At 37.8% G+C, this 72,089-nt stretch overlaps 1 protein-coding gene across 2 annotated transcripts; it reads left to right on the top strand.

Moving 5' to 3' along the window:
• Nucleotides 1-31,957: 31,957 nt before the first annotated feature.
• On the top strand, nt 31,958-70,386 carry zbtb41 (zinc finger and BTB domain containing 41). 2 transcript variants are annotated; one of them, XM_028811038.2, is made up of 11 exons: nt 31,958-32,191; nt 40,928-42,068; nt 51,249-51,456; nt 56,008-56,077; nt 56,870-57,017; nt 61,760-61,889; nt 62,060-62,155; nt 65,021-65,127; nt 68,137-68,242; nt 69,121-69,209; nt 69,445-70,386. In XM_028811038.2, exons 2-11 carry the CDS (start codon nt 40,970-40,972, stop codon nt 70,107-70,109), a joined length of 2,718 nt encoding a protein of 905 aa, XP_028666871.2. In that variant the 5' UTR covers nt 31,958-32,191; nt 40,928-40,969; the 3' UTR covers nt 70,110-70,386. The 2 variants fall into 2 exon arrangements, with proteins under 2 accessions (XP_028666871.2, XP_028666869.2); XM_028811036.2 differs by having other exon boundaries at nt 31,958-32,315.
• The last annotated feature ends 1,703 nt before the right edge of the window (nt 70,387-72,089 follow it).

The raw sequence follows: 72,089 nt of genomic DNA, 5'->3' as shown, positions 1-72,089 counted from the left end.
AGCAGCACATTCATGGTTCACTTTTGGACACAGCAACAGTAAAAATAATGCAATAGAATGCGTCTCTCACTCTATCCATTTATTTTCTAAACTCATGTATTCCATTGTTTTTTGGGAAACTAAAGCCTAACTTGGTAGCATCAAGCTCAAGTCAGGTACCAACCATAACTAAATGCCAGTCCACTACAATGTATAGTTACTTTATACACACACATACACTAATATACCATGCCGTGATGTAACATTCTCAAACTCTCTTAATCTATTTCAGGGTTATGTGGGGACCAAAGCCCAATCTGGTAGAATGGGGCACAGGACAAGGCCCAATCCAGTTTTTTAAATAAGATTTGTAATTTTTAATTTGCGTGAATATTGGTATTATTATAGGAATATTGAGATAAGATTAAGCTTTTAAGTGAATAAAAGCTGTGTAAACAAGACAGTATTGTAAAGCTCATAAGGCAAAGACAGCATTATTTTTGATTGTATGTATTTAAACAGGAGTTTAGCAGGACAGAAATTTTGGATGACAATATGTTTTTTTTAAGACAGAAAGGATATTGGGATGCAGGCAAATAAAATGAAGAATATTTTGAGATAAGCAAATGTTAAAGCAAATACTAAGATTGTGTAATACAGTAGTAGATTATATAAATTTAAGCTCAGATATGATATGTATATGCTTGTAAAAAGATATGAAATAGTGATTTGGGACCTTGCTGTCAGCATGTTATTGTATTTAGATAAAAGTAGCTTCACTGACAAGTAACAAGACCATTGGAAATTGTCAGTTATCTGATTTCGGCTGATACAATTATTCCTAAATCTTGCATAATTAGCCACCAAGACACTCCATAAAGGAGAGGATTTGAAAGTATATCTTTGACATCTTTGTCAGGCTAACAACCTGCAGAAGCATCCCAGCTGGCCAAAGAGGACAATGGTGGTACAATGATGTGCATATTAAAGGAACAACTTAGCTGAGTTAGGAAGATAAACATTGCAACAGCTAAAAAGACAAACAAATCTATCTATCTATCTATCTATCTATCTATCTATCTATCTATCTATCTATCTATCTATCTATCTATCTATCTATCTATCTATCTATCTATCTATCTATCTATCTATCTATCTATCTATCTATCTATCTATCTATCAACTGTTATATAGTGCCTTTCATATCTATCTATCTATCTATCTATCTATCTATCTATCTATCTATCTATCTATCTATCTATCTATCTATCTATCTATCTATCTATCTATCTATCTATCTATCTATCTATCTATCTATCTATCTATTATATAGTGCCTTATCTATCTATCTATCTATCTATCTATCTATCTATCTATCTATCTATCTATCTATCTATCTATCTATCTATCTATCTATCTATCTATCTATCTATCTATCTATCTATCTATCTATCTAAACCATCTGGCCTGAAGCTTGCTATATGGACTTTGAGTTGAATAGTTTATATTGTATGCTTTCTTCTGTATTAACTTCTCCTGTTTGATAAATCTGGTTTCTCTACAAATAAACATACTGGAAGTTTAGAGTGAAGTAAAGTTTGTTCTTATCTCACTTAAAACTGCTTTGCTGTTTATCGACACTAGCAATTACAACAGAGTCAGACATTTTAGAGGACGAGGGATTGAGATACTTATCCAGGTTCTGTAGGATCCTAACCCAGGTCATAAGTGTTAAGTGGTTCAGTCATATAATGAGCCGTGCTTGTTCAGGTTAAATCCTTTCAGAGGTAGCGAAATGGGAGCAGATGGTCATCTGTGATCACGGCTAGAACAGACATCAGGCCTTTGTTATGGTTTATACTATAGTGTAACATCCTTTCAGGATAGCCAGTCCATATTAGACAAGGTTCAGCCCTTGCAGTAGTGATCTCAGCATTGTTAAGATATTCATGTTCAGCCTGTTGTTGGGGTGGACAACTGGGAACTAGATTGTTCCCAGCAGCATGCAGCCTGCCCTTTTTAAGTACTCCAAAGGTAGTTAAAGTGAGGTGTACATTTGAAAAAATGTAAGTTCAGGAGCATTATTTAGGTATTTCCAGGATTAACTTGTCAACCATTAAGAAAGAACCTTAGGAGGGTATGTCATGTCATGGACACTTTCATGAGAAAACAAAGCATCGGTCTCACTCATCCATTCACACAGGGACAGTTTATAATTGCAAATTGACGCAACTCATGCATCATTTTTGAAGTTCAAACTCCACACAAACAATGACAGGTGTATGATCTGAAACTGATGGAGCAGCAGTAACCACTTGTTGTAAGGCACATTGGGATTCATGGCAGCATGTGTATTTGGTTAATAAAAACCATGCACTTAGTCTCTGATCATGATGGAGCAGCTGAGGAGCTGTGCTACCACAGTGTCCAGTGTGGATGGTGACTTGTTTGTAAATTAGCTCAACTGATTCACATCGGCACTCTGCATAGAGTATTTAGTACGCACAGCACCCACAAAGGCATTAAAGGGGAGGTCTTCTGGAGTAGGGGAAAAAAGAATAAAAAAACAAGTGAAAAGAAGACAGAGGATGAGAGAGGCATGAAAGGAGCCTGGGTGAATGAGATAATGCAGAGGAGAGGAGGCATGGTGATCAGGAGTTGGCCCCATTGGAAAAGAGAGGATGACGCTTCGGGGTAGATCACTTCCTGTTAAGCGTTTGGGGAGCAGGAGAAAGGAGCAGGCTTCTGGGATTGTGATGTGGTGCCAAGTATGCGAGAATGATGCTAGGACAATGGTGCCAGGCTTGTGCACCCTGGCAGTGACTGAAAAAGGTGGTGTACAAAAAGTTGAAAAGTTGAAAAAAGTCTCAGCTCCCAATGGAATATTCCACAAGAGGACAGCTGGGGCTGAGAGGAACAGTTGAAAGACATTGTGGCTCAAGAGACCTCATTAAGTGTTGTTGTTGGAACAGCATTGCACTTTATGAAGACGGTTTTGATTCTCAATAAAAGCACTACATACCTTGCACCTTCCCTTGCTGAATGTGCGAGTGTCCTCATTGCTCAGTTCATCCCAGTTATGTTATCAACAATTCTGGGTTTAAGCTGCCATTGACCATGGAGCCAACTCAGACCATCACACTACAGTGCAACTTTCCTCTCACACCTAAAATTACATTTTAGGATCACATCAATTTAACCATTTCACCTAGAGATGTGCTCTTGGAACATGGGAAGACGCCAGAGTGTGGAAAGTAGCGAAAAGGAAACATCGGCCAGACTGTAACTGAGCCTGGAATTAAAATCAGGTGTGTGTGTGTGTGCGTGTGTGTGTGCGTGTGTGTGTGTGTGTGTGTGTGTGTAGATTTATATTTCATAGAAATAAAGGGCAGTACTGGACAGAGGAGGAAACCAACACATAACAAAATATCAGCCTACCAGCAAACAAACTCATACTTGAACACCTATCCATATAGGTCCAATTTAAAATAGACAATAGGCCTAAACTTAAACTGACTGCACAAGATGACAGCAGTAAAAGGTAATATTCATGTCAGGAGATGAAGTCAAAGTCAGAAATGAGCCTAGGTTAAAAACAGGGAATCAAATAAATATTTCCAATAAGCCAAAGATGTTGAACCACAATTAAGTGAAGTAAATAAAGAGAGGCGGGTCAGATGCCAGTAATTTTTATAAGAAATCTATGAAAAAAAATCATAATAGAAAATGGAAGAGAATTTATAGACAGAAAAATCAGGAAAACTAATCAAGGAACAGTGGATTTTTTTCATTGGATTATCCACAAAATGGGATGACCAGAAAGTGTGCAACATTGACCTTTATACTCTACTGTCTTATCTAGCAACATCTTGGTAACCAGACCAAACAAAATGCACAAAATGGCAGTGCTCATAATGAAAACAAAATGGCATCACGGAAGAATATATGCCATTTATAACACAAATAATACAAATTAAATGTAAACACTGAATGTAAACAATGAATTTCTCAGCTTCTCAAACTCCCATAACAATGACATGATAATTTTTAAGAGCCGAGCAATGACTATAGAAAAGAAAAATGTCAGATCTGTGATATTAACGTGTTTTCCAGTTTTATTTTTGTCTCTATACCAGTCTTATCAATAGGATTATGTTTCTGAAGTTTTTTTTTTTATATAGGACACAAGCACAGCTTCCAACACTATTTAAGAACAAATCACAGCACAGAAACTGCACTCGTTAAAGTAGTAAATGATTTGCGGGTAAATGCAGACAGAGGCCATTTATCTGTTCTCATCCTCTTAGATCTGAGTGCCGCATTTGACACTATCGATCATAATATTCTTAGAAATCGCCTTAGTCAAAGGGTGGGCCTCTCTGTCAGTGTCTTAAATTGGTTTGAATCCTACCTGGCAGGGAGAAAATTCTTTGTTAGTTGTGGTAATTACAACTCAAAGACACATGATATCTTATATGGTGTTCCACAAGGCTCTATCCTGGGTCCGCTGCTCTTCTCAATCTACATGCTTCCATTAGGTCAGATTATCTCAGGGCACAATGTGAGCTACCACAGCTATGCTGATCACACACAGCTGTACTTATCAATAGCACCTGATGACCCCAATTCTATTGATTCACTAACACAATGTCTAATGTTCTGTATCTCAGAATGGATAAATAGTAACTTTCTCAAGTTAAATAAAGAGAAAACTGAAATCTTAGTGACTGGCAATAATGGATACAATGAGGCTATTAGAAATAAACTGGATACATTAGGATTAAAAGTCAAAACTGAGGTAAAAAGCTTAGGGGTAACTGTTGACTGTAATCTAAATTTTAAATCGCATATTAATCAGATCACTAGGACAGCGTTTTTTCAAGTTAGACCTCTTATATCATTGAAAGATGCTGAGAAATTGGTTCACGCGTTTGTTTTCAGTCGACTAGATTACTGTAATGCACTCCTCTCAGGACTACTCAAAAAAGATATAAATCGTTTGCAACAAGTGCAGAATGCAGCTGCTAGAATCCTAACCAGGAAAATAAAATCTGACCACATCTCTCCAGTTTTGATGTCACTACACTGGTTACCTGTGTCATTCAGGATTGACTTATGGTTTATAAAGCCTTAAATAATCTGGCCCCATCTTATATATCGGAATGTCTGATGTCTTATATTCCAAATCGTAACCTCAGATCCTCAACTGAGTGTCTCCTTAGAATTCCAAGAGCAAAACTTAAAAGAAGTGGTGAGGCGGCCTTCTGCTGTTATGCACCTAAAATCTGGAATAGCCTGCCAATAGGAATTCGCCAGGCTAATACAGTGGAGCACTTTAAAAAACTACTGAAAACACATTACTTTAACATGGCCTTCTCATAACTTCACTGTAAATTAAATCCTGATACTCTGTATATCCAATTCATTATAATAACTATTCATGGTGGCTCTAAAATCTGTACTAACCCCTACTCTCTTTTCTGTTTCCTTTTCCGGTGTCCTTTTGGTGGTGGCACAGCCACCACCTACTCAAATTACCATGATGTTCCAACAATGATGGATGGATTAAAAGCCAGAAGTCTGTATGACCATCAGCATCAAGTGACTCCGTGAGAACCCTAACTACAAAGAGGACTATTTCATTTATGTTAGGTAGAATGCCCAGAGGAGACTGGGTGGTCTCGTGGCCTGGAACCCCTACAGATTTAATTTTATTCTCCAGCTTTCTGGAGTTTTTTTTTTTGTTTTTTCTGTCCACCCTGGGCATCGGACCTTACTCCTTTTCTATGTTAACTAATGTTTTCTTATTTTAATTTCTTATTTTGTCTGTTATTCTTCTTTTCTTCATTATGTAAAGCACTTTGAGCTACTTTTTGTTTGAAAATGTGCTATATAAATAAATGTTGTTGTTGTTGTTGTTGTTATTGTTAAGTTTGCTAATGACACTGTGGCCTTGCCTATCTGGACAAGGTAGGCAACCTGACAGTGTGGTGCCAGGCTCATAACCACTCATTGAATGTCAGCAAGTCAAAGGAGCTTGTGGTGAACTTTAGGCGGTTGCAGCATCAGATCTATAGCCCCATCAGCATAAATAGAATTCCAGTTTAGATGGAGAATGGCTTTAGGTAACTGGGTATGTACATCACCGAGGACCTGACATGGACCCATCACAACAGACTCAAGTCAGGAAAGCAAAACAATGCCTTTATCACCTGAGGTGGCTGAGGAAATTCAAAGTCTCCCCAGCTATTTTGAAAACTTTTTACACCGGTGCCATAGAGAGCATCCTATTACAGAACTGCACATCATGGTTTGGGAATTGCTCAGTCCAGAATCACAAAGCTCCGCAGGGAGTGGTGTGTTCAGCAGAGTGTATCTTAAAGTCATCACTGCCCTCTCTGCAGGATATTTACACCAAGCACTGCAGGACCAGGGCAATTAAAATAATTACGGACTCTATCCACCCCAGTAACAGACTGTTCAGCCTCCTCAACTCAGGCAAGTGGCTGTGCAGCCTAATGGCAAAGACTGAGAGACTCAAGAGGAGCTTGACATGCCAACAAACATTCAAACCTAAAACTCATTGAACATTTATTTTACCTTACTGCACAGTCACTTTATTCTTTCAGATTTTAGATTTTAATTTAACTTTAATCTAGTATAACTTAATTTAATTTGACTTAATTTAGTTATTTTTATTTAATTTTATTATCTTTTTCTTAATTTTATTATTATTCTATTGTGCATTTGCTTTTGTTTTGCAGGAGTAGACCAGTTTTTCATTTCACTGCACTGTGCAACTATGTGTGTGACAAATAAAACTCTTGAATCTTAAATCTTGAAAGACATCTTTAAAATATGTCATGTGATTGTGGGTCATGTTTCTGACGCCAAGGTTGCAGCGATATAAGTATGGCGTCATCTTCAGTATGCACTATCCCTTAGTGGATAAAAATTCTTTCATAAAGATCTTTTGTGTATTTAGTTTGAAATATAAGTAGGCCCTAGTGCTAGGTTTGGTTTCGGCTTCACTTTTGTTTTTGACTTTTGCTTATCATCTCACCCATTTCTTCTTTGTTGTTTGGCTTGTCTTCCTTCATTATTACTCGTTTTCCATCTCCTTGTTTCTTTGACTCTCACAAGAATCCTTTGCACACTGTGCATTAACAAAATCATGAGCACACAGTGCTGAAACCCTGCACCACCATGCTGTCAGCACACTTTGTACAGTAAAATTATGAAAACAAATCATTGCAATATATGATAAACTGAGGTGACTAAGAAAAATCCTTTTATTACAGTGTTAGAATAAATCAACAAAAATCAAAAGATATTTGAGTTATAAATGGCCATTCAATTACTGAATATAGCACCAGTAAATGAAGTTGTAGGGTGACATTGTGACCATCCCTTTAGCATGGCCGCTTCACAAAACTGTTTTGAAGCCTGGCTAGAGTGCACTCTTCCTGCAATTATCTATCATCTTGCCCCAACTGTTGCTGTGGTCTGGTTCTCCACTGCCTTACAATAATAATAATAACAACATTTATATAGTGCTATTCTTGCTACTTAAAGCACTTTACATAGAGAGAGGGGAACAACTTCAACCACCACCAGTGTGTAGCACCAACCTGGACGATGTGACGGCAGCCATTGTTGCCCCAGTATTCTCACTATACATTACCTATTAGGTAGTGAAGGGGTGAGAGTGATAGCCAATTAAAGACAGGGAATGATTAGGGGGCAGAATCGACAAGGCCATGCTGAACAGTTTAGCAAGGACATTGGGATAAACCCTACTCTTTATGAAGGAAACCCATGGATCTATAATGACAACAGTGAGTCAGGACCTCAGTTTTATGTCTGAACCAAAGGAAGGCACCATATTTACAGCACAGTTACACCATCACTACACTGGGGCATTGAGATCCACAAGCAGACCACAGCGCAAGCACTCCCAGCACCTCTTCCAGCCGCAACACAACCTTTTCCTAGATGGCTTCTCATCCAAATACTGGCTGGGCCCAAACATGCTTAGCTTCAAGTAGATGATCTGTTCTGAAATGTAACTGGTGTGGCTGCTACCTTATATTGAATGAAAAAAGTTTGCACAAGTGCAAGTTAGAATGTGCTTGAGATTATAGTATAGATGTCATAACCTGGTAAAATTGTGTTTGGCCTTTGTGTCTTACTGCTCATAAAATGTGTAGTGACCTATATGTCTGAACTTTCTGAGGATATTATAATTGATTCAGCTTGGTTGTTTTGACACCTGCCTAATTCATGCTTCAGTGAATAACAATAACCTCACTCAAACAAAGGTTGTGGAAACAAAAAAACAGCTTTTGACGGTGATATTGGAAATCCGATTACGACTACCAGACTAGCCTTTTCTAATACAAGGTAACCATGGCAACTGGGATTCTAGCCTAACCTCAACTTATTTGCCATCATTCCCTCCTATGTTATCTCTAATGATACCATTTGATCCAGCTATCCCTATTGTATTGTATTTAATCCATCTCACAAAGAAAAATATTTACTGTACAATTACTACAAACTGAATTAATTCATGTTAGATGCGAGCAGCGTTTAATAACCTATAAGCACACAGGCTTTTGAAATGTCATAAATGAATCAGAAAGCCTGTGAAATGCATTCAATGGCAATGTTCCTTATTGATATTAAATTGCAGTCTGTACAGCATAGTATTAATTGCTGACATATATTACAGGTTTGAGGGAGGACAGAAGGTGACAAAAGTGTAAAATTATTTTCCTTAAAGAGATGCTGCATTTAGGTAGGTACACAAATGCTGATACTTTACCTGGGTAAGTTCACTAATTCTACTCAGAAATTAGGAGCAAACTTCCCTTCTTAACCAACTTGCCATCTGCGTAGAACTACTGATGCCTCCATAGCAGAGTCTGGTGCATATGTCACCACACCAGTCCAGGCTAACCAAGACTGACACTTACCAATCATTTAGTACTGGTCTAGCCATCCATCCATGATCAAATGCAATTCAATTCAATTCAGAGTTGTGGGGGACGTCACCTGGAAGCATTGGGGGCAATGCAGGAACTAGCCCTGTCTTGGATGTCCGTCCATCACAAAGTATGCACACACCCATACTCACATCAGTTCAGCCAACCTAACACACACGTCCATGAAATGAAGTACTGTGAACTCCGAGGAAAGGCCATGCAGAAACTATTACTGTAATTGAAGTAGATCACTCAAAGACAAAACATCAACTCATAGTCAAAGGCATTTTTTGTATAGCACCATTTCAGAAAGCACACATGAGTGTAACTCAAAGTAACAAGATGAAATCCAATATGATTTCACTCAATAAATAATGAATTGCATCCTGCATCTGCAATTGATACATTTTTTTCTTTTTTCTTAATAAGGATATTACAATATTACCAATGGTAAACACCTGCAAGTTTGACAAAACAAGACAAGGCCATTCAGACCATCAAGCCTGTTTGTTTAGCTAACAGCTGATGTTGTTCCAATATCTCATCCTGATGCTTTAAACCTTAGCATTTTCATGGTTTCTGGTGCTAATACATGATGTGTCTGTTCCAGTCTGCTATGTCACCGTGAAGGTATGCTTCCTGGATTTCATCTTGAATCCACATCCCATTCATTTCCTGCTTGTCAGCAATAACATGATTCAAAATTTCACTTAATGAAATCTGCAAAAGCAACATCATTGTTGCCTTTGAGAATCTGATACCCTGGAATAAATCTCAGCACAGTCTTCTATTCTTAAAACTGAAGATGTTTAATTCCCTAAGCCTCTCTTTTCTAGCCTGGTGACTAGAACTGCACTCAGGGCTAAAGATGTGGTCTTACTAGCCCATTACACATTCTGACTAGAACACCTCTGAGATGTTATTCACTTTTATAATGTAACCAAATATTTCATATTTTTTTCTTAACTGTCTTCTCATCTTGCCTGGAGGATGAGAAACGTGCATCAATTTAAACCATAAAATCTTTTTTATTTATGGCAGAGTTGTGTCAAAATTCCTTTTTCCTGCTATTTTTCTTGGCCTGTCCTATCTGCGTTTGTTGTTATATAACATGAAGCTATTGAAATAAGAATGGTAGTTTTTCTCTAGCATTGTATGCATTTGCCCATGGCAATTACCACCACTATTGTAGTACTATGGTTTTCTTGATTCTTGCATTTTTGACCCCTTTTTGAATTCTGCTTTTGTCTGGTTCTTTTTTGGTAGTTTTGCCTAATTCCTGTACAGTCTGAGAATCTGTGTAGAATGGAAACGGCAGAAGAAACTTGAATGCATAATAAAGAGATCAGGGTCAGAAAAACATTATCAAAGGTTAGAATTATAAGGCAGAAAGAAGCTAAAAAGCTAAACCCAACACATAATCGTATATCAAAGAATTGTCACTCTATGCTGACGTTTAAACAGATTACCTAGTGACGTCACATGCTATAACTCCCTGTCATCATGCAGTAGTAACCGAATTTGTGGTAAACAGAGAACCACAAAATGGTGGCACCACAAAAAAAAGACACAGAGAAACACCAAAAACAATAAGTTCAAAATAAAACTGAAAGTAAAAACTATTGTAAATTTGAACATTTTGTCTTTTTAAACAAAAAAATGGGGGAGACATTGAACAAAACTGAACTGGGAAAAATTAATAATGAAATTCAACTCATAACCTGCTTGCTCTCGTGACTTTTCTTTGGATAAAGGACTTGGTCAGCATGTCTCATTTAACATGTTATTTAAGTCCAAACCCCATACTTAAAATCTTCTTAAGGGGAATTACACTACTTAAAAATTAAAAATTTATACTTGGAGGGGAGTGGGGAGGGGGTTAAGAGGGGGTTGGGAACCTTTTAACTGTGAAGAGGAAATAAACACACCAAAACTTTAATGCTATAGGGCTCTAATTGGTACAGTATTGCAGTACATTGACAAGCTATTAATTACTAAATGGACTTCAACATTTAATATACTGTACACATTTAAATTTAATTTTTCATTGTGAGTAAAAAAATCAGTATGATAATTTATGCTTTTCCAACCTTAATGCAACTTAACCCTTAATGCAAAATATATTGCTGAAGAGATCAAATTATTTCACTACAATGAGCTGTTGAATACAATTGAATACAATGATGCAATTCCTCAGCAACTGTTACTTAGCAACCTGTCATAACTACAGAATTTGGCTTAAAAGGACACACTTGGAGGAGAATGTGCATTTAATAAAAACTCATAACTTTGGTATAGTGCTTATCGTATTTTGTTTTCCGATAATTAATGCTGGCCAAAACAATAAGAATGACTGAGCACTTGAAAATAGCTCTTTGTTAAGTTAATAATATTGCACAAACAGTTTGGTCTATTGACTCAATTATTTGATTTTAAAGATTAATTCAAACCTCCCTTTGAGTCACTTTGTAGCATTGAGCTAATTTCTTTTTCATCTGTTTGTGTTCAATTTGTTTATGTGTGTTTTTATATGTCAAATTAAACCTAATCTAATGTTATTTGTCACACCCAGTAATACACAGTACAATATGTACTGAAATGCTTAGTTGCTATACTCCAAGACTATACATTAAAGAGGAATATAAAAGGATAAAGAAGATTTAAAAGGATATAAAAACATTCAATAAGCAATGAATATGTGACTCTAAAAATGTCAATAAATATCAATATATACAAAGGCAGCAGTAGTGTGCATTAAATTAATATTGCAAACATATATAAAAATAAAAATGTCTGTGTTTACACTATATAGTATAAACACTATACTGTATACTGTATATATATATACTGTATATACACAGATCATATTATCATATTTGCTATATTAATTTAATTCACACTCTTGCTGTCATTGTATGAATAATATATATAATATTAGCTGCAGTGTATATTCAGAAAATAGTGAAAGAAAGAAAAGGATACAAAAGAAGGAAAAGCTCTGAATGTAGATCTGGTCCCTTCATATTATGGTTAGGCTGTAATCACAAATATATAGTAGTCTTTAAACATAGGGATGTTGCCTCTGTTGAGTCCTCAGCTAGACTCCTCCTTATTACTGGTCACCTTCTTTTAATCCAATGTGCCTAGAAGAGGAAGTGAGGAAGAGAGAGTTGGACTCACATGATCAGGGTATATTTATGGCTGGGAAGAAAGCAAGAGAGTAGAGAAACATCATACCCTGCCTCCCAGGTCTTTTCAGAATGGCTACACCGTATACATATGTCTCTATTATATAAAAAAAATCCAGGGAAGAGACGAACCTTTTTAGCCTGGGACAAGACATGACTTTTTCAGAGAGATACTTTCAAGTCCCGTGAGATTAGAACCTGTAGCAAGAGATTTAACAACGTCTGGGGCCAGAAATAAAAGACAAAGAGTAGATGACAAAGTAGAACGTCTGTAAAGAGGTTCCAAAACGTTGGCGCGATGCACATGCAGAGCAGGTTAGAGATAATGAAAGTACTAAAATTCAGTCTCAAAATAATGATACTAAAGATTGCATTAGCGCAAACAAATGGAAATAATTACTCGGTGAAATAACAGAACAGCGAAAAGAGATTGAATATATTGTTTGGATTTAAACTTTAAGTTTGAGACTTATAGATCATCTAATTCATGTTGCCATCAGGGACAAGTAGCATTTCTTCCCAATGAAGAGGCGTATCCACGAGAATTAAAATATTTGTTGTTTGGTGAAAGTGACATCCACATATGTGAGCGGCAGAGATGTGAAGTGGCTGGTGCGTAGCGCAGGCCTGGGTGTTGGCGAGCGAAGTGAGCAGGGGGCGAGGCCCTCTAGTATATACATATTAGAACGTTAGAACAATCTATACAAGGAGAGGCCATTCAGCCCAATGAATGTCACCAATCCTATCCACGTAATTCTTCCAAAATAACATCAAGTGAGGTTTTGAAGGTCCCTAAAGTCTTACTGTCTACCACACCACTTGGTCACTTAATCCATGTGTCTATGGTTCTCTGTGTGACGAAAAACTTCCTAAAGTTTATATGAAATTTACCCTTATATAAATTAATAAAATACCCAGTATTCAGAGTCTGTGCCTGGGCATAATGTCGTCTGCCATCTAAAAGAGGGCAGCAATGTCCAATGAACAGAGGAAACAAGAACCACAAAGAAAGATGGCTAAAAGGGGTAGAATGTCCTAATGCTAAAATGTCTGATAAACAAATGCAACAAAATGACAAAGAAAGAAAGATGTGAGGGCTAGCATACCAATGAACACAAAATGTATTCCAGAAGAGGACATCAAAGTGGTGCAGAGCTGCAAGTACCCAGTGGTTTACATGAACAACAAACAGGACTGGTCTGACAACACAGTGGTGCTGTACAAGAAGGACCTAAGCAGATTGCACATCCTGAAGAGACTCAGTTCTTTTGATGTGTGTAGCAAACTGCTGGAAATGTTCTACCGGTCCATAGTAGCCAGTGTGGTGGTCTACGCTGTAGTCTCCTGTGGAAGCAACCTGAGCACAAAAGAAGCACAATGCTCAAACAAGCTTATCAAGAAAGCCCGCTCCATCATTGGATGAACCCTGGATGTACTGGAAGCTGTTGTGGAAAAGAGGATGATGGCAAAATTGGATGCTGTCATGAAAAACACCCTCCATCCTCTCCAGAAGACACTTCCTTGCAGCACTTTTAGCAACAGGAGCATTTCACAATGGTGTACTAAGAAGCACCTCAGGGGTTTTTTCAGCCAACTGCTATCAGACAAATCAATGCTTCACCCCAATGTACTCGTTAAGTTTATTTTCATTTATTTATTTACTTACTGATTGATTGATTGATTGATTGATTGGCTCTATTATCTTTTCTGTGAATCTGTATTCTTGTTTTTTATGTTTCTGCTGCTGTATGTATTTGAATTTCCTCATGGAATTAATAATGTCTGTGCTGGGCTGGCGCCCTGCCCAGGATTTGTTCCTGCCTTGCGCCCTGTGTTGGCTGGGATTGGCTCTAGCAGACCCCCGTGACCCTGTGTTAAGATATAGTGGGTTGGATAATGGATGGATGGATGGATGGAATGGATGGATGGATGGATTGATAAATAATGTTTATCTAATCCAATTTAATGATGTGATCAAAACTGATGGACATACCATTGTATCATTAAGCCCATTATAATAAATGGGTGTTTCGCTTGTAGGGTCTCCAGGAAAAGTGTATACTATAATAAGCTGCCATAAAACAGTTAAGATGATTTTGTTGATGCACAAATAACAGAGTACCACATTTGTGCTGCTGAATCATATTGTTGCAGCTCTTTACCAAATCACTATCAGTTTGGACTTTGTTCTTTCCAGTTCAGTTTAATTTTTTCTTCCTCTCTGACACATACATGTCATTTTTACTAAGCGTACTCTCCCAACAGGAAAAATAAAGCCCCTCTTCACTGCTGCTTCATATGCAATTTAAATTCTAGGGCCATGCTTCAACCTGCCCATATTAAGCATACATTCATATACTATATGCATAATTTAAGAATACATTGACTCGTCAACTTTAAGGAGTCTCACTATATAGGTCATACTCACTGAATAACTCTGAGGTTAATCAGCTCTAAGGCTGATTCCCATGTCAGTAGGAAGCCAAAGCTTTTCCAGATAAAAATGTTTGACACAGCATCCATCTTAAGGTGGCCCATGTACTCTGTGTAAACATCAGATTTGAAGTGCCAGCTACAAACACACAGGCTGCTGTGACATATTACAAAATTGGTCCCTTTGTATCTTAGGTTAGCTTTGATCCTTTTTCTACTGTGTCAGAAAGCTCTAAAAACTTGGGTAAGGCTGTTTTTATTTAGAATTTGAACACAGAAGAATACTACAAAGGCTCTTCTTTCATGATTTCAACACTGATTTAATTCACCAAAAGAGTATTTACCCCTTGGCCACACCAACCAGAAGAAAAAATAAAGAAGATGTGTTAATGGCCTACTGTACATACCCACTCATTATACAATGTAAAAGGGGTTCAAACTAATACATTGAAAACGCACAAATCACTGTTACACCATCACTGTTTGAACTGAAAAACATTCCAAAATGTAATGTAGATAGATAGATAGATAGATAGATAGATAGATAGATAGATAGATAGATAGATAGATAGATAGATAGATAGATAGATAGATAGATAGATAGATAGATAGATAGATAGATAGATAGATAGATAGTGTGGCAGGTGGCCAGGTGTGGTCATCAGCCGCCTGCCTATTTAAGGTGCCACCTCCCTTCAATCAAGGCTGGAGTCGGGTGAGGAGGTGGACGAGGTCAGAGAGGAGGCGGCGAGGAGAGGCCTGAAGTGTGTGAGAAAGGAGAGAGAGAGAGACGACTGGGGAAGAAGCCGGGACGAAGAGAGGTGGCTAAGTGAAGCCTGGACTTTGGGAGACTGTGGGGGTTTGGTGGCAGTGCACTTAGAGACTGTAAATAATATAGTGTAAATAAACATGTGGTGATGGCTGTAAATGTATCTGCCTGTCTGTGTCCGGGCCGTACAATTTCACAATAGATAGATAGATAGATAGATAGATTAGCATGTGTCCATAATTTAAAATAATATAAAAAGCATATAATACAAAATAATAAAAACAGTATTTTCAAATTTATGTGTTATTTTGGACTAAGCCTGATTAACCTTGACCCTGAAAACTCAAGAAGCAGGCTTTGTAATATGCACACTCAAAAAAAGGGGCTCAACTTTATAAATCTCAGAAGGGAAAGAGGAACTGTAACATCCTGGGACCAAATAACAAAAGAGTCCTAGTAATAATAACAACAGAGTTTATTAAAGAAAACCAGGGGGCTCCACCCCCTGCTCGCTTTGCTCGCCCACCCCCGGGTTTGGTTTACCAGATATACTGTACAATTTAAAGAGATTTTTACTTTCATGGGAATTGTTACATATGCATTATTTTCACTTTTACTTTAAAACTTTTGTAAAAACAATACTTGTCCTTTATTTCCTGCCCCGGGTGTGGTTAAATCTCTTTCTCGCAGGACGTAGGGGGGTGGCTGAACGCACGCTAAGGAGAAGTGGTCGGATCATCTGCTGGTTTGCTGCTGCTGGCGAGCTGCGTGTTCTGCTTGTTGATTGTCATTGTTTTAAGAGCTCGCAGCACATGAAGTGTGTCTGCCAAAAGAATTCCACCAACTGCTAGGTTAGATATCCGTGAACTTGTTTTAAATGTTGTCTCACTGCCTTGTCTCGTGTGACGTTAAAGTGTTTCTCGCAGGACGTCAAATTGTCTTCTGAGAAGATCATGTCTTATCTCCCTAGTCTCCCTCCCAAGATTTTTTTATAATAGAGACAAATCTTAAACAATCTTAAGGTCTTTATAAAATCTGAGGATAGTCCCCAAAATTTCTATATTAGGAGTGCTGTAACAACTGGAGACGCTGCGCCTCTGTAAAGAGAGAGTTCTTATGCACTGCAGTGTGAAGGAGGCGGGGTGATGAGTGCAGAGGCAACAGTTATGTATATAGTTTAAGCACGTTCAGTAATAAAGGCCTGCATTGAGAAATGTCTGGTGTGTTTTCTTTCCTCGCTGGGTACTGCAGTGCCAAATCCCTGGGCTCAGGATGCAAAGAGCAAGAAAGACATTCAAGAAAATGAACATACAGCAAAAAACAAAAGCATCACCAATAGGAAACAAAGACACATGATGAAGAAATAACAAAGCACAGGACTTTAGTAGAAATAATAACATGGCCAAACAACCATAGATGGATTCCTACCTAAACAATAAAGGATTTTGTGATCTTTTTGGACCATTTTGTACCACATGATGGGATGTACTGCAAAGCCACTGAGACACAGAAACTTTCAGGGAATGACTGAAATGTTTTTTTGTCATTCAGGATGAATTTTATCATCCCACAGTTTTTAATAACTTACTGTGCAGGATGTTACATGACACTAGCTCTGTGTATAGGACCCCACAGAACATTAAATTATCTTCGTTGATCTTTATGCCCCTCAAATGCATGCTCTACACACTTTGCTTTTGGTAAGATACTTCAGCATGTATACACATTGTATTGCTGGAACACAGTGTTTCATGTTGATTCTTTGAAATGGATTGTAAGCAATGTCAGCATAGATAATTTCTAGCCCCTAAACAATGTGCCCCTTTGGGGAGATATCAGCACTGAGCTTGTGCTTGTTTTAAAACTTCAGTTGCCAGAATCACACAGCAGCAAGTGGTACATCCACCTTCCAGGATCAACAGGATATAAAGGGGCATAGTCACTAATAATATTGTCTCCTTTTCCCTCCACAGTGATGAGAAGATGCCCAATGAGGGCAGCTGACTCTGCCCTTTGTGATCTGAGACCTATAACCCAGGCATCCCTTGAAGAAGACCTCAAGACGGGGCTCCTCCTAAGACTGACCAGCTCAACCAAGCTACTTAGGACAAGCCAGGAAGGTTATACCCTTTTTTGGACTTGCTCCTTGCTTCACTTGACCACAGTCCTTAAAGTTGAGATAGGGAGCACTTTGCATCCAAAAGCTACCAATATTTCGTTTGTTCTCTCAGTAATCAACATATGCCATGGAGTAAGATATCCCTTAGTAATTGCATATGGGTCAAGGTCAAGCTTGAGGGTGGTCTTTTGTAAAGTATATGTTATGTATGGTGGGCGGCACGGTGGCGCAGTGGGTAGCGCTGCTGCCTCGCAGTTGGGAGATCTGGGGACCTGGGTTCGATTCCCGGGTCCTCCCTGCGTGGAGTTTGCATGTTCTCCCCGTGTCTGCGTGGGTTTCCTCCGGGCGCTCCGGTTTCCTCCCACAGTCCAAAGACATGCAGGTTAGGTGGATTGGCGATTCTAACTTGACCCTAGTGTGTGCTTGGTATGTGGGTGTGTTTGTGTGTGTCCTGCGGTGGGTTGGCACCCTGCCCAGGATTGTTTCCTGCCTTGTGCCCTGTGTTGGCTGGGATTGGCTCCAGCAGACCCCCGTGACCCTGTGTTCGGATTCAGCGGGTTGGAAAATGGATGGATGGATAGATGTTATGTATGTATGTATTTTACATCTAGGAGACATTTAGATGATTTGTTTATATTGACTCTTATCAGTGGCTGGCTTAAGATTTTGCTTTCATTTGAAGAGGAGTGAGACTGTTTTCTGAAATACTGTAGGTAGCTTTTGCAAAAAAAATGAATGTATATGTAGGTGTTTCCCTCCCTATTTCCTTTTTAATGACTGAAAAGTTTGGGCTTCAGCTGCTGATGTGTTCCTGGAGCTTCAATCCGTGCTACAAAAATGTGGATACACCTATTAGAAGAATTTGCACAGTTTTTTGTGAGTGATCTTAATGTCGCTATCAAACATGCCAATATTGTACCTGAATGACAGAAGCTGCACTGTAGCAGCAGTCTGGGGCATAAACCACGTGAAGCTGAGGATCTTGTCTGATTACAAGACTGTACTGAAAAGTATGGGCTTGAAAAAATTAGCTGCACCTTGCATCTCTAAAAATGTTTTGCCTTTCTGTCTGCTGTCAGTTAGCTCATCTAAAGGGTCCTGAATATTTGCTCATTGCCTCCTACAACACTTTTCACTCTAAAATGTTGATGGGGTGCCTACTGTCTATAAACAAATTATGTAAGGGAAGCTGAAATGTAATAAATGTATTCACTATCTGTAGAAAACTTCAACGTAATGATAACCATTGATGAAATGCTAGGAAACACACTTCCTGGATCTACCAAACAGATTTCATGGATGCCATGGGACCTGTCTTATAGGATGACCATTTAAAGTAAATGCCCAGTGGGGGCTGGGTGGTCTCATGGTTTTTCTTTGGAGCTTTTTTTTTTTGTTTTGTTTTTTCTGTCCTCCTGGCCATCAGACCTCACTTTATTCTTTGTTACTTAGTATTGCCTAATCTTATTTTTAGATTTTTTGTTTTTTATTTCTTCATCTTGTAAAGCACTTTGTGCTACATCATTTGTATGAAAATGTGCTATATAAATAAATTTTGTTGTTGTTGTTATTGTCAGGACAAACAAGCAGTTTAGGGTATATGCCATAGAAAACAGCACCCCTCAATGCTGGCGTCTTCAACTGTATTAAATTTGGTGTGTCTCTTTTGTTAAATGAGAGTACTGCAGTTGCTGGTGAGCCAATGTCTTGCATTTATCATAAACTATGCAACACTGAATATGGAGATAGCACCAGCTGGAAGTAAGGATCAAGCTCTTTTTTATCTTTTAGAAACACAGGCTGGGAGAGTGCTTTACTGTCTGTGGTCATTTAAAACACTTAATTTTGGATAAAGAGAGTTTGGATCATGACTATTACCATGTCCTGTTTTCTGCTAATAATTGTTACCTGATGCACAATAATTGCTAGGCATGAATGGTTGGCACAAGACAGAAACCACATGCAGAAGAGTGTGAAAGAGTAAGAGTGAAAGGAAAGCCTATAGTGCCAGTGACCATGCAAAAAAAAATGACAGTATGAGACAGTGGTAGTATACAATTTATAAGTGCTGGGTGTCCAGCAAGAGTAGTGGGAAGGATCACCAGTATCACATTTCTCACTCCTTCCTTCTGGCAAATGGTGCAAGACCACTGCTATTCACACCATTCAATTCAAGGGCACTTTCTATTCACAGGTTATTAGGTTACTGTATAGCATACTTTAAGATCAGATATTGGTAAGATAAACAAATCTGCTCAAACATAAAGCATATAGCCAAAGCTGCATGGAAATGGCTTCAAAATAACAATGTTAATGCCCTGGTGTGGCCAAGTCAGAGTCCTGATCTCAATGCAATTGTGAATTTGTGGCTTGATTTTTTTTTACTTGATATACAGTACTTCATTAATTCCTGAGGGAAAATTGCCTTTTCGTATGACTTTTGGAGGTCAGAGCACAGGGTAAGCCATTGTACAGTGGTCCTAGTCAGGTTAAAGGCCTTGCTCACAGGCACAATGAAATAAAATCCTTTCTGGTAGTAACGGGATGTGAACCAGGAACCTTCCAGATACCAGCACAGATCTGTAGCCTCAAAGCCACCACTCCACTCCAGGATCACCTATCCATCCATTTTCCAACCCGCTGAATCCGAACACAGGGTAACGAGGGTCTGCTGGAGCCAATCCCAGCCAACACAGGGCACAAGGCAGGAACCAATCCCGGGCAGGGTGCCAACCCACCGCAGAGGATCACCTATCCAGAGGGAATTGGAATAAAAAGGGCTGTTCACTCACAATCCCCATGAGACTTGATAGAGCCTGAGCAGTTTTGCAAAGGAGAATGAGGAAAAATGGCAGTGGTCAGATATGCAAAGCAAACAGAGTGACAGAACTGACAAAGGTTGTCATGGCTGGGAAAGGTGAATCTACTGACTTTAAGGGGGTGAATATTTAAGGGATCAATTACTTTATGCTCTATATTTGTAATTAATTTAGATCACTTTGCCATGATCTAGTCAAAATTAGACATTAGCAGTCTTTTCCTGTTGATCAACAAATGCCATTCAATGTTGTATAAGAATAAAATGTGAAAACATCCAAAGGGTGAGTACTTTTTATAGGCATTGAATATGTATTGCATGCTATGTAAACCCTTTCTTTATTTTTTGTTTTGTATTTTGCCAAGTGCTCTGTGGAGGCATGCAAGAAAGAGTTTCATTGTCTGAATACATGACAGCAAACCTGACTTGACATTACATTCTGATTCTATAATGTTTAGCATGAAAAACCGGGATGCAGGAATATGTGATTGTGTGTATGGTTTTGTGTGTGTGTCTTTCAAATGATATGATGATTCAGCATATGAGAGTTTAATGTCCTTAGTTTTGAAAGCAGCATCCTTAAACTAGTTTATTTATATGCATATAGCTTGGTATGTTTAGGACCTATCAGTGTTTCTCAACTTGTGGGTCGCCGAATGCCCAAGATGAGTTGTCAGCTTAAGTATAAATACACACTGATCAAAAAAATTAAGGGAACACTTAAATCATACATTGAATCTCGATGAATGAAATATTCAAGTGGAAAATCTTTAATAAGTGATGCTATGTAATTCGTTGACAACAACATGATGCAATAACAATCAATGGAATCCAAAATCAGGGCTGTATTCAACATCACACCAAAAATTAAAGTCAAAATTTGAAATTATAGGCAAATTTGCACGAATTTCACCACAGAAACTCATAATGTGACTCAGTGGTGTGTATGTCCCCCATGTGCCTGTCTGTACTCCTGGCAACGTCTAGGCATGCTCTTGATGAGACAGTGGATGGTGTCCTGGGGGATCTCCTCACCGACATGGATTATGGCATCAGTGAGCTCCTACATGGCAGTATCGGATGCACCAATACATAATGTCCCAGTGGTTGTCAATGTGATTCAGGTCTGGGGAATCTGTGGGGACAGTCAGTGGCATCCGGAAACTGCCTACACCCTCTGGCCACATGAGGACAGGCATTGTTCTGCACAAAGAGGAACCCAGGAACCACTGCACCAGTGTAACGTCTGACAATGGCTCTGTGGATTTCATCCTAGTAACTAACAGCGGTCAGGGTCATGTTGCCTAGTATGTGGTGGTCTGTGCATGTTGGATGATGTTGCAGGCAGTATAGCGTTCATCATGGCGTCTCCAGACTCTTTCACATCTGTCATATGTGCTCAGTGCAAACCTGCCAATTGAGTAATTGTGTATTCTCTAGGAAATGCCAATCAAGCTCAACAGTAATGGGCTGTGAGCACAGGTATCACTAGAGGACATTGGGCACTCATGCCACCCTCATGGATTCTGTTTCCAATACTTTGGTCAGAAACATGCACACCAGTAGCCAGTTTGAGGTCATTTTGTAGGGCTCTGCCAATTATCCTCCTGTTCCTCCTCACACAAAGGAGTAGATACCAGTCCTGTTGCTGGGTTGATGCTGCTTTATGGACCTGTCTAGCTCTCCTCGTGTAATGGCCCATTTCCTGGTATCTCCTTCCGTGCTCTTGAGACTGTGTTGGAAGACACAACAAACATTTTTGCGATGGCATGTATGCATGTGCCATCTTGCAAGAGTTAAACTACCTGTGCAACCTGAATCAGTTGTAGGTACCACCTCATGCTACCAAGGACATTAGCAAAATGCAAAACTAGTGAAGAACCAGTAAAAAATGATAAGGAGAGAGCACTTGTATGTGTCCACCACCTGTAAAACCATTCCCTTTTTGCACCTGTTGTCACTTTCATTTACACCAAAGCAGTTAAAGGTGATTCACAATTACTTATGCTTCCTGCTTTAATGTTTTAAAGAGCTACTGATTGCACAATTCAGTAAATTGTGCTGCTGCATACTGGGAAATTGAAACTCCTGACATAAATCCAGTTATGAGTGGATGACAAACTGCTATACACCACATGCTTTGTTAAGAAAGCTGAACATAGACAAATTCCTTAAATGGCCTGTAGCATCACCTACACTCTTAAAAATAAAATTGCCTAAGTGATCCTCCAGAGATGCTTCACAAAAGAATAATCAATCGGAAAGTTCCAAAAATAAAACAATTATTTGTTTATATTTCTGACAGATTGCAAAGTTAACCATGCACAGATGATAAGCAATTTGTAAAACCCCACTGAGTTCCTGATCTTAAATGGTTTTAGTCTGCATAGAATAACACAGGCTGAGTTCAGGTCTTAACACTTGTGTTTTGATTACATAATAAGAACCTTTAAAGATCGCAAAGAACCAGCTTTATATGACAAGAACTCTTTCCAGAACAAAATTATTCTTCTTCAAGCAATGGTTCCATGAAGAACCACACAACATATTACAGTGCCATTACAGAATCATTATTTTCAAGAGTGTACTCCAAGCTCTTCCAATTCTGCATCAACCTCACAAGATTCCTCCCTAAAACCTAAACCAAACAGGGATGTTAAAAGAACATATAACCCAGATTTTCTGAGATATAGATTTACTTTTACAGGGAAGTGTGGTGAACAATGGACATTGTGCATTATTTGCAGTGCTCAGATAGAACTTCATTTGTCTTCTAGCAAGACGTCAACAAAGGGAGAAAATTAATCACATATCTTAAAACAGACTTTAATTCCTGAATTTTCAACACCTAAAGGGTGTCATCATCAAAGGAAAATGATTAAACATACAGGAATCTGTGTTGGCTGGGATTGGCTCCAGCAGACCCCCGTGACCCTGTGTTTGGAATCAGCGGGTTGGACAATGGATGGATGGATGGATGGAATCAAAGGCAGTATAAGAGGTGAGGGGGGTTGGACTAGTAAGGTGGGGTTCAAAGGGTATAGGTTTAAAGTCTTTTTCTATTTGGATGTTCTTCTTTTTATGCCTGAATATGCTGGGCTCTTGTCCAAGTGTCTGTTAATGGTGTTTTCATTTGATAGCCATGATTCAGCCAGCTCTCTGGTACTCTTAGCATTTGCCCTGAATCTTACTTGCACCGTGTCCCAGTTAAATATGTGTCCAGTTGAATTTGTATGTGCATATAATAGAGACCATGAGTCTTTCCTTCTTACAGCATTGTAATGTTCTTCTATTTGTGTTGTGAATATTTTAGACATTTGTCCCACTTATGTAGCTGAGCATACACTGCATGGTAGACTGTATACTGCGTTTCATGCCTCTGCTGCATATTTCTTAGAGTCCGGTTTATGTGCTACTTTAATGCCTGATTTGGAGAGGATGCGCGCTGTGGTTTCAGATATGCCACGGTAATAAGGAAGACTATACCTGGTTGAATGGGTGATTGGGTTGAGGTCTGGTGTGTCTCCTATGTAAGCATTGTTTGATAAATGTCTTGGGATAGCCATTTGATGTAAAAAGATGCAACAGATAACAACTTTCATCCTTTTTGGTTTGCTTTGCATTACAGTGGGTGCATATATCTTTTAAAACAATGTTTTAACACAACTCCATTTATGTGATAAGGGTGATTGCTACCAAATTGTAATATTTTTCCACATGAACTGAATTGCTGGGAAAACTGAGTTATTGTGTTGTGGAATTCATTCTAATGGTTTCTCTTTAAAATCACAAATGTACTGTTGATGTAGCATATTTAAAGTTTACATCTGAAAACAGTTAGAGACACGCTTTCGAAACGCTGCATAACCAGTTTGGCTGGGAGTCTCCTGATAATGGAGATCTTATTAGCATGTCTTCTTTGTGTGTGTAATATTTCCCATTAAAATGGAAGTGAGTTTTCTGGTAAAGTGATATTAAAAGTATAATGTCCTCCATGGTCAGCTTCGCTCATGCCATTATAGTAGGGACATTATTTAGTTTAGAGAGTAAAGTCTCTGTATCAAGATTAATAGGAATCATGGTATGGAGTGACACAACATCAAATGAGACCATGATTTCATCATCATAGATGGTGTGAACACTAGAGGGCACTGTTGCTTCTCAAACCCAACAGACAGACACTGTGCACCAAGTTAAAAGCACCAAGACTTTTTATTCTTTTTAAATTCTTCACAGTGCTCTCCAACACCACAGCACACTGCCCACAATTATTCTTTTTTCTCTCTTTTCTTTTTTCCTCCACACCTCCCAGCAAGCTTTGTCCACCTTCCACCCGACTCTGGCTCACTGACTGTGCTTAAGGTGGTCCTTTATATATCATCCAAACCGGAAGTGCTTCTGCTCTTCCGCCTGCATGGCCTGCCAACACTTCCGGATCAGGCAGATAGCTTATGTCCCATTCACAGCACCCCCTGGTGGCACCCACGGCATCCAACAGGGCTGAGATACCGAACTACAAGTCCCATGGTGCTCTGTGGGAATCTGGGGCACCGTTGTAAAGCTGGGAAGCTGCCATCGAGCATCTTGGGGGAAGCAGTGCCCTAAAAAAGCTGCCTTCCTCCATTCTTCCACTTCCGGGGTATCTCGGCCAGGTTGAGCTGCCGGTCATCTGTTACAATGGATATATTCTTAAGGAGCTGTAATGCAGTCTTGGCACTAATACTGAATCCAAATTGAATGTTAAATCGTAAAAGAGGGTTTATGGAGTTTTAGGAGGTGGTAGAATTCCGGGGAGTTTACTCAGAGTGGTGTTAACTCTGTTCAAGGTGGGTTTTGTTGGGTTTCTGACTAGTTGCTCATAAGTAGTAGTGTTAGAGTTGGCTGCATAAGGAATGGGCTGGAGGAGGAGTATAGGGACCTAATCAATGACTTTGTTAAATGGTGCGACTCAAACCACCTACACCTGAACACCAGCAAAACCAAAGAGCTGGTGGTGGATTTTAGGAGGCCCGGACCCCTCATAGACCCAGTGATCATCAAAGGTGACTGTATGCAGATGGTGCAGACCTATAAATATCTGGGAGTGCAGCTGGATGATAAATTAGACTGGACTGCCAATACTGATGCGCTGTGCAAGAAAGGACAGAGCCGGTTATACTACCTTAGAAGGCTGGCGTCCTTCAACATCTGCAATAAGATGCTGCAGATGTTCTATCAGACAGTTGTGGCGAGCGCCCTCTTCTACGCAGTGGTGTGCTGGGGAGGCAGCATTAAGAGGAAAGACGCCTCACGTCTGGACAAACTGGTGAGGAAGGCAAGCTCTATTGTTGGCATGGAGCTGGACAGTTTAACATCTGTGGCAGAGCGAAGGGCGCTCAGCAGGCTCCTATCAATTATGGAGAATCCACTGCATCCACTTAATAGTATCATCTCCAGACAGAAGAGCAGCTTCAGCGACAGACTGCTGTCACTGTCCTGCTCCACTGACAGATTGAGGAGATCGTTTCTCCCCCAAACTATGCGACTCTTTAATTCCACCCAGAGGGGTAAACGTTAACATTCAACATTATACATAGTTATTGTCTGTTTTTCTGTTTTTCACCTGCATTGTTATCATTTTTTAATTTAATATTATTTATTGTATCAGTATGCTGCTGCTGAAGAATGTGAATTTCCCATTGGGATTAATAAAGTATCTATCTATCTATCTATCTATCTATCTATCTATCTATCTATCTATCTATCTATCTATCTATCTATCTATCTATCTATCTATCTATCTATCTATCTATCTATCTATCTATCTATCTATCTATCTATCTATCTATCTATCTAGAGAGCATTTCTGCTATTGTAGTGACATATTCCACTTTATCCACTGTGAATGTCATCCTTCCTTTGTTGGTCTGGTGTATTAACAATGCTTTTATCATTTTAGAGTGATCTTAATACATTGTTTTTTTATTAAAGAAACATACCCCTGAATGTCTTGTGTGTAACTGGCTGGCCATTGCACACCTTATTTCCTGTGAGTTATCTTTTCACTTCATATAATATGTTCCAGGGTGCCTATGAAGTTCACAGAAGAGGTGTCTTTATGTTTGAACTTTAAACTTCTGGAGAGAACACTTTGTTCTATGGTGGTAAGCTGTCTTTAGGCGAAGTTGTATATTCCGGATTGTGGTTCATTTGCAGGTATATTCCCTGTGAGTTTGTTCCATTTTTTGTTAAGTATATCATGCTTAGATTTACGGCTTTTGGAAGCTGTGTCCTGAATGCATTTGGTCCATTCTGCTGTAACCGTCTGTCCACATGTTGCAAGAAACCAGGATCATTGCCTTATTGTTTCTTATTTGTACATGGTTAGTTAACAGTGAATTTCCCATTGGGATTAATAAAGTATCTATCTATCTATCTATCTATCTATCTATCTATCTATCTATCTATCTATCTATCTATCTATCTATCTATCTATCTATCTATCTATCTATCTATCTATCTATCTATCTATCTATCTATCTATCTATCTATCTATCTATCTAACACAGCCACAGGGAATACACAAACTAGTGTGTTTCTTCATGCCGGTCCCAAGCCCAGATGAATGGGGAGGGTTGCGTCAGGAAGGGCATCCGGTGTAAAATTTTGGCAAATCAATATGCGGACAACAATACAAAATTCCATACCGGACTGGTCGAGCCCCGGGTTAACAATGACCGCCACCAGTACTGTTAGTCAACAGGGTACTGGCGGAAATTGGGCTACTGTTGGCCGAAGAAGAAGAAGGAGAAGAAGAGGGGGGAGACGTGTCCAGAGGCAGGAGGAGAGGAGGAAGATAAAGAGAGTGGAACTGAGAGTAGGAACTTTGAATGTTGGGAATATGACTGGTAAGGGGAGAGAGTTAGTCGATATGATGGAGAGAAGGAATATATTGTGTGTGCAAGAGACAAAAAGGAAGGCGAGTAAGGCCAGGTGGATCAGAGGTGGATTCAAATTGTACTATCATGGTGTGGATAGAAGGAGAAATGGAGTAGGGGTTATTCAGAAGGGACAGTATGTCAAGAGTGTTCTGGAGGTGAAAAAAGTGTCAGACAGAATAATGATTATGAAGCTTGAAATTGCAGGTGTGATGATGAATGTTGTTAGTGCATATGCCCCGCAAGTTAGGTGTGCAATGAATGAGAAAGAAGATTTTTGGAGTGAGTTGGATGAAGTGATAAACAGTGTACCCAAGGGACAAAAAGTGGTGATTGGAGCGGATTTCAATGGACATGTTGGTGAAGAGAACAGAGGAGATGAGGAGGTCATGGGTAGGTATGGTGTCAAGGAGAGGAATGAAGAAGGTCAGAGGATAGTGGATTTTGCCAAAAGGATGGACATGGCTGTGGTGAATACATATTTGAAGAAGAGGGAGGAACATAGGGTGACATACAAGAGTGGAGGAAGATGCACACAGGTAGATTACATTATATGCAGAAGAGTTGATCTGAAATAGATTGAAGACTGGAAAGTGGTGGCAGGGGAAAGTGTAGTTAAGCAGTATAGGATGGTGGTCTGTAGGATGACGTTGGAGATCAAGAAGAGGAAGAGAGTGAGGGCAGAGCTTGGTGTGACATCTGGACACCTGGTGGTGGAATGGAGAAGTACAGGAGAGTATACAGAGGAAGAGGATGACAAAGAAGAAGTGGGATAGTCAGAGAGATGCAGAATATAGACAAGAGCACAAGGAGATAAGGCGCAAGGTGAAGAGAGAGGTGGCAAAGGCTAAAGAAAAAGCGTATGATGAGTTGTATGAGAGGTTGGACACTAAAGAGGGAGAAAAGGACCTGTACCGAATGGCTAGACAGAGGGACCGAGCTGGGAAAGATGTGCAGCAGGTTAGGGTAATAAAGGATAAAGATGGAAATGTTGAGCAGATGGAAAGAGTACTTTGAGAGGCTTATGAATGAAGAGAATGAGAGACAGAAGAGGTTGGATGATGTATAGATAGTGAATCAGGAAGTGCAACGGATTAGCAAGGAGGAAGTAAGGACAGCTATGAAGAGGATGAAGAATGGAAAAGCCGTTGGTCCAGATGACATACCTGTGGAAGCATGGAGATGTTTAGGAGAGATGGCAGTGGAATTTTTAACCAGATTGCTTAATGGAATCTTGAAAAGTGAGAAGATGCCTGAGGAGTGGAGAAGAAGTGTACTGGTGCCAATATTTAAGAATAAGGGGGATATGCAGGACTATAGTAACTACAGGGGAATAAAATTGATGAGCCACAGCATGAAGTTATTGGGAAAGAGTAGTGGAAGCTAGGTTAAGAAGTGAGGTGATGATTAGTGAGCAGCAGTATGGTTTCATGCTAAGAAAGAGCACCACAGATGCAATGTTTGCTCTGAGGGTGTTGATGGAGAAGTATAGAGAAGGCAGAAGGAGTTGCATTGCGTCTTTGTGGACCTGGAGAAAGCATATGATAGGGTATCTCGAGAGGAGTTGTGGTATTGTATGAGGAAGTCGGAAGTGGCAGAGAAGTATGTAAGAGTTGTACAGGATATGTACGAGGGAAGTGTGACTGTGGTGAGGTCTGCGGTAGGTGTGACGGATGCATTCAAGGTGGAGGTGGGATTACATCAGGGATCGGCTCTGAGCCCTTTCTTATTTCCAATAGTGATGGACAGGTTGACAGATGAGATTAGACAGGAGTCCTCGTGGACTATGATGTTTGCTGATGACATTGTGTTCTGTAGCAATAGTAGGGAGCAGGTTGAGGAGACCCTGGAGAGGTGGAGATATGCTCTGGAGAGGAGAGGAATGAAGGTCAGTAGAAACAAAACAGATTACATGAATGTAAATGAGAGGGAGGTCAGTGGAATGGTGAGGATGCAAGGAGTAGAGTTGGTGAAGGTGGATGAGTTGAAATACAGTACGTGGGATTAACAGTACAGAGTAATGGGAATTGTGGAAGAGAGGTGAAAAAGAGAGTGCAGGCAAGGTGGAATGGGTGGAGAAGAGTGTCAGGAGTGATTTGTGACAGACGGATATCAGCAAGAGTGAAAGGGAAGGTCTACAGGATGGTAGTGAGACCAGCTATGTTATATGGGTTGGAGACGGTGGCACTGACCAGAAAGCAGGAGACAGAGCTGGAGGTAGCAGAGTTAAAGATGCTAAGATTTGCATTGTGTGTGACGAAGATAGATAGGATTAGAAATGAGTACATTACAGAGTCAGCTCAAGTTGAACGGTTGGGAGAGAAAGTCGGAGAGGCAAGATTGCGTTGGTTTGGACATGTGCAGAGGAGAGATGCTGGGTATATTGGGAGAAGGATGCTAAGGACAGAGCTGCCAGGGAAGAGGAAAAGAGGAAGGACTAAGAGAAGGTTTATGGATGTGGTGAGAGAGGACATGCAGGTGATGGCTGTAACAGAGCAAGATGCAGAGGACAGAAAGATATGGAAGAAGATGATCTGCTGTGGCAACCCTTAATTCCCATTAAAAAAGAAAGAAGAAGATTTGTACATGGTTAGTTTGTGCTGTGTTTCAGTAATAAATTCATATAGAACACGTTTTGAGAATTGTTGAACGATAAATGCCATCTTTGGAGTGGTTGTTCGTAGTTTAAATTGCAGGCACTTTGGAGTTACTTTGTGTCAGATGCAACTGTCCTAATATCATCCCTAAATAAAAATATATAATAAACAAAAGTATCAATAACCATAAAGTACCCTAATTCAGGATGTTCATAAAAATGTATTTCATGAGGTTGAAGTACATAATAGTGAGGAATAATTGCATCAGATATTTCTACATGTTCTCAAATGTAATAGAAAAAAAATCAAAAATAATATCCCAGCAGTAATCACTGACCTTGAAATAGTATAAAATGATTCTCCACAGGCTTGTGTTTGAAAATCTTTGTTTTTAATCTGGCAATAGCTGCACGTAAAGGCATGGGATCAATGGTAAAGAATTAAATATCAAAAATATTATATTCATGATCAGCAACCTTAAAATAGCATAAAATGACACTCCACAAACCTATATTACAAATCCTATTTTTTTTTTTGACATTTTATGAAAATGCGCAACTTTGACACTTTGCATCTCATTAGGGGGTGAAACACTGGGGTTTGACAACATATAGTCCAAAAATGACCTAAAAATTAGTTGTATTATTTTCGGGTATTGAGTGCTAAACATAGGAGAAGAGCCTGAAAAAGTTTAACACCTTGTATAACTTGTCAGCAAGATGAGTCGAACAGTATATCATACTGTATGTTGGGGTGTTCTTGAGCCAGTAAACGCAAGACATTCAAGGCATTAATTAGTAATTCTTATGAACACAATTTCATAGTGTTTACTGTTAGATGAAGGAAAAAGAACCAGTGCATTTCAGTTATTGTTGTGAAGATTCCAATAAGAAAAATAAGAATCCAGGGTCCAGCCCCTTTCAGGTACAGAGTGCATGTTTAAAGGAAATTAAGGCTCTGGGTGTCATACATGCTTGTTTCATATGATTGAGTGGCCTTATCCCCCAGGGTGAAGCACTAGCCAGCTTCTTCCAACATATACCTGTGATGGACTGGCACACCCCCATGACTAGTCCGTCTTTAGTGTAAAAATTTTTGTGGGGATGCTCTGTAACCCCAAAATGACTAAAGCTGATCAGATAGAGGATGGGTGAATAAAAGTGAAACAGTACAACCTGCCTATGGCTGCTCATCTGGTGACTTGACTTATTCATCCTTTTTTTGTAATCAATTTTTTATTGGCATCAAAAACAAATAGTAAGAGAGCAAAAAAACTTAATTGTGGGCATGTCGCCAGAGTGCACACAGGGTTTTGAAAGTCCTGAAAATAAGCATGAAAAATACAGTGATCCCGGATACTTGGACATGGATATGATCACCCCTGAACATGGGGCAAGCCATGGAAATGCACCCAGACAGCCACAGAAGAGAAGCAGGGAGTAAAAAAATAAACTGATAAAAGTTCAGAAGCCACATAAATATCTAGAGGCAATAGGGGAAAAAAAAGAAAGTAGAAAGAAGCCTTGAGTTATGATGGTGATAATTTAATCTTTTAGATGTGAAAAAGGCCGCAAATTAATGACAGGGGAAAAACAAGTCTATGAAATTCTTGAGATCATTTTTGCAGAAGACACCATAAGCGTGCAATTTCCTTCACAAAATATGGCCCAAAACTGCTCTAAAAATCAGGAGTTTTCTTGTGTAAAGGGCCAAAAGTAGGGGGAAACTCCAAAAAGCGAAAAAGCCCAACGTCTTGCATACCATGACATCCTTACGAGTATATCATACGTTAAGAGTTTTCTTATATGAGACAGGAGACGTCCAAAAAAAGTGATTTCAAGCGTTCATGTAAGTAATAACTTATCAACACATAACTGGGTCCCACAGTCAAACAGATAGACAATTATTGCTATAGAACACCCATTCATCCACTGTCGAATCCATTTAATCCCGGTCGAGGTGAAACGTTTCGGAGCCTAACCCAGGACCACAGGGAACACAGTCAGGAAACAGCGCTGGATATGGCCCCAGCCCACCGCAGGAGCCCAATTAAAAACCCTCCGTGTTATTTGACTCAAAAGCAGCGCTTTAAACTACATTTCCCGTCATCCCTTGCAAGACAAGCACGATTACGGTAACGATACATATACTGTCGCTGCATGTATGATACATACTAACTTCGGGCGCTACATCACTTAACAGAACAATTTGTACACTGTAGCAGCGCATTTTGATGCTGCTTGAATATAAATATAACACGGCGTATGGTGCCACGCCACCGTTCAACTCCTCCGGTTTCGGATGGCAAGTGAAGCACGCAAGCCCGTTTAGCCAATTAGGGGCCGCTTTGCTAGGACGTCGGATTTCATGGCGAAAATACTGAGGTGGGGTCTTCTCTGCTGACTTTGGAAAGAAACGTTTTAATATATTTGACATACCGATTGCATCGCGGAGAATCATGTGTCTTTTCGGGTAAACGGGGAAGGAAGCGTTTCGACATTGAAAACTGTAAGTATTGTGTTTTAATAAGGGGTGTCGTTTGTCAGTGAACTCCCCTTGCGGGGGGGCCCGTGCGCTTCAAAAGGGGCTCAGCGGGGCCGGCCGGAATCAGCCCTGCTTTAGTGGCTCTGCTGACCGTATATGGCTTTTATAGTTAGCTGATGAGGTCAGGGAAATATGAAGAAAATAGCATGGCACTTAAGGAGCTGCAAAGTCTTACACACAAACAATTCAGTAATGGCAAAAATTAGCATAGAGGTCTGCATGACAGGTTTAGCAGTTGTCTGATTCGCATGTCACAATGTGAACGTTTGAAAGTCGTGCCTAATTCTTTCGACTGACAGATTTATTGAATGGAGTGGCTGATGTGCCACATCTGTAAGCGGTGGTGTCGCCAAAACATTGGAAAGGCCTGTAAGGCCTCTTTTTTTATTGTAAGAATGCCGACGTGTTTTTTGACAGGTTTAATCCTGAAATTGGTTGGGCTTGCACTAATTCATGAGTTTAATTTGTAGCGATTAGATCCCCTGCTAACAGATTAGTACAAAAAGTAGCGAATTCTTAAACGACACGTGTCTTAGATGTCATTGCATATTTAGAGATGAGATAACATAACATTCTCCATAGTGCTTAATCCAAATTACGAAACCTGTCGTCAGTCATCACAATATTGGGTGCAATGTAGGTCATTTATTTGTTTAGTAGACGCTTTTATCCAAAGCGACTTACAAATGAGGTCAACATAATCAAGTAAACCTCACCTTGGAGGGACTGTTTTGGAACAGCTGTTACAGACGAAGGTTACAAAGTTGATCACCACCAGCGAAGAGCTCAGAACAGAATAGAAGCGAGTTACAATTCCTTGGTTACAAAAACCTAACAGGTTGTTAGAATTAAATTCACCAAACTAGAGTCCTCAGTGGTTTGTTTCAGCAGCTAGGACCTACACGTGAAAAGAGTGGATTGAGATTTGATGTCATGTAGAGGGGGCATCATCAGATGCTGTTCATCAAAGCACCTGAGTGGTTGAGAAGGAGCATAGGACCTCACAAGTGTCTCCATATACAGTATATAGGTGCTGACCCATTGACTACTCTAGACAAACTTAGTACTGCCACTACGGGGAGTCAATGTACTGATATAAAAAGAGGAGTGCAATGTGCCAACCTCAGCTGGTTGAACACCGAATATGCTGCAGCATTTGGAATAATATGCAGAAGCTTGGTGACGCATGCTGGTAATTGACCTGGACAAGGACATTTGTCCAATGTAGAGTGGCCAGTCAGATGGACAGAGAACATTCTTGGGATGTTGGAGAAAAGTCCGTGCATATATTGAGAACATGCCAATGTAAAATTCTCTGCAGTTCTCACACAATAAGCATACTTGATTTGATTTCCGCAATTTAAAAATAACGCAAAAATGAAACCTATATATTAAGAAATGAAGCTAACTAAGCAATATTGATTATATCAGTTGTTTCTATCACACCACTTAAATTATGCTATTATATTTCTGTAAACTCAAAATAATGCAGCAACTAGGTAGTGCAAGCATATACTACAGTTTCTGCATACGAGTGTGAGTGTCCAGTAAAGTTCAAAAGTAATCTGTGGACATAGAAGGGAGGGGGATGTGTGGTGGCGTCCCTAAAATTTGGAATTGTATTAAAAAAAAACTTCATTATAAAACTTGCATCAATTCCCATTCAGTCACCTTTAAAATACTCTCTTTGAAACACTTGTTCCAGCACTTCTCCCATTTTTGTTAACATTTCCTGTGCTCGTCTTTTGTTATCATATCCAACACCTCTGGCATATTTTCCTACATTTCTTCCATGGTAGAAAATCTTTTTCTCAATCCCTTTGCTCTCAGTTTTAATTTTATGAACAAAAAGACTTCACATGGATCTAGATCTGGCAAACACAGGGATGAGAAACAACAGCCACATTGTTTTAATTCAAACTTCTGACTGACAATACAGTGAGTGTAGGTGTGTCAGTTGTCATGATGCAAAACACAGTTCTGCATGCACCACTTCTCCAGACCCCCCCACCCATGCTTTCCAGTAGATTTCTCAACAGGTCATGTGACCTGTTTAACTACATTCAGGCAGAACAAGCTCTTTATGAACAGGTTCATCAATGTCAAAAAAGCACAATCTTCATTATCCCTTGAAAATCTGCACTGGTGTTTTGGACCAAAAAAAAAGTCTTAAATACCTGCATGTTTCCACAATAAACAACAAATATACACACTCCTGCAACTCCGTATAGTGCTGCTGGGTGGACAGATTAGCCACACTTGTAGGCATACGATATCTAAAAGCATATTTGAGAATACTGCACCATACTCCTGTGTTATTTACCGATACTGGAAATTTTTGGCTCCCCTTCTCATAAAGTCACAAAAAGTGTATTGGTTCTTTGTTTATTAATAATAATAATAATAATACATTTATTATAGACATAAAATTACACTTTTGTGCTGCAGGATTAGGTCACTTAATTTAATATGCATTGAAAATATGAAGTGCAGCTGAAAAGTACCTTGACTCCTGCCCAAAGTGGTACTCAATTACCTCAGTCTTCAATAATCCATCATTTTGCATTAGTGGCAGCTACATATCCAATTCTTCTTGATCAGGTCAGAGTATTATGACTCTTTGAAATGTTTGTAGTAACGGTGGTTCCTGGATGTTCCAATCTCTTAAGGTTCAAATTTACAATTTCTTTCTTCCTCCTTTTTCTTCAGTTTGCAATTTAGTGGGACACTACAATCCTTAATAGTAAAACAATGTTCTCCTCTTCTTTCTCTCCCTCTTCTTTATTGTTCTGTATCTTTCTGTTTTCTTCTTCAAATCCTGTAGCAATCATGTTGCACTTCATATTTACTCCGTTTTGATTGTGTGATCTTTCATGGGAATATGTTTTTAAGGATGTCTCTTATTCTTCAAAAATGTTCTGGGAGTATTCCCCAATATTTTCATTGTTTTCTTCTATAGCTAACATTCTGTCTAGCGTTGTACTTATCTGCACTCTCTTCTTTTTCAAATATTTCTCTTGTTGGACTTCCTACTCTTTCTTTCCCTTCCATCCAATGAAGACTGTTCTTTCTCAGTGCATTTGCTGCTAAGATTTTTCTAGGCTCTTGCTGGAAATTGCAAGACTCTTTATTTTTCATATTGGAAAGCCACTATTTCAATCTTGTATTTCTTGAACTCACAGCTGCTAGGATTAATGGGTCTTCTGGTCACAACACTTCTAAATGGCATTATGTGGTGTGGAAGCTTCTGTACTGGATAGCTCAAAATCACCATCACTAATTTAAACCTTAATTTTCTGTGCATTAGGGCATGTCATATGGAATGGGCCTCTCTCTTTGGTGTGCTGTGGTACAGCTCTCTGTTGTTCTTAATTATTCCTATACGGGGCTGTGTGGGTATAGTATGAGGAGATGGATGCTGATAGGGAGTTTCTTTTGTCTCATTTTATAATACCCCATTGTAACTGTTAATTATCTTTTATGATTTACTTGTTGTTTGGATGTTTAGTAATAAATGTCTGAGTACAAAAGAAAAAAAGTCATGCCAGGCTTTCCCCTTTATACTACAGTCCTGTTAACACCTGTACTTTATAAATTGAAGGCCAGAAAAATAAATTACGATTTTGATGGCAGCAGAGCCTTTGGCTACAAGGTTCCCACATTCTAGAAAAAAATGCCTTTCAGTATATGAGATTCTCTTTCAACCTTAACATTTAAATTAAAGCTGAAAAGTCAGTATTTTAACGTAACATGGTGTTCCTGTTAGAAAACTGAACAAACAAATGTTTCAGTGTGGTTCATGTTACTGATGTGACAGTTTATATAGCTTTAATATACTTGTGACATTCCTTGTGATTGGCTCTTACAAAGTCTTTTTCTCTTCTTGGTTTCCTGTGATGACACATTCATGACCAAATTCTTCCTCCTGGTTTTGGGATGAGACCTTAAAGTAGATTAGTTTCACCTGGTATATATCCCCTTTTATACATACAGTACATGCTTGCAGGGGTGGACAAAATAACCAGAAACACTTGATATATAAGAGACCTAATAAATAGGAGGACCACTCTTTTCCTTCAGAACAGCTTCAGTCCTTTTTAGAATGCTGTCATACAAGCCTTTCCTTCAATATTCTTCCAGTTATTTAAGGGTTGAAAGTGCACTCCAGATTTGTGTCTTAAAGTTGTAGCAGGGCCACTTAAGGGTTTTTTTGTTTCTATGTAAGTATGTCCTGTTGAGTGTTTATTAAATGTGAATGACAACAGTGGGTGCACCGATTTCTGTTTGTAAATTGGGGTTAGTGTCTTTAAACAGGTGTGGACTGATGCGGAGGGGCTTGTGGGATTTGTAGTTTTTGGTTTGTATGCACTGTACCAGTAAAGCCGGAAGAGAACAATGTGGCGGGACTTTTCGAGTGGACCATTTTCTAATCCACATCATCCGCAGCAGCTCCTAAAAATTTTCAGTTACTGGACATTTGTAGCGGAGAAGGATGGTGCTCGGCTACTAGACGTAAGGACGGCGGTGGCTTCTTTTCCTCCCAATCCAGTCCTTCGATGCTCTTGGATAAGAGGCGCGTCTCCGAAAACTATTCTTCTGGACTCCGGTGGTAGGACAGAATTTCACTATCCATATTCTGGGAAGCAGTTCCACACTTCTTTCCATCATTTAACCCTACTTTCCATCTCCAGAATCACCCCCATGTTTTACAGTAAGGACTTTTTTTTTTTTTTTACCAGGACTGTAATCATCATCATGTGGGGGGATGTTTAGTATTTTTTGTAGCAATAAGGATCATTTTATATATGTCTGTGTTTGGTGTATTTAATCTTAAAGGCTTTTTTTCCTGGGTGTTGTTAATGTTTGGGTGGCAGGGTGGAAATTCGGTAGGGCTTAGGTGTTGGCCTGATTTTATCCATCCGTCATCTTAAAAGTGTAGCGGCTTCCTTGCGACACAAATCTGGTATCACACTCCACACAAGCTATAAGCTGGGGAGTGTGCTACAAAGTTTCTGTGATGTTTAGATCTGGTGATTGGGGAGATTATAGAAGGTGTTTAAGTTCACCCCAATTTTCATAAAACTAGTCTTGGAATTATTTTAGCAAACATGTATGGAGGTACTGTCGTGGAATAGGGGAACCTCCTGGTCCAGAACATGTGGTCCTATAAAATTACCTCCTATTACTTTGTGATTATACACCTTGCAGATGGGCACAAGATGACTGCCTATATCCATACAGATAAACCACCATATTCAACAGCTGGGAGCAAACATTGTGTGTTGAAGCCATCCTTTGTATTTCTCCAAACATAAACCCATCTAGATGTAGGAATTTGACTGAAAGATGACCATTAGACCATAACGCTCTGACTTCGTGGAGAAATGCATAAACACAAGTTTGATTGTTTTGATGTGTGATTTTTTTTATTATTATTATTTATTTTTTTTTTTTTATACCTCCCCACCCCACCCCCTTTGGATTCAAAAAGTGTTTTTTTTTCCCTCCAATGGCAATGCTGCCAAAAATTCCAGTTGTGGGAAACTCAGGGTCGCAGTTGTGTTAAATAAGTTTCTTGGTAATTTTTGAGGTAGTACCTTTTATGGCATTTAACAGCTATCATGTGATTCATCCATCTATCTGTTTCAGTCAGTGTTGATTTAAAATCACTGTTTCTAATGTCAGTGCAGTTTGGCATACTCTTGTCATTATTCCTGAGACTATCCACCTTCTGTTGTGTCATGATCGGGTCCTAGCGAGGCCCTGTTTCTTCTCTTCATACTCTTTATTTATGTAGACCTTAACAGAATGCCTCAAGTCTTATACTCTTCCACACAGGTGTGTAGCTCAGCACTTCCCCTTCCTTTTACATCTATAATCCCAGGCTATTAGAGCACGAAAAAAGGCAGGGGGAAAAAGTTACAGATGTATTCATATGTTTAGGTCAAATAGATAGTGCCAAAACAAAAGCAAAATAATATGTGAACTTCATACAGCCTGGTACTGCTAAATGTTTCATTTTCCAGGTGGCCCATTTCTTGTTTACTTAAAGTATCAATAGTAAGTCAGAGGATACTTGCCACAAGTATTTCCTCCTCCTTTCTTCTTTTTGATCAGCTTTCTTTTAACCAATCCTATAAAGTTAATCTAGTGATGTGACTATTCTGCCTTCAAAAAAGCTTTGACTTTTTTTAAAATTAAATATCTTGTGTCCTAGTCTTGGACAACTATACCTGTAAATTAAGATATAGGAAGGGATACAATTGCATGCAAACCAGCATGTGAAACTGGTATGGCTAGATAGGCAAATGATAGGTTTGCAATTTTTGTTACATTCATGACTGTCTGTACATCAGTCATGCAAAAAGTAAAGTTTATAAAACACAGACTGTTCTGGATGAGATTGTTGTGCCTTGAGATACTTTTACTTCAGTCATAATTTTTAAGGAATGCTTCACACATGCATTTGTCATTTAGATAAGCAATTGAGTGAGTTTGCTGAAAATCACATTTTCTGTCTTTTATAATGCAATAATTATTGTATAGCCGGAAATACTGTATAATAGCACATTTTGGCTATACAAATGATATAGTGGAGACAGTATTAATTATAATTGCTGAAGGAATTCTGTCACACCTGTGTGGCAGTATATGAATTAAACAAAGGAGCAACACTGAGGTGTTGACATGATAGGCTGAGATTCAGTGCATGAATAGGGCATTGAGTGGTGCCTTAGAAGACAGGCTGACATCTTAGAATGTTAGATAACTCATAAACACTGACTAGGCCTGGACATCTGTGGGCTGACATAAGGTTATTTTAGTGGTGAGTCTTGTTTCTCTGTTTGGGCTAATAAGTATCAGATTCACACATGGAAATGATGAGTGCAATCCTGCCAATATTCTTGCAAGGCAAACTGCCAGAACAGTTGGTTTCACAATGTGGAGTTTGACTGCCTCGGCTTCTTCAATTGAGACAACTTGATCATACTGTGATAAACTAGGAAAACTCTTTTGCCTCCTAATAGACCTTTTATGACAATCCTGCCTGATTCACTTGTCTATTGGGACAGAGCCTATCCAGATAAAACTGTAGTCTCCTGAGAATGCATGTATTATATCAATTTTCTTTCTGTCTGCTAGAGAGCATGGGAGGGATATTTTAGGATACCGGGAGCATCCTGATTCATCAGTTCTGCAAACCATTGCCTCCTTGAAGAAATAGTTTCATATTGTTTGTTTAGTTCTGCTTCAAGTCACAATTTAGCACTTGTATGACAGCACGTCATAATGTATTGTTGATTTTTCTCACCAAACATAGGGCCTTTGCTCAATCCTGACAACCTCTAACTACGGTCCAGTTTCTAGACCACCACATATGTCCTTTGCTGTGGTTTTAGAATAATTTCTTGCTTGTGTATCGCCTATTTTTAAAATTTTAAGCACATTGGAACATTGTTCTTATTTTCAGTTATTTGTCACAGCTTGTGTTGTTAATATTAGAAGCATCCTTAATTTAAAAAAAAAAGGTTATTTGAATTATATGAATAGTTGTATGTACATATTGCAATGTAACTATAAATATTTAGCGCTGTCTGAGCTCATCGGTTTGAAGTGTGCTGTAACAAAATACATTGGAAAATATACATAACTAAACATATAGACATTGCATATTCTCTGCTTTAGTACATCAAATGTACACCTGATTTATCTGACACAATGCTCAGACAAGACTTTTCTCCTGCAATAATTTGGTTTGCATACTGTAGATTATTGACACAGGTCATGTTTCTACTGTATATTCATGTATTATTGGAATAACTGACAAAACAATTTTGCCATTCAGAAATGTTTTTGACATCAGTGTCCAAGTTGGAAAAAAAATTATATGAAATTGGGATATATCTATAGATGATAACTTATATTAGCTTACAACCTTTGATTACATCAGCTCACAAAAATAAGTCCAGACTTATAATTGTTACAGATAAAAAACCTATAATTCAAAGATATTACATCATATGAATTTTTATGCTTATAAAGGTGTATTTTCCAACAAGTCATGTTTTATTATTTTAATTGGTGGCTTACAGTGACGTTTTGCTTATATTAACTAAATTCACTTTTTTATGTTTATTCCATTTTAGAAAAAAAAAGTAATAAGCATTACAATGTAACAGTATTCTAATCATATTTTTTTCTAAAAGACACCTTGTTAATGGCCAAATAACATGTTCCATCAGTCCTTCACAATGAAAGCCCGCTGTTCATTCTTTGCCTCCTTTTACTTCTTCACACTTCTAATGCTACATACCGCATTGTTTCAGAAGGTAATGGAACATCATATTCTCTACCATGCCACAACAACACTTTATATTTACAAGTAACAATGGCAGCTTCCTAATGTGCTAAATCACAGTAGAAATGATATAGGAAAATTTCTCCATGTTGACAAATTTCAACCGTTGTCTCGTCTGTACCAGTGTACTGCCCCCTATAGCATGGAGCACAAGGCAGGAATGAGATTGTGTTTATCCAACTTGATTAATGTCTTTTTTAACATTGTCTTCCCACAGGAGAGCAAACAGAAGGATTTATTTCCAGCAATTTCCAGATTTATGCCTGTTGCTGTTGACTATACAATGAAAAAGAGGCGAAATACCAAGCAGAAGGACAAATTTTCCTCCAGTTCTGAAAAAAATGTCTCGTCTGATATGTTGGCGGATGATTGCAGTAACTGTTGTTTGGGTATTGAATGTCATCAGATAAATCCATACCCTCTTCTAGAAGGACAAAAAAAGCACTTACGCTGCACACAGTATAATAGAAACTTTCTTCAGTTCCTAAATGCTGACCGACTAAAGCCATCTTCCTTCTGCGACCTAATTATAATGGTTGAAGGAAAACAGTACACTGCACACAAGGTGGTTGTTTCTTTTGGTAGTAGTTATTTCAATGCTCGCTTGAGTAAAAATCCTGAAATGAATCGTGTCATGTTGGACCATGTCACAGATACAGCATTCCAGCATTTGCTGGAATTTTTATACACCTCTGAATTTACAATATATGAAAGTGAAATCCCATCACTTGTTGAGGCAGCCAAATTCCTAGACATAATTGATGCAGTAAATCTGCTGACAAGTGAAGGAATTGCATTATCTACACAAACGGGACAGGTTGTTGAAGAAACTTCATACAGTGTGGAATGTGCAGCAATATCAGAGGACAGTGGTGCAGACCCTTCTACCAATCAATGCACAATATGCAGTCGGCGCTTTTGTTATAGAAAATCTCTTGAAAATCATTTAGCAAAGTCTCACAGTGCTGTTTTGGAAGGAAAATCTGATGAAGGATCTAAAACATTTGAGGACACAGAACATGTGACAAGGAGGTCTGTCCGTATGCGCAAGTGCCCTATAAAATTTGGCAGTGATGAATGTTCAGAGACATCAGATGACAGCAGTTCAGATAAAACGTGTAGTGAAGAGGACAAATTCAGCTTCTCTGAAGAGGAAGACTCTGAGAGTGAAGATGAGGAAGACCCGTCTGAAGGAGCGTCTAGTGAATCAGATGCACAGCAGCCTAGTGACAATGAAAATATAGATGCAGAAGCTCCTAGTCAGAGTTTCCCAGAAGGTCTTGCACCAGTCATTGTTCAGAGCGCCAATAAGAAAATACTTAAATGTCCAAAGTGTGATAAAACCTTCGACCGAGCAGGTGAGAAGTCTTAACAACAAACGTTTGCCTTTCTGAAGTCTGAAATTTCCTTTCTTACATGATGTCATGAATTTAAAGCTGACATTTTAGTTCTAATTTTGCTATATGTACAAGTGTGTTAGTGCATGTTTCTTTTACTGCATCAATACTAAGGCTTACCCAATAGTTGAATAAAGTATATTGAAATATTTTTAATTCAGTTACTTAAATGCTATATACTAAGTGATCTGCCTTTGTGCAGGATAAAATAACAGAAAAATACACATCATCTTACAAGTTGCCCTTATACTAAATCAGACATTATCATACACAATAGTGATACATTTTTAGAATATTGAATCAAGTACAAGTGCATTCAACCTTAACCGATAAATTCATACAGTATCCAGTCAAGTGCTGTCATAAAGCAAGGCTGTTCGAAGTTTAAAACTCTGTAAAAATTGAATTGTCGGCATTTCTAGCCTCACTGGGCATTTTCTGAGCATGAGACAGAGATAAATAGTAAACAAAGGGATGTCATAACCTATGATTTTACAGGCTATATAAATGACTATATATAATTTTGCTTTTTGCAGAGTTTTGTTGCTGTGTAAAACTAGAGCATGACAATTTTTCAGTTCAGCCATGTTAAATAAAGAGTGTCATCTCTTCCTCAGCTGCCCTTTTTTTCCTCATCTTTTTAAAGAAATTTAATTTTATTGCTTTCTGGCCAATGATTTTTGTGTTAGTCCCCCAAATTAGTGTTAATTAGTTGATGGTTTCAAGAAACTTAAAATATGTTAACCATTGCTACTGTCTAAACTCTAAAAGTCTCGGACCAGTTGTGTAGTTTTATCAGTATTAAATTCCAGGATCTTTTTATTACCATAGCTAAGAAGTGTCATACTCTCATTGTTTAGAATCTCTTTAACAATTTGCAGTGATTGAAAATAATAGTGTTATATTAGCAGTTGATCTGATCTTTTTCAGAGGATGAAAGAATTAAAATGGTTATTTTCTATTAGAGGTGTCATCTGATTTCCACAACTGAAATTAGAATATTTCATAAACGATTTTATTTGTTCAAAAATATTCGAATATTGGTTAAAAAGTCCCATACCTATGTCAATGACTTGATCTTTCTAAGTATAGCAAGATCAATAATATGCAAGTGTCATTTAAAACTATTAAGTTGTCCTGCATATTACCAGGTTGTGGTACTTGCTGTGGTACACTGTTTTTGTTTCACAAATGTACTGACTGAATGCACCAAATTATATTGTCATGATAAGCATTTAGTGCATATGAACAGTTCTGTGCTTGAAGGTTCTTTGGGACTGGAGTGTCGGCCTTCACTCATAATATTACTAGTTCTTTTAGTAAGTAAGAGGAGTGTTATCTCTTATGACGTTGGGCATTAAGTCAGCTTACAGGAAGGTTAACACTGAGCTGCATAAAGTCCCGTTGTCCGAGTAGCCCCCATTTGAAAAAGATATTGCTGCTAATTCCCAATGTATAGAAACCTATTTGTATCATTGACAGCAAAAACTATCCAAACAGAAAGCAAAATAGATTGTACCAGGGTTAATGTGAGATTATGGAGTTGGTTGTTAGCCTAAAATATCTTAAAGCTTGTGCCAATATTAATGCAAATTTTAGTGACATTTCAAATATTCAATGTGTAATATACTGTATATAATAGCATTAACCAGTGAACTGGATTCAGCAGACAAAGATTGTAGGTTGTGGGAACATCAAGTCAATAGGCAATACAGTGGATCCTTGACAGATTTGTAACTGAAACTAAGATTTTTTTTTTTTTTTTCTAGATCGATGGTTATTAATGAGTTATTTAAAAACCTTCATAATCGGTTAGTGTAATAAACTTGTGGTTGTTCAGTCAACATACATTTTGATTCTTTGGAATAAAGACAAGAATGATAATAGTGGATCTAAGCACACAAGGAATTTACATTGCTTAAGAAAACAGTTAAAGTAAAAAAAATACTGCAACAACTTTCAACAGGGATTACATATACAAAAATGAAAAAAACTATTTTCAGTACAATGCTTCTCATAAGTTTATCTGAAAAACTGCAGCTGGGTTGAATCAGTTTGGCAAATGAGATGATGAATAAAAACTTTTAGCCTTGCAGCAGCGTTTTCCATATGTGGAATTGGCAGCATAATTTTATAATCTGTTTTGAGTACATTATAGTAAGGGTGGTCTACTCTGGTTGTGGAGGGTTTACAGGGGATTCAGGCCTTTGCTCCAACCAGTTTCTTAATTTAAAATCAGTCCATGTTGATTAAACTTGTCGTTTATGTTATATTTCATTGGTTCTTTTCAGTAGTGTCAAAGTTAAAAAAGTGGATCTGTTGCTTGTTCCTAAACTGTCCTAATATTTTGAGAGAATGTATCCACATAACTTGTGAGTATCATTGTTTGAACATGGGGTATATTATGTACAGTCCTGCAGTCAACAAAGTGACCAGTCGCCACTCAGGTTCAGATTAGATCAGGATTCCTTCCAGTCATGCTTTCTAAAGTATCTCCATCAAGTGAGAGCTCTAAGTTAAAGTTTCCCAGTACCTTTTATAGAGTTTGTAAGAGTACCCTTTCAAACATCACTCCCATTTACTCTTAAGACAACCAATTAGCAGCAAAGGCTTCCCTTCTACAGTCTGAAGTCTTCCTGAGGCAACTCCCTCATCCACCAATGCAAATTTTTATTGCATATCTGAATTTCCTTCAAACCCAGCTGGATATTATTCTACAAATTAACTACACCAAAGGTGTCAAACTCGTAGGGGTGTGATGGCTGCAGGCTTTTGGTACAGTCACTTTCTTAATTAGAAGCCAGTTACTTCTGATAATGAAACAAGTTTGTATTAATTTTAATTGGATTGCTTGTTTCTTTTTTTCTTTAACAAGCAGTCAGACGGATGAACAGCTAACTTGATCCCTTTGCGCCTATAAATTTATCATATCTTTTTCAGTAAAATATTTGAAAAGAAAAAAAAAATGTCTGAGAAATATAGATTGTGCTCTCATAAAAATAAGAATCAGCAGTTTTAGCAATGTCTCCTGTGGAAGAATGAGCACATTAACAAGCATTAGGATTAAATAACCACATGTTTTATTAACATTAAGAGATTGGTTGGAGTGCAGTGGTGTCCTTCCAGCAACCAAGTTTGACACCCCAAAATGTGTTGTTTACCTGTTGGCTCACTTTGCCTCTCTTTATTGTTTGGCTGCTGCTTAAGGAATAAAACAGTTAAGGGTTGTCATGTCATTTTCTTATCCGCTTAATCCAGATCTGGGTCATGTGGGTTGCTGGAGCCTATTCCAGCTAGTAGTAGACGCAGGGCAGGAACAAACCCTGAAATAATTAATGGATATGAAACTTGAAAAGCAAGCCAGTTAAAACTAAGGCAAAAAAAATAATTGATTACTGATTAACAAAGTGGCTAGAAAAAAAAACATGCAACCACTTGATCTTCAAGATCCAAGTTTGACACCCCAGAACTAGACAGAAATTGAGAAACCATCAGTTAAGACATTTGTGTCCAAAGACAATGCTGTGCATAGAGGTGATTCTTACTAGCTCTAACTAGTACATTTTAACCAACCACCCGACACTTTCCAAGGCATCTAAACAATATGGACTAATGCTGTCAGCTTTGTAAATAAATAAATAAGTGCCTATCTTACTGTCACTGGCTTGAACCTTGAAGATTGTTGAAGTTGGAGAATCACCATGCTTTAATATATATCCTTAGGGATATATCTACATTTCATTCCCAAGTTGGGAAATCCTTATTAAATTTGAACTGAATTCAGTAGTTTGAAATTCTCTTTGGAACATTTAATACGGAGATGTTGCATTTCATTTTGGACAGCCAATCTGCATACTGTAGGCCTCATTCATGTTATTGAGAATGAGATACATATTTGTTGATCCAGGGTTGTTTTAAATGTGTGATTAAAAATGTATATGCATTTACATTCTTTAAATATATTTAATACCTCTCTGTAAGTTTATTGATATTTGACCCCCCCCCCAGTATTGCTTTAATGTTTGCAACAATTTTTCAAATTCTTCTGTGAATGGTAAGCCATCTTAATTTAAAGATTTTGATTTAAATTTTTTGAAAGGTAGATTATGTACAGTTAGAGGTTTAAGAAAGCTAGGGATAAATTTGGCTTTGTTGTCAGACAATATCTGTTTATTTTCCTAATTGTCATAAAGTATACCTGTACATATAGTATTGTAACATATACAGTAATCCCTCCTCTATCGCGGGGGTTGCGTTCCAGACACCCCCGCGAAAGGTGAAAATCCGCGAAGTAGAAACCATATGTTTATATGGTTATTTTTATATTGTCATGCTTGGGTCACAGATTTGCACAGAAACACAGGAGGTTGTAGAGAGACAGGAACTTTATTCAAACACTGCAAACAAACATTTGTCTCTTTTTCAAAAGTTTAAACTGTGCTCCATAACAAGACAGAGATGACAGTTCCGTCTCATAATTAAAAGAATGCAAACATATCTTCCTCTTCAAAGGAGTGCGTGTCAGGTGCAGATAATGTCAGAGAGATAGACAGAAAAAAGCAAACAATCAGAAATCAATAGGGCTGTTTGGCTTTTAAGTATGCGAAGCACCACCGACAACGCAGCTGCTAGGAAAGGAGCAATGTTAAGGTAGCCTTTCAGCATTTTTTTTAGAGGAGCGTCCGTATTCTCTAGTGGTGCGAACAGCCCCCACTGCTCACACCCCCTCCGTCAGGAGCACAGAATGTCAGAGAGAGAGAGAGAGAGACAGAGAAAAACAAACAATTAAAAATCAATACGTGCCGTTCGAGCTTTTAAGTATGCGAAGCACCATGCAGGAAGCACATCGCTTGACAAAACAGCCACATTTAAGCCCAGCAAGGAAGAGCGCAATGTGAAGGTAATCTTTCAGTGTTTTTTGAGGAGTGGCCGTATCTTCTAGGGGTGCGAACAGCCCCTGTGCTCACAATATATTTGAGGAGTTTTATTTAATACGTAATACATGCTCTGATTGGGTAGCTTCTCAGCCATCTGCCAATAGCGTCCCTTGTATGAAATCAACTGGGCAAACCAACTGAGGAAGCATGTACCAGAAATTAAAAGACCAATTGTCCGCAGAAATCCGCGAACCAGCAAAAAATCCGCGATATATATTTAAATATACTTCCATATAAAATCCGCGATAGAGTGAAGCCGCGAAAGACGAAGCGCGATATAGCGAGGGATTACTGTATGTATGAATCTAATCTTCTTCTCTCTCTTTTTATGTATGTATTGTGGGGAACAGCCCGGACACAGACAGGTAGACATGATGTTTAAACCACACACGTTTATTCACAACTACTATTTACACTTATCGTGAGCACATACCCAGTGCTGAAGCACCAATCACCCTTTTAAGTCCTGGCCACAACACAATACCTTAAATGTCTCTGGTCCGCCTCCACTCCTCTCCACCAAGCTTCGTCCTCTTCCACCCGACTGTTGCCCCTGACTGGAGGGAGGCGGCCCCTTTTATTCACCCCGGAAGGACTCCAGGTGCATCCTGAGGGCTTCTGTAGCCACACCCCTGTGTGGCGGAAGCTCTGTCGGCGTATCCGGAAGTCCTCCGGGTGTCCCCAATACTCTTCCTCCTAGCACTTCCGGGTGTGGCGGAAGTACTGAGGTCCAGGGCTCCCAAGGCATTGGGGCGTCCCCTGGCAGTGACCACGGGCCCCTACAGGGTTGAGCTTCCAAGCTCTGTACTCGTGGTCCCCAAAGCAACCAGGGAGGACGCCCCCTCGTGTCCTGGAGGAGGCACAAGCCCTCCTCCGCTCCTCCTGGGCATCCCGGCCGGGCATGAACCCCCGCTGGGTACCACAGTATGTATATATGTATGTATATGTATGTATGTATGTATGTATGTATGTATGTATGTGTGTGTGTGGGTGTGTGTGCATGTGTGTGTGTGTGTGTGTATAGTATAATATTCCCAGAAAATGCACCATTTCTCCCAGAAAATTCTTGCAATTCCAAATGTTTTGGTATACACGTTTATTTCCTTTATGTGCATTGGAACAACACAAAAAAACAGATAAAAAAAAGCCAAATCTGACAATTTTACACACAACTCAAAAACCGGGCTGGACAAAATTATTGGCACCCTCAGCTTAATATTTGGTTGCACGCCCTTTGGAAAAAGTAACTGAAATCAAGCGCTTCCTATAACCATCAACAAGCTTGTTACACCTCTCAACTGGAATTTCCAACCACTCTTCTTTTGCAAACTGCTCAAGGTCTCTCAGATTAGAAGGGCGCCTTCTCCAAACAGCAATTTTGAGATCTCTCCATAAGTGTTCAGTCGGATTTAGATCCGGACTTATTGCTGGCCACTTTAGAACTCTCCAGCGCTTTGTCTTCAACCATTTCTGGGTGCTTTTAGAGGTATGTTTGGGGTCATTGCCCTGCTGGAACACCCATGACCTCTGACGCAGACCCAGCTTTCTGACACTGGGCCCTACATTGTGCCCCAGTATCTTTTGGTAGTCTTCAGATTTCATGATGCCTTGCACAAGGTCAAGGCATCCAGTGCCAGAGGCAGCAAAACATCCCCAAAACATCTTAGAACCTCCACCATGTTTGACTGTAGGTACTGTGTTCTTTTCTTCATAGAGCTCATTCCGTTTTCTGTAAACAGTAGAATGATGAGCTTTACCAAAAAGCTCTACCTTGGGCTCATCTGTCCACAAGACTTTCGCCCAGAAGGATTTTGGCTTCCTCAAGTACATTTTGGCAAACTCCAGTCTGGCTTTTTTATGTTTCTGTGTCAGCAGTGGGGTCCTCCTGGCTCTCCTGCCATAGCGTTTCATTTCATTCAGATGTTGACGGATAGTTCGAGCTGACACTGTTGCACCCTGAGTCTTCAGAACAGTTTGAATATGTTTTGAAGTTGATTGGGGCTGTTTATCCACCGTTCGGACTATCCTTCGTTGCAGTCTTTTATCAATTTTTCTCTTCCGTCCACGTCCAGGGAGATTAGCTACAGTGCCATGTGTTGTGAACTTCTTGATTATGTTGCGCACAGTGGACAAAGGAACGTAAAAAAATCTCTGGAGATGGACTTGTAGGCTTGAGATTGTTGATATTTTTCCACAATTTTTGTTCTCAAGTCCTCAGACAATTCTCTGCTCTTCTTTCTGTTCTCCATGCTTAGTGTGGCACACTCAGACACACAACAGAAAGGTAGAGTCAAGTTTTCTCCATTTTAACTGGCTTCAGGTGTGATTGCTATATTGCCAGCATCTGTTTCTTTCCACAGGTGAGTTCAAACGAGCATCATATGCTTGAAATAAAACGATTTACCCACAATTTTGAAAAGGTGCAAATAATTTTGTCCGACCCAATTTTGGAGTTTTGTGTGACATGATGTCAGATTTGGCTTTTTTTCTGTTTTTTGTGTTGTTCAAATGCACATAAAGGAAATAAACAGGTGTATACCAAAACATTTGGAATTGCAACAATTTTCTGGGAGAAATGGTGCATTTTCTTGGAAAATTTCAGGGGTGCTGGTCTCTCTCTTTATCGATTATATATCTATCTATCTGTCTAATATATATAGATATCTCTATATAATATACACACTACACTGTATATAAAATGCAGAGTTGAGTGACTTATTCACTTACAAACAAAAACACTATTTCCCGTTTAGTTAAAAAGCTGAAATTTATCAGGATGGTGAATCTTGGGCAGTAGTTATCTTATAAAAATGACATTTCGATATATAAATATTAAGGGGTAATTGCGCAAAGAGTGTGCTTTATGCAAATAAAGGATACACCAGAAATGGTCCAATAGCATGACTAATGTGATGGATAACTGAAGACCGTTTTGTAATGGACAGGAAAAAAGAAATGTAATCATGTTATTAAAAGGAAAGGGGATATTCAACAAAGTTAATAGATCAGTTTTACGCAATGATCACTGGCACTTGTGTATCTTCATCAAACGCTACTTTGCATATACAGTCTTTCACATCATAAGGCTATGTGCTAAATGGTACATGTGTTTTTGAGTCTGGTTCCAAACAACATCTTTTAAAAAGTGAATAAATGAGTATTTGTTTTCTTATGTAACAGCTTTCAGAAAAATTGAAGAGTAGAAGTGATGTTGAACCTAGACCATCTGACACTTTTTTTTTTTTTAAGATGCTTTACTACCAGAATTTAAGAAATAATCTGTAATTTGGAATTTTTCTTTTAAAATGTACAGTACAAACTGTTAAACCACTGCAGGCAAACATGTATATAGCAATTTAAATCATATAAGCCAGTATGAAGAGTGCATGAAAACTAAGCAAGCAGCACTAGTTCCAGTAACGTTAGGTCCATGACATAGTGTAAATAATTAATGGTTATCTAACATTTGTTTGTATACAGCAGGCTATCAAAAATAAAATTATCATTGCATTTTGTTTATGAAAAGACAAGACTCCAATTAAAAATTATGTGCAATGAAGGTTTTAAAAAATGATCAACAGTCAGGATAAGAGAAGCCAACCCCTCGTGGAGATGACTTGTGGAGTCACGTTGCATTCAGTTTATTCCAAATGTAAAACAGAAGACAAAATGGATCTGAAATAAGTAGCGCTTTATGTAATCACAACCAATTTGTGGTTGACTACATTCTTTGATTCACTTCATGGTGGGAACATTTTCTTCTGTTGTTTATGTCAAAAGCAGGCAAGACCTTCAATCATATTTGAGCGTTATCCTGGAAGGGAATTCTGCACCCCAGCTGTTTACTATGACACATAACAGGCACTGGTACTAGTACACATTGGCTTGGCAAGAATGAATGTAGTGTCATAAATTCAGTGATAGCACAATATTTGATTTTGCTTTCTTTGGTGTACATTTTAACTTCTGGGGAAAAAGACATACTCTATAAATCACAAATGATAGAAACTTTACCTTTTACTTTGCAACATGTAAACTCCACACAGGGATGATCTAGGAAGCGAACCCTGGTTTCCTTACTACTACTTCACCACCATTCTGCCTAATGTACAGTATATATGTGTACAATATTAATGGTACTTGTTTTAAAAAGTTGTTTACTTATAACCAAATTTTAAGTTATCGTTACATTCATATTTTTCAGGGAAGTATGAAAGTCATACACGGGTGCATACAGGAGAGAAGCCCTTTAAGTGTGAAATTTGTCAGCAGTGCTACTCAACAAAATCAAATCTCGCTGTTCACAAGAAAAAACACATCAATGAAACAGTGTTTCAAAAGAAAGAGCATAAATGCCCATACTGCAGTAAACTGCATGCCAGCAAAAAAACCCTAGGAAAGCATGTCAAGAGGTAAGTTGCATCTTGATGGTATGCCTATGGCACTGTGTTAAACTTGTATAGTACTTATTGTAAACCAATGGAAGCTTCTGCATATAGCTACTGTGTACAGGTATACTGTGCAATCCCAGGATATATTACTCTGTTTGCAATAGAAATAAATGGTCATGACAACAGTTTAGAACTTGATTAGAGAAAATAATAACATGCCCATAAACCACTTTTGAGCTATTTTCTGGCCATAGTTTGTGCCTCCCAAGTTGGGGGTGGTGTTGAACAATATTTTTTAAAGCTAATGTTCTCCAGTTACTAGCTTCATTTAATCCAATTTATGGCATGTTAATGCTTATCTAATCCTAGTTTTACGGGGAAAAATTGTTTAGTAAAATGACTTAAAAACATTAAACAACAAATATATCATTGAGTTATTGTAATTGATTAAATCTTAATGAACTAAAATACACAATATGTTACTTATTGTGCAATTCATCTTTTAGTCAAATTTCATGTAGCAAGTTAAATAAGTTGCACCAGATTGCCCAGTGATTTCGTGCATACAGTGTTTTATTTTACTTTAATGTAAAAAATGTAATTACCATATTTATAAATCTTTACAAACTTTGCTGCTTATTTTCATTTTACTTATTTGTTAAATGTTTAAATTATAAGAGAGTGATTTTCTTCTTTTACTTAATTCACATAACTCTAGGGTTCTTCTGAAATTTGTCTTCAGTTTTGCTCCCACTCAGCTACCAGACAGGCCAAAATGAACTACATATATATACACTCACTGAAAAAATTACTAGGAGCACTGGTACATCTGCTTTGCCAGCAGAAGACCATGTTGGGTTTCACTACTGTGGCCAAGAGCACAAAGCTTGAGGCTATAGTCTCACAAATACCGTACATTTGATGGCTTAAAACACATAACCTGGTGTGATAAATCTTGATTTTTGATAAAGCACACAGATAGTAAGATCAGAATTTGTCACCAACAGCATGAATCCATGCACCCAACCTGTCTTGTGTCAACAGTCCATGTTGCTGCTGGTGGTGTAATGGTGTGGAACCATTACTACCAATCAATCATTGCTCAAATGTCACAGTATTAAGTATTGATGTTGACCATGTGAATCCCTTCGTGACCACAATTTACCCATCTTCTAATGGCTACTTACAGAATGATAATACACCATGTCACAAGCCAAAAGTTGTCTGAAACTGGTTTCATGAACATGACAATGCATTTAGTATTCATCAGTGGCCTTCCCAATCACCCAGTCTGAATCCAGTAGAACATCTTTGGGATGTGATAGAGGAGGAGATTCACAGTATGAATGTACAGCTGACAAATCTCCAGAAATTGAGTGATGCAATTATGACAACAGGGACCATAATCTCAAAGGAATGTTTCCAATATGTAGTTGATTCCATGCAACAAAGAACTGAGGATGCCCTACTCAGTATTAGTATAGTGTTCATAAGAATTTGCTCAGTGAGTGTTTACATGTAAAGTAACATAAAATCTCACATATAATGTACATACTGATTAAGCCCAAAAGCTAAAAACAAATTCATATATATTATGCACCTTTAACTTTTCAAGATTTTATTAAAATTGCACTCCATTTCTGTAAACATAATTTAAAGTTATAACAATTATAATCATTTTTATTTAAATCAGGTAAATCGGTACGTTACATTTTGACAATACTTACAGTGCTTATCTACTTGTTATTGAAAGTATCTATTAGGTAACATTTTTTTAATTTGCAAGAATTTATTTTAAATTGCATAATTTTTTTTTATTTTAATTTTTTTTTATGAAATCTACCCATAAGTAATAATTATTACACATTCAAAAATGTGTAATTCAAAGAAGAGCAGTTGTCATCTCTGAAGCTCATCTAGTGAGGTTGAGTCAATGGTATTGTCATTGATACCATCGTAATAAATTTTGCCATCAATATCTTCATCTGATGACACCTGTTTATCCTTCCACAAAGCATCACCATTGCTGTTGTCAGGATTATTAGAAATAGAACATTTGAGGAAACCATGTTGAATTAGATGCATCTGATTCATTCCAAGCCGCAAGCATCCATTAGACCAGTTTGGAGAGAGTTGGTTGATGCATAAGGGCACCAATAGTAAATGTGTGATTGTCGTCACTTGATGTTGCTTGCCAGTCCATTCATTATTTTTCTGATTCTAGAAAACTTGCTGGGTCCTCACGATTTGCCTCTTTTGTTTTTGTTTAGCAGGCAACGCTTGCAACACCTCTTTGTTTGTACGGCATAATCAGATTATTAGTTTCTGCATATTTTATTACTAACAGCTTTTCTTCTGCAGTTTAACTTCTCCTTGATTTCATTTTAAGGGCTTAAAATACCAGATACTATGAAAATTATTACTTACTGAAGGAACACAGCAACCACCTACCTACCAGAGGCGACTGCCCTAAGACTATAAGGGAAGCTCTGCATCCTGTAAAATGTCACGAAAAAAATTGTCAAATATGTACTGTTTTATTTACATTGCTATTACAAAGATCATTCTAGAATGTGTTCGACTTCATGGCTAGTTCATTCAGAAACGATAATAATTTCTGGTAGGTTGTCTTACATGATTTTTTTTTTTTCCCCTCATACATTCCCATGGCAGCACAATCCTTTAAAATCCATTGAAGTGAAGCTTCACTGGACTTCACTTGCATTTTAGAATATGCTTAGTTTTCAATGCAGCACAGCTAGATGTTTATTGGACAAATGCTTCAAACTGTAATTTCCAGGGAAGCTCAGTGTCTCTGAGAGTAAATGGGGCAGTATGCGGGCAGCACGATGGGCTGCTACATGATGATTGGAAGGACTGTCAAGGTGGCTGGTCATCTTTTTGATTGACTGCATTTCAGCAACGGAATATTTAAGGCTGATTGAAAATACTTAATTAAAATTAACTAAACAAACTAAAATGAGTGAAAATTGCTTGCATTATGCGTGAGATTTTACAGTTTATGTTAAAAACACAAGAACTGAGATAATTTACCAAAAAAAGTATTTTAATCCATTGGTCAAATTAAAAATAATGTATCCGTCCGTCCATTTTCTCATTCAAGTGTTTTTTGGACACTGCAAACCTCTGTACTCAGTTACTATGTACGATAGATGTTCTGTTATGTTTTACTTCAGCACTTTAGTTACTAGGGGGCTCCGCCCCCTGCTCGCTTCGCTCGCCAACCCCTGGTTTTGGGTAACCCGAAATAGATTTGAAAGAGGTTATCTATCTCCGTCAGTTGTGGTGTTTCTTTTTGAACCCGTGCCTGCTTTGCTTCCGCAGTTTCAGACGCGCGTTGTAGGCGCCTGCGTTCATTGATCTTATCCAGGTGGGCTCATGTTTGTATCGTTGAGCTGTATTGTGTTTGAATTTGGTGTAAAGCGTTGAGCGGTTTGTACAATCCCAAGCAGCACATTATTCCTAACTTCACTCCGCAGTAGTGCCACTCACAATATGGCGGTGACGCCTGCGCCTTCACTCCGCAGTAGTGCCACTCACAATATAGCGGTGACGCCTGCGCCTTTTGTACTATCTTTGTGGACCTGTGGGACCTCCGTAGCCTCTCATGTTTGACTCTTGGGTGCAGCGCAGAATCCTCTTTTTTGTGTGGTTGTGTCGTTAGTGGTAGCTATGGGTGCGTTGTTGCTTCATTTCTCATTCACGTTAGTTGAGCTCTTTCGTTCTTGGGCTGTGACTCCTTCGTTTGCGGTGGATACGACTTCGCTTGCGGTTTATGAGACGCGCGCCTGCGTAGTACGTCTCATGGTCCCATCGCCGTGTCCCTGCATCCATATCCGGTTTATTCTCGGTTAGTAATATGGATTACTCTTTATATATAGCCTGGCATACCAACAGTTGTAGTCAAAAAGCAAGCTGTTTTACACAGCTTTTCTATGACACACTGGCTGATATTTTTCACTGTTCACCTTAGACATTAATTAGTATTTATCTTAAATTACCTGTAAATTACATTCAGTATTCTTCCTCACCAACTTTTTATTTTCTTTTTTCTGTCCCAGTAGTGTCCCTAATGTTATCCTGGATGCCAACCCCACCCCCACCAACAGTTAGGGTTGGAACTGTAATCCATTGAGTTCATTTTTGGTGAGAACTTGATTCGAATTAAGATGTTGCTTCCTCTAATTAAATGATTCAACAAAAGCAACACATAGTTTTATGATAAATTTTCTCTTATTAACTCGGGTATGGCAATTTATCTGACACAGCAAACAGACATAACCAAAACAAAATAAACATTCATTTTGTGAAGTTTTAAAAAGAACTTATGTTTTGTTGATATGGGAGAATCTTTCCACTGTAGTATTTTTTTTTCTTTGAAATCAACAATTTTATTGTGAATTCACATGTTGCCTCAAGACAGTAGCTGTTAAGAATCAATTAATTATATTATGCTCTCCATACTTGATTGTGGTTTCCCCTCTCTCAATTAGACTTTTGAAATATTTTTTTTCCATTTGGAAAAGCTAATATATTTAATCGTATTTTTAGATTTCATCCTGACCATATTCAGGAATTTATGTCAGTCAAGAGGAAAAAGGCAGAAGGATGGAAATGTGATGTAAGTAACTTTTTTATTGAAAGTTAATATTCTGCTGACATAAATATTTACAACAGATGTTAAATTCTGTTAACTAACCATATTTTGATCTTTAGTTTGCTTTACAGTTTAAGGTATGCTGGTGAAGACATACCTATTTCAACACTTGCAATTGCCAAATGCTACTTTTGTACTATTGTGTTCCAAAATATAATTATTTTTGATACATAAAAATTAGAATCATTTTGAATAAATGAGAGTTGGACTTTGAGGTATGACTGTTACAGTTTATTGCCTGGTAAAACGCATCTTGAGAGAGAGTCACACTGGTTCTCCAGTCTCTGTCCTCAAACGACAAGTTTATTTTACTTATTTATGAAGACATATAGTTAGTGTGTGTGTGTGTGTGTGTAAGTAAATGAACCAAATCATATTTTATAAAATAGCTCACCATCTGTCTTTTGAATATTTTTGCTGGTTAAATTTAATTTATGCTTTTATAAATTATACATAGTTATACATGGAAGATGGATTACTAGGGAAAAAAGCACATCTCCAAGACTATATAATGCTTGAATGTATATATAATGTGTGCTGTTTTTGTTTTTTGTTTTTGTTTTATATACATGCCACATATATAGTTCCAGAGCAAGTCTTGGGCAACACAAGACATTTTAATTTTTAAAGTTAATTATCAGAGCATGCAAAAACATAAAGCATTTGTGGCACATAAAAAATAGAAATGCAGATGACCACTAGAGAAGTTGATTTTTTTTCAGTTAATGCATAATTTGCATATTATCTTTCCTTTAGATATGCAACAAATCATTTACACGCAGACCACACCTTGAAGAGCACATGATTCTTCATACACAAGATAGACCTTTTAAATGTGCTTACTGTGATGACCACTTCAAGTCGAGATTTGCAAGACTAAAGCATCAAGAGAAGTTTCACTTAGGTACAGAAGATAACAGAATTTGTATACATTTATGATTTTATTTTTAACTGAACAGTTTAGTTTTCTTCAATGATCTTGTATGTGAAGTATGCTATATGAGATCAGGACAGTAAATATGTCATAAAAGAAAACTTAACATGCTGTAAATGTGAGGTAGCAGTATGGATGTAGTGCTGGGCGGTATGACCAAAATTCTATATCACAGTATTTTTTAAAATTATACCGGTTTCACGTTATTCAACAGTGTTTTTTTCCCATGCATGAGTGGATGTTTACCACATTTTTCACTGCGGTTACTGCAGTAGACTAGCTAAGAATAACGTATTCCACTGTCATGAGAATTGTACATTGTACAAAAAAAACATTTTAATGTGCACACAAGTAATAATACAGGTTTGCATGGCCCCATAAAGTGATAGTTTTCAAGAGGGTGGCACTAATGAAGAGAAGGAATCACATTGCATGACAGTTGCAGTCAAAATATAGAACCTTTTTATTGAACAAATTTTGCAAACAACTTAAACTAAAATTTTGACAACATATTTTCAACCATCCAAAGAGGCATTTAGACTTGGTAAAATATCCAGAGGTGCTTGTCAAAAGTTGTATTGCACTGAACATGTCTTAGAAAAGGAATAAATAGTAAATATTTTTTGTAAACCAACTACACTTTCTGTTAATGTTAACAATTTCTGTCCACTGACACATTAAAGTGACTTTTTAAACAACTTTACCATCATTAAACTGCATAATATTTGAACTAATAAATAATAACAATAAAATAAATAATAGTGCAACTTCCAGTAATAATACTATTACTTCAAGACTTCAGGCCCAGGTGCATTACACAGTATTCACCAAATAAAAATAAAGTAAAACAAGTGCAACTTGATGATGACATCTTTACCAACTGAACCATCATTAAGGCAAACTGCATTAATATGGACCTTGCTTCAAGCTAAGCTATATACATAAATAATAAAACTGCAACTTGCCTTTATAATGCTATTTGTGGTATAGCCCTACGGAATTGTATTAGGACCACAGTGAAGAAGAAAAAATACGGACACAGGGAAGAAAAAAAAAACTATATGTCGAGAATAAAGTCGACATGTTGACTTTATTCTCGACATTTCCACTTTAATCTTGAAAAATCGACATTTCCAGTTTATTCTCATAGTTTATTTTGTAATTAAAGCAGAATGTTGTAAACTAAACTTCATCCTAAAATCAGTGTTTCATTTACAAGATTTTCTCAAACCCCGTCATAAGTTAATGTAGCACATTAAATGCTTTGTGTTAAGTGTTCCCTGACCCAGTTGTTAATCACTACATACTTCTTAAACTGACTTCCTCTACACTAAGAGGAGGCACAGGCAGCAATCGCTGCACAGAATACATTCACTTCATGATATTCGTGCTCTCTGAAAATTTAGAGTGCTAAGATAAATACTTGATATCATTTTCAGGATGAAATGCATTAAAGCAGGTATTAAACATACACGGTAGTGTGGCAGTAGTGCTGCTCCCTGGCAGTAAGGGGTCCCCAGGTGTACATTCAGTGTAGAGAACTTTATGGCAGGTGTGATGAAGCTCCAAAAAACTGGATGTATGAATGGGTATCGCACAGGTTTAACTTAAATATTGTGTAAATGTTGGGTTTGTGATCTGGTGTTCGGAGACACGAAAACAGAATTCAATGGATGTTCATCTGAGCGGGCTTTCCTTATTGCTTGCGTGCTGTCTCTGTCTAATGTATCAAACCCCCAGTTCCTATCCTTCCTTTTTCTTTCTCCGCATAGCCAATCACCACACGATAAATGTCTTTGTGAAATTTAAACTAGTTATAAACTTAGACCACGGAGTGTTCAGAACTTAAAAAAAAAAAAAAAAAAAATCTTCGTTATACATGTTTAATTATGCCATCCATTCAGGGTTGCGCCCATCCCAGCAAGCATTGTGTGCGAGGCAGGAGCAAATCCTGAACAGGGCGCCAGCACATCGCAGGGTGAATACGAGCAATACCTACACTAGCAGGATTAATATAGCATAACAAAACCACACGTCCTACATGACTTTGAAAGGAAACTGAAGCACACCGAGTAAACCCACCAGAAAAACATGCAAATTCAAAGCAGGGAACACCCTGGACCCCATTGCTGCAAGGCAGCACTGTACCCCCACATGATTAGTACATGATATAATTTTCATGATGAAATGCATTAAAGCAAGTATTTATCTTTAGTATTCTAAATGTTCAGGGAGCAGGAATATCATGAAATGCAAGAGGAAGTCAGTTTAAGAAGCACATAGCGATTAACATGGCTCCGGGAACTCTTAACACAAAGCATTTAATGTGCTACATAACTTATGATGGGGTTTGAGAAAATCTAGTAAATTAAATATTCATTTTAAGATGAAGTTTAGTTTACGATGTTCTACTTTAATAACAAATTACGAGAATAAAGTCAACATGTCGACTTTAATCTCGACAAACAGCGAGAATAAAGTCAACATGTCAACTTTATTCTCGTCATAAGCGTCGAGATTAAAGTGGAAATGTCGAGAATAAAGTTAACATGTCGTCATACTATTTACACAGTACCCAGGTACATTACATAGTATTGAAAAAAATAAAACAAGTACAACTTGGCTTGCAGTTGCAATTATCCAGTAGTATAGAAACAGTATTCACACATTTGAACATAATGGTCCACATCCAACATTTTAAATCCAAAGTATCTCAAGACAACAGACATGACTCCTTTTTCCAGCAAAAGTTATTCTGTGTCATCATGTTCAACTTTATCGTCTGCTACAGCTTTAGTTTCATAATGTTTTCTGTCCATTTTCACACAGCAATACCTCCAATACCGCATGTACTCTGTTGTATGCGTGTTTAGCGGTGTAGCAGTGAAAAAGAGCCCCCACACAACACCCCCACTAATGCATGTACTCTGTTGCATGTGTGTTTAGCAGTGCAGCAGTGAAAAAGGTTCCCCTTAAACAGTTTCCTGCTGTTCCACGTTCCGAACGTTGTTTAGGCAATTTAAGCCGGTGTTGCGATATAAGAAAAATTCATATCATAACAAAAATAAAAAACGGTTTTCGGTATGAACCGGTATACCGCCCAGCACTATATGGATATAATAACTATAAATATTTGTATCTGCATCATGAACTATGTAAATACATTTTGAATCATATTTAGTAATAAATATGTATAATGATTCAATTCTGCAGTATATTGCAGTTTTTAGTTGCCTTTTTTTTTTTTTTGACTGACTTTAAAATTAAATTCATACAGAACTACATTGACTAAAAAGATTCTTTGACAGCAAAGCTCCTTTATAACAAAGCTGTCATAAAATGAGTTATGGCCTTGCATATGTTCAAGTGTCAGTAGCTATGTACAGTACAATGTGTTATTTCACACATATTGTAGTTTTATTTTTAGAAAGCAATAAATACAATTTTCGTAGTATCTCACAAAAACATAAAGTAATATCTTCAGAAACACAAATGCTTATTAGAAGTGGGATAGAAGTGGGAGAAAAGAAACGCAATGTAGTAGAATCATTAGGGTTAGCAACCAGCCATGAAAGAAGCCAGTGCAGAGTGTGAAAGTGGGTATGCGTATAGAGAGCACTTATCTTCCAGCATGGCAGAGATGCTTCTCTGCTGCTAAAGTCCAATAGTAGGTACATGGCCACCAGTGTGGATTCTTAGGGATCTTAGATTGGTTCTTCTCAAAGAGCTGCAGAAAGTGAGGCAGATGGTATTGCCTCTGAGCCTAAGTAAGGTGTGATGTGAAGCCAATGATGTGAATGTCTAAGTAATGAATGAGGCAGGTGAGAGCAAGTGGAGCCACGTGAAATGAGCTGCCTTTGGACATACAACAGAGAAGCTTTCTAGGTTGAGAGGCACTACAAGAAAAACTTGCCCAAACATCAAAACTGTTTTTCTAGTAGGATCAGAGGTTTGTAGTAACAAAATGTGCAGCCTAACATGGTACTCTGAGCAAAGACAGGCCAGGATAACCTGGTCCTGAACCGGAGAGAGAGATAAAATGGCATCTCTCAGAGTTGCATAGATAATAGCAATCACAAAGTCTTTTACTAAGACTATAAAGAAGTGCACATTTGTGGCTACTTAGATGTGGTTACATATAAGAAAACTGTGAGATAATATCCATTAAGGAAATTAAAATTTGTAAAGAATTAAACAGAATTAGAAGTCCTCACAACCCTTTTTTTTATTTAAACACTATTTTAACCAACTGGAACCTTTCGAGGTAGTGTCACTTGACATGAATGAGTCAACCAACAACATTAAAGCTACAGGATTGTGTCTTTATATGCAGGTTATTGGTATCTTTTTATTGAGAGTTAATTGGATTTAAAACATGCCATTTTGTTGAAGAATGGTAATCCTGGTATTATGAGCAAGTGTTAGAAGTCCTCAAACAGTGTAACAAACATCCACCCATCTACCTGTTTATAAATTTACCTAATTGTGTCCACATTCTTTTTTTCTCCGTACCATTTAGTCCTTCAAATTTGCGTAAACATACATCAGAATAAAATAAAATATTTAAACAGTCCTCTGTGTGTGTGCTGTTACTTTACATAGTGGGCTAAGGTAATATTTTTGCAGTAGATTCAGTATTTTATTATATGTTTTGTTCATGATTTTAAGCACTAATTTTGGATAAAGTAAAAATGTAATTAATTATTACGCAGGTCCATTTCCATGTGACATCTGTGGACGACAATTTAATGACACTGGAAATCGTAAACGCCACATTGAATGCACTCATGGAGGAAAGAGGAAGTGGACCTGTTTCATCTGTGGAAAATCTGTAAGGGAAAGGTAGGAAATGCCAAGCCTATTAGTAACTTTCACTCTCACAACAGAAAAAAAACAAGTAAGATTTTATTACAGTAGTAAAGTGAAAAGATGCAGTTCTACATTTGCAGCCGAACCAAGCATTATTTCTAATAGTCCCTGTTTTCTTGTTTATTAATTTTTTACCTGTACAGGACAACACTGAAGGAACATTTGAGAATTCACAGTGGAGAAAAGCCTCATCTTTGTAGCATTTGTGGGCAAAGTTTTCGACATGGAAGCTCATATAGGTAACTAAATAAAACAATCGGCTATATTGTTTGGGGGAAATGGATTGTATGCAGCTTTTTTAAATAGATTAGTAGTTGTAATGTACTAAATGAAAAATGACTAAAAAACTTCTTCAATCTTTAATATCAAGCTCTAGTTTTCCTGCAATATGTGATCTGGCAATTGTGTATATGTAGTATTCTCTTCTGCAGCTCTAGTAGTGTGAATAGGTTGGTTATTGTCGTTAGCTTATTAATAGGAATGATAAACTTGTTGATTGATCTAAGCTAGCTGGGTTTGGTTTAAGCATTTGGTTAATACAGTTTATTAACACCACTTACTGTAATTAAACCAGGCATTCCTTATTGAGGGAAGATTCCATGAGTGCTGCAACAAATTCTGGCATGATCATGGCTTTAGGTATATATGGAAATCACCCATGCAGAGCTGAAGTAATGTTTCTGGGAAAAGATAAATCTGACTTGCCTTGATTTGCTTGTTGTCATAATGAAGTTTACTAGAAAAAGTCCTAAGAGGTTTTTGTGCATTCAAAATTTATTTAAAGCCTAAATGATTGACAGTGGATACTATATGTAAAAGATAAATGCTTTCTGACTAAAAATGCATATTTTTATTTATATTATTTTATTGAGGCTATGATGATGTTTTGTTGCCTTATTATACTGTAGGTGTACTATGTGTGCTTGGTGGTAGCAGTTTAGAACAGAAGTAGATTTGGAAGATGGATTGTAAATATAACAACAAGGTTGTAACAGGGATCTATCACATAAAAATCTACATATCTAAGTCAAGATATCATAAGAAGGGCCAAAAGCAGAAAAGGGAAAGTTTGCAAGATCTAATTTGTAACATGTTAAACATAGCCAAATGTTAGAAAAGAATTTGTACCAGAAACTGCACAATGATAATAACAACGAAGAGTGTTCTTGGTTTAGAGGTAAATCAACAAACTTGTGCAACCAAGAAGTACTCTATGCTAAACTTTACATTGTCCTTATAATGTTATGTGTCATACACTCCTGGTTGGCTTGCCTAGCAACAGCATAGCAACAGTGAATACAAAATGCCTCAAAATGGTGGTGTCTACACACAAAAAAAATGGTGATGAGGAGGAATCTAATTAATTTTTAACATCCTTCAAAATGTTTTTAAACAGAAATACAGTCATTAAATTCCTTAGTCTATAAAACCCTGAAAACAATGTTTAAATTATTTCTAGAGACAAATGAGCTTTTGAAAAAAAAAATTAGAACAAAAGCCAGATCATCACAGTAGGTTTATACGAAATCAACAAAATATATTCATATAACTAGTGGTAGTGGTATATACATTTGATTTTTTCAAAAAATGCCTCATAACACACTAATAATTAAACTTGCTAATCAGACTGATCATTATGATTCTCTACAAATCTTCTTTCAGCAGTACCTGATAGCATGATAAAGGAGTTAGTGTTCATCTGCTTCTAGAATTTCTATGAAAATGGAAGTAAGATTTTCTACACATTTTAGAATTTTCCTTCTTGAAAATGAAGCAAGCACGTAAATTACAGTGTGCAACTGATGATTAGATCTTGACATCTGAAATTGACTTCCCACTTGCTAATGCCTTCTGACTCTGATTCTACTTCACATTCATACATAGCTTCCTCTGAAACCTTACATAATAACTCCTGTGTTTGGACATAGGCAACTATTTGTAGCTTTCTTACAATTCAGAAGGGTCTCTGACATGAAATGTATAATTATGGATACTCTTCCACAAGGAAGATTAGTTCCGAAATATAAGAATAGGTTTACTTGAAATCTGCCTGTAATTACTTTTAAACATTTGACCAAAAATGTATAGCTAGTGTCTTCCAAAGAGTGCCCCTTGGGATCCATGCAGAAGGAGATCCATAAAACATTTGAATTGGGTAACATTTCTGCACTTTGATTTACCTTCTGCAGAAGGTTACATAATGACACTTATGCCTGGATTGGTGTGCAGTGTTGTGGAAAATGTTCAGAAAACATTTATTGGACTGTTCCAGCATGGCACAGTATCAGCTGTTAGGTAAAAGTAAAGGAGTTTAATATTGTTTAATTCTAAAGAAACTAACAAAAAGATGACTTGATGCAATTGTTTAAATTCTGAAAAAAAAATCTAAGGTTGGTGTCAGGCCTTTTTATTAAAAAAAAAAAAAAAAAAAATAGACATTTGTTTGGTATTTGGTACATTGTACCAAATGTACACTTTATTAAACTTGTACAATGTATTAATTCCCGAGGGAAACTCTTTTCGCATGATTTTGGAGGTCAGAGTGTAAGGTCAGCCATTGTACAGCACCCTTGGAAAAATTTTCAGGATAAGGGCCTTGCTCAAGGGTGCAACGGAGTAGAATCTCTTCTGGCAGTAATGGGATTTGAACTGGCAACTTTCCAGATACCAGCACAGATCCTGAGCCTCAGAGCCCCCACTCCGCCTTCTTCATGTAGGATGTAACAATATCAGACTAAATCTGGTTAACAGCAACAACATTTGAATGTACCTCAAAGAGCTTAAAGTATAGAGTAAATTTTCCACACATTAGATTTGTCTTTATCAGAAACATGTACAGTATATTCATGATACTAGTTACTGCCTATCACTGAAATTGCTGTCAAACATTGTGATTAAAAATGGCACCTTGAGTATACAGTATATACTGTACATTTCGGCTTCGTGTTTTTGATTAATTAGTTAAATAGGAAGTAAAAAGCTATGCTCAGATGATTATCCCTTTATTATCAGAGTGTGGTTTATTTGAAATATTCCAGTGTAAGAACAGACTTGCATAAAGTTATGTGCTGTACTTTACTCAAATGTTTTTATTTTATAAACAGACTTCATCTTCGTGTGCACCATGATGATAAACGATATGAATGTGATGAGTGTGGAAAGACCTTCATTCGTCATGATCACCTGACAAAACATAAAAAAATACACTCAGGTATGGAAAGTTGCCAATTGGGTGTGAAAATAGTTCCACCTTTTGGTAAAACTGACAAACTGAGAGACAATATTTTTTTTTAAACTTTGGCAAAGTCAAGCTGTTTGATCTGTTGAATTATTTTAGTAATGGTAAAAATTTTAAGAGTATGGAAAGTCTTCTTTTTGGTCTCGGGAGACTCCTACCTGTGAAATGTACAGACACTTTGGGAAATCAGTTATGTAAACTTCATAATGAAATATAGTAGCAAACATCACTGATGTATAGACAGACTTCCATTAATACATAAAGGAATTAACTTAATTTGGTTTATTCCCATGTAAACATTGACAGTATAGTGGAAACAAGGTGAAATTGCATAAATAATAACAATAACAAACAATAATAATAATTCTTTTATAAATATGTATATAAAATACAAGACCTATTTCTTGAAAAAAATCTTACATTTGCATAATGCTAAATGTTTATTGGGTGAAATAGTAACATAATGACTAGTGTTTTGCCTCAAAGTTCCAGTATCCTGGGTTTGAATACCATCCTGGGTACTACAGGTATGGAGCCCCATGTGCACTTCGGTTATTCTCTGGGTGCTGAGGTTTTCCTCCCATATTCCAAAGACATAAAGGTTAAGACAATTGGTGACTCTGATTTGTACAGTTTGTTTTATAGATGACCTGCAGTGGACTACTGTTCCATTCAGCACTGGTTCCCAACTTGTACTCAGGTGGATTTGTGGGATAGAATACATTGAATGGATGAATATATACAACTTTCATCATCCATTTTGAGATATTATGAGTTTGTCTATCTCTATAGTACTTAGTTGATCAAACTGGTGTGGTACAAGATCTAATGTACTTTTAAACTTATAGCAAATTGATTGGTTTATGAAGCCCTACTAAGGATGAATTGGTAGAAAAAAATATGTCAGCTGTCATTTGTACATCCATTGCTAATTGCATGTGCATTTATCATAGATTTCCAAATAATTATCAGATGGGTTTTGAAGCAGGTAAAAATACCTGTGAAAAGTAGATCAGCCATAAATAATCTGATTATTAAACTGCTGTAAATTAATTCTGAATAACACCAACAATAAAAAAAAAAACTTCCCATAATAAATAAGTTGTTTTTTTTTTCTTTCACAACTTGCACATTGTAAGGGTAATACAGGCTTGATTCAATAGGAAGAGTTCCTGTTGCACATCATGGAGATAGCCTTGACTTCAGTAGCACCAGTCTATAAAGAGATTAATTTTTTGGTTAGGAAAATGCTCCCCCTTAGTTTTATTGTTGCATCAATATCTATCTACTGTCAGCCAAGCTTGCTCAAAATATCAGAGATCCTGAAAACTTGAACCATGGCAGTGCATAGGGCAGACCAATGGTGCATTTCTGCAGTGGAAACCCTCTGAAACAGAAAAATATTAATAAAAAAGAATATACAAGGATAATTAAGTATAAACCTTTTTGAAATGTACTTTTATTTCTCTCTATAAAGCATTAATGATAATTTCTCTTTTACGCTTGGCAGTGATATATATGTATGTCAGCAAAGCAAACTCATGACAGTTTTCCATTTTTGTATCACTTAATCCTAGCTTCTGACAGTTCATAAAGGATGTTTTTAAGACCAAGTGTTTAAAGTTTCATTTAATTTGGTTTTAATGGTATACTTCACTTAGATGAGCCTAAAGCTTTAAATAAAATGCATGGATACAGTAATCCCTCGCTATATCGCGCTTCGACTTTCGCGGCTTCACTCCATCGCGGATTTTATATGTAAGCATATTTAAATATATATCGCGGATTTTTTGCTGGTTCGCGGATTTCTGCGGACAATGGGTCTTTTAATTTCTGGTACATGCTTCCTCAGTTGGTTTGCCCAGTTGATTTCATACAAGGGACGCTATTGGCAGATGGCTGAGAAGCTACCCAACCAGAGCGCGTATTATGTATTAAATAAAACTCCTCAAATATATTGTGAGCACGGGGGCTGTTCGCACCCCTAGAGGACACGGCCGCTCCTCAAAAAACGCTGAAAGATTACCTTCACACTGCTCCCTTCTTTGCTGGACTTACATGTGGCTGCTTTGCAAGCGATATGCTTCCCGCATGGTGCTTCGCATACTTAAAAGATCAAACAGCACGTATTGATTTTTGATTGTTTACTTTCCTCTCTCTCTCGCTCGCTCTGACATTCTCTGCTCCTGACTGGAGGGGGTGTGAGCAGAGGGGCTGTTCGCACACTGGCCTAGAGGATACGGACGCTCCTCTAAAAAATGCTGAAAAATGCTTGCTCCCTTCCTTGCAGCTACTTTGTCCGGCGGTGCTTCGCATACTTAAAAGCCAAACAGCCCTATTGATTTTTAACTGTTTGCTTTTCTCTCTCTCTCTCTCTCTCTCTGATGCGCACTCCTTTGAAGAGGAAGATATGTTTGCATTCTTTTAATTGTGAGACGGAACTGTCATCTCTGTCTTGTCATGGAGCACAGTTTAAACTTTTGAAAAAGAGACAAATTTTTGTTTGCAGTGTTTGAATAACGTTCCTGTCTCTCTACAACCTCCTGTGTTTCTGTGCAAATCTGTGACCCAAGCATGACAATATAAAAATAACCATATAAACATATGGTTTCTACTTCGCGGATTTTCACCTTTCGCGGGTGGCTCTGCAACGCAACCCCCGCGATGGAGGAGGGATTACTGTATTGGATTTGATAAACATTTTCTCATACTGATCTTTACCTATATGGTGTGCAAGTCGGTCATGAAATATTTGTTATTTTTAAGCCCCATCCATCTCCATTTATTTTACTTCAATGTTAGTTTCAGCTCAAATCTGATTCACAAAGTGTTCTTTAGGGTAACAAACTCTGGTCATTGGAAAGTTACAGCTACAGGCTTTGGTTCATAACAGTTCTTATTTGTAAAAATTGTGATTCAAAGGGGAACATTAATTAGTGAGCTTAAAGCCTACCGTATGTTTTAAATATCATTTAATAATAGGAGAGAAAGCACACCAGTGTGAAGAGTGTGGGAAGTGCTTTGGCCGCAGGGATCATTTGACAGTTCATTACAGAAGTGTTCATCTTGGAGAAAAGGTGTGGCAAAAGTAAGTGACTGGAGCTTTATATTTTACAGTCTTTAGTTATATCTAATGTAGTTGTTGTGTTGCCCTAGTGTGTGATCTCTCCTTTGTGAGAAACTGACATGTTGTTATAGGAGATGTTCCTTTTCCTTCCTGTTAAGATAGGATCTAATGCATCTATATGTTTATATAAGAATTATACACTTTGGATTTTTAATCACAATAATGACTGACTGACTGACTGACTAGTTAATCAGTCCAGCAATTTTCCTAACTCAATAATTAAGTTACAGGTTTGTTAGTAGCCAAAACCTTTGTAAGTACTGGAAGCAAAGCAGGAAGAGAGACCAGTCCATCATAGTGCATACTCACCCGCTTATATTTAACAATCACTAGCTGACCAAACATGCCTGATGGACTTACTGGTCTCTTCACTGTCGTCATACGTCTTGTGTTCTTATGAGTGAGACCTTTAAAACACGGTATTATATTTTCAGACTCCAGACTGAAAATATAGTAAGACGCATTTTAAATGTCAGCTTTTTAAATTTGCATTAATTCTGATGTTAGGTTGGTACTTGTCAAGATGTCTGCTTCAGCATTTACTCGTAAAGGCCATTGAAGATCCATTGATTGAAATAATTACACAGTGATGCACAGAATTTCTTTTATTTCTGAGCAAAGTGAGCAGAATCAGGTTGCATTACATATTTTTAAAAACAGTGGAACAAAACTAATTATACAGGAGCTACAAAATTAATTTCAGCATTATTATTAAACATTGTCTAATTATTACATATGGAAGATAAAGTAATTGGAATTTTGAAAGATTTTATTTTAATTTTGTTTTTCAGATATTGTAAGCTTGTAACCTGTTTTACAAAAACTTTATTTTTTTTCAGATATAAAGCTGCATTGCATCAGTGTGAAGTTTGTAAAAAAGAATTTAAAGGAAAATCAAGTTTGGAAATGCATTTTAGGACACATTCTGGTAATTCAAATATTGTTTTTGATTATTAATTTTTTTATTTTTTTCTGTTACCACTAAATAATGAAATAGATGTTTAATTTATATGATACATTTTTCACATTAACATTTACTTAATTCTGATTAACCAAATGGTCTTTTGTAAAATGTATACAAAATGTAATTGTTTGAAAGTATAGAATAATATAAATGTATTTTTTAATAATAATTGTATTAAATATGCTATTATACTTTCTAGGGGAGAAACCTTACAAGTGCCAAGTCTGCAACCAGACTTTCAGAATAAAGAAGACATTAACAAAACACATGGTGATTCACTCAGATGCCCGTCCATTCAACTGTCCTCATTGTAATGCAACGTTTAAAAGGAAAGACAAATTAAAATATCACATTGATCATGTTCACATTACAAAATCTGCAGAACAGTGTTCCACAGACCCGTCAGAGGAGAAAATAGTCTCCTTGATAATACCATATGATGGTAAAATGTATCACAACGAAGCAAAGCAGTATGGTGAACAGTCCAAAGCATACCAGCCTGAAACAAAGTCCATTCTACAAAATGTCCCTTCAGAGGTCTGTGTACCAGTTGCCCTTGTGCCTGTGCCAATTCCAGATGTTTCAACCCAAGTGGACCTTGTAAGGCACACCACTCCTCTGCCATCTCAGTCTCATGATGTCCTTCCTGCACAACAGCCTCCACAACAAAATGACTACCAGTCTGCCACAGACCTTGTTTTTTTAGAAAAATATACATTGACTCCACAACCTGCCAGCATTGTTCATCCAGTGCGACCTGAGCAGATTCTTGATCCACGGGAACAGTCTATTCTGGGCACGTTGCTAGGGCTTGATACAACTTCATCTGTACAAAATCTTACCACCGCAGAACATAATCAGTAATATATTTTAAAAGACCTTTTTAATCACTGCAGTTTTCCTCCTTAAAAACCAATTACCAGTTATAGGGCATGGACACTTATTCAGCTATGCTTTTGCCAGAACATTATAAGTCGAGTTACAAATCAAGGAAATTATTCATCAAATATGTGTATCATTTATCATAATCAGTTATTTTTTTTTAATCATTATGAATGGAATTATTGTTAATGTACAGTATTATCTGTATCAAATATTAATTGCAATTAGTATTTTTATGCAATTAGAATATTGTTAATCAGTGGTTTTGTTCTGTACATTTCATGTTCACCAATAACATTAATTCCATAGTTTATTTTTTTTTATCATTATTATTTTTTTTTTTGCTTTAAAAAGAATGAAAGCAAGTTTAATTGCTTGTGGATGAATTTACCATTTTATTTTATTTGGTAGCCCCAAGCTGGAACTCTCATGAGGGTTAAGTATGGATTGTTTTGGTTTGGTCCCTAACCTTAGACTAACCTTTTGTGGGAAAGTGTGATTCCTGGGTTGCCTGCAGGTGGCATAGTCTTGAACTTGGGTCATTGATAGTAAGAATGGACTCGGAAATGATAACACATTAATGAAAGGTTGGTTCATCTCAGTGCTTTTATTTTCCACAAACACAGTGTTTTAACAGTGCAGCGTTTTCTTCAATAAATAACTGCATAAAAACACGGCAATTATGTGGAGGTTATAATGCAAATAAATAAACAATACAACAGACAGGTTAAAAATCCAAGATTAACAATCCGGAGATATCCCTTTAAAAACCATTCATGAGCCTCTGTGTCTCCTTCTAAAACGGGTGTCTCCTTTGCTCCCCCATTTCAGTCTCCTTATTGTAAGGAGACATCCTTCGACGAGCCCAGGTAACCCTTTATGTGCCTCTTGTCTCTGCAGTCAATCCTTGGTGCCTGCGAGGACCCCGTGAGCCATGTTCCCCTTTCTCACTGCTGTCCCTCGGCATTTGTGGGATCTCTCGGGAGTATTAGGGTTGCTCCATGTGTGCTCAGCAGGAGTGACCCTACCCTGTGAGTACTGCCCACTCACTCCACCCGTCATTCCTGACCACATACCTCCATTCAGCATCGCCACCTCTGCCACAATCCTGACTCTTTTTTTTAATTTTGATTCTTTCCCTTTAACCTCTGGACTCTTTTTCCTTTTTCTCTTATGTTTCTGATACTCCATTGGCTCTTTTATACTAAAGTGATTGTGGCATCCTATTTATGAATCATGGAGTGCCGATGTGGAACAGCTGAGCTGATTGCGCCTGTTAACAGGTAATCAACTTGTCCCCACACCTAACACCCCACAGCTGCCATGCTCAACAGCAGGTCATGTACCTGCCGAGAGTCTATACCACACTGCTTTTATTTAAAAACTCGCACACCGCCATGGACCCTTAACACATATCAGCACAGAAACTCTATTAGGACTACATGCTTTATCCAGAAAAATAAGCCCCACCACATCATGATCGCATTTTAAATTTGGCATTGGCAGTAGTACAGAAACACTGTCCAGTAGTTGAACCTCTGATTCAGTGACTGAATGTGGATTCTGCCCTGGCTGTGCAACTTTGAATTTCTTTGTTCTTTGGGAGTTCATGGATGCAACATCACTGGTTTTCTGTTAGGCGTTTAGCTCCAAGAGGATGTAAGAGAGTAGAGACTCTGTCAATACGGACAACTTCATAGAATTTAAGGAAGTGCTTGCAGAGTAGGATTGTATCTTGGCAGCTCTCTGTCATTATTCGTTATTTCTGCAAATTTGTCACAGCCCAGACGACTTTATTGTTGCTACTGGAGCAACAGGCCTGTAGCAAATCAAGGGTGAGGTCAATGCATCTTTTTTTTGCATAGCAAGTAAATGAGACAACAGGCCTTCTATATTCAGCATAGCTGTCCATAATTATGAGTTATGTGGATGTTGCTGACTTCATTTAGGAGTGTTTTTCTT

The sequence above is a fragment of the Erpetoichthys calabaricus genome, chromosome 10 (genome assembly GCF_900747795.2).
Source record: "Erpetoichthys calabaricus chromosome 10, fErpCal1.3, whole genome shotgun sequence".
Classification (NCBI taxonomy): domain Eukaryota; kingdom Metazoa; phylum Chordata; class Cladistia; order Polypteriformes; family Polypteridae; genus Erpetoichthys; species Erpetoichthys calabaricus.
The sequence above is the reverse complement of the archived record's forward strand: the minus strand, read 5'-3'. Positions and strand labels throughout refer to the sequence as shown.

Coding starts and splice junctions, on each gene's coding strand:
- zbtb41 (XM_028811038.2), top strand. CDS start 40,970: ATGCCTGTTGCTGTTGACTATACAATGAAAAAGAGGCGAAATACCAAG. Junction 56,078..56,869: donor CAGAAGGATGGAAATGTGAT/GTAAGTAACTTT, acceptor TCTTTCCTTTAG/ATATGCAACAAATCATTTAC. Junction 62,156..65,020: donor CGACATGGAAGCTCATATAG/GTAACTAAATAA, acceptor TTTTATAAACAG/ACTTCATCTTCGTGTGCACC.